Source organism: Nicotiana tomentosiformis, chromosome 7, assembly GCF_000390325.3.
Source record: "Nicotiana tomentosiformis chromosome 7, ASM39032v3, whole genome shotgun sequence".
NCBI classification, from domain to species: domain Eukaryota; kingdom Viridiplantae; phylum Streptophyta; class Magnoliopsida; order Solanales; family Solanaceae; genus Nicotiana; species Nicotiana tomentosiformis.
The window spans coordinates 76,919,322-76,991,410 of NC_090818.1; the positions used below are offsets into that span (position 1 = coordinate 76,919,322).

Consider the following 72,089-nt stretch of genomic DNA (forward strand, 5'->3'; position numbering starts at 1 on the left):
TGCTACACCGGCTGGCATGCTCAACTCATAAGCCTGCCACCATCTATAGGTTGCCCCTATCAGCTGAAATGTAGTAACTGCAACCCCACTAGTGTCCAAAAGACCTATTGTGTGAAGAATCCACTGACACCTATCTATAAAGTCCTAAGCATCCTCTGACTCTGCTCCACTAAACTTTGGAGACTTAAGCCTCCCAAACCGATCCAATCTCTTCTACTCCTCATCACTCATAGGTGGGCCAACCTCGGCCTGAGCAGCAGCAACTAGCTAAATCGGTAACACCCCCGGTGTCTGAAGTCCTTGAGCTAGCTGCTTTGGAGTACGGGCGGCGAGAGTCTGGGCATTTCTCCTAGCTTGTGAGGTGGATGGTGCAGTTCGAACCAAAATCGCCTGAGCCAGGCTCGTGCACACGGTCAAAATCTGAGATGGCCACACCGACTCAACAATATCTGGTTACTTGATCCTTTGTTGGAGCAACTGGTTGCTCCATAAGTGTTGCTCTGGCTATAGTGCGAGCCCCACTTCGGCCTCTACCGCGGCCCTAACTGGTGGTACTGGTGGTCGTTCACCTGATCCGGTCGCATGTGTCCTCACCATATGTTAGAGAATAGAAGAGTCAAGTTTCAAGCATCGGAAATAACAAATCTACATGACAAGAATGCAAGAAAGTGAAGTTTCCTAACATTTCGGTAGCCTCTCAAAGATAAGTACAGACGTCTCTGTACCGATCTGCAAGACTCTACTAAAATTGCTCATGACTCATGAGACCTAAGCAACCTAGTGCTCTGATACCAACTTGTCACGTCCCAACTCCCACCGGAGCAGCGACGACGCCTAACACTACTTGCAAGGAAAGCCAGTAGCCACATAATAACTATGCATTTGAATAAACATGGTTTAATAAACTTAATAGTGGAAATATATAATTATCTAATGAAAACAATAACAATACTGCTACAACCATCCCCAGAATCTGGTGTCAACGAGTACATGAGCACTACTAAGTATCAAAATATAAACCAAATCCTTAGTACAACTGTCTGGACAATAGAACAGTAATAAGGGAAATAAAGGAAAGAGAGTCAAGGTATGCGGACATCATAGCAGCTACCTCGAAGTCTCCAAATACTAGTACCAACACAGCTCTAGCAATCACCACGTCCAGATGTACCTAGATCTGCACACAAAGTGCAGAGTGTATTATGAGTACAACCGACCCCATGTACTCAATAAGTAACAGAACTAACCTTGGGCTGAAAGCAGTGACGAGCTTAGAAGAAGATAGTCAGAAACCAATATTAAGGACAACACAGATATAATGATGACAGTAACAATAAGAAACCCAAAGGAATTATCATAGTCAGCTCGTTCACATTACAGGAATTTAGACATGCTTTCATGTATAACAATTAAAGCCCAACACTGATAAGAACATTTTAGTTACCAGCTAGCATGAGGAATGATATATCTCTATGCCTACATGTCAAGTATGCATGTCAAATGAATGATTTCACGGTGGTATCCCCAGATGCTCTCACTCTCAACATACTTGAGTTGTCTGTCTCAAATAACCACCTCATCACACACACACAATCACTCAACACTGTATGGGTGCCTGACATTAATGCCCATCATCAAAGCACATATGTGTATATCATTGTGCTTGCGCTCACTGCTTGTATGTTAGACTCTGGAGGGGCGGATCCTGCCCAAGTGCCAATCAAAAACTAATATGGCTTGTTATGGCATGCAGCCCGATCCAAATAACACTCTAAACAAGGCTCTAAGGCCCACCTCAGTCATCAACCTCTCAAGTCTCAAGGGCTTACAATCTCATATCACTCAGCCCAACAGTACCACATATGGAAAACAATAACAACATGCGATTTAACAATGAATGATGAGCTGAGACTGAGATATGATACGCAAATTAAGAATCATGACTGAGTGTATAACTACAGTTAAGTCAGATAACCAAAATAATAGAAATAGCCTCATTAAGTCTCAAACAAATAACCACATAGCCTAAATATGATTTCTAGCATGAATCATAGCTCAGTAAATCTAACAAGGTATGATAGAAACATAGTCCAAAAGTCAACCCAGATCATGATTATCGCGGTGCATGCCCATATGCCCGCCACCTAGCATGTGCGTCACCCCAACACATAACAAATAACAAGGTTCCCGGGAATAATTACCCTCAATTCCAAGTTTAGTAATGTTACTTACCTCAAAATATACAATGCAATACTCCAAAAGTCCCTTGCCTAGCGAATCGGCCTTCGAGCGACTCGAATCTAGTCAAAGCAACTTAATACCATCAATAATATCAATAGGAAACAATCCCAAATGATAAAGCTAAAGTATTGAATCAAATATGCAAAGTCAACCCCGGGCTTGCACCCCGGAACCTGACAAAATTCACAAATTCTGAATACCCATTCAATTAGGAGTCCAACCATAGTATTTTCATCCAATTCCATCCACAAATCGACCCCCAAATCACCATATCTAACTTTATATCAACATAGTCTAAAATCTCCAAATTTCACTTCAAATTCACATAAATTAGGTCTAAAAATTAATGGGTAATCAATATCTAACATCAAAAGTAATTAAACTTCACTTACCTCTTCAATTGTAGCAAAACGTCTCCCAAAAATCGCCCTTAGCTGAGCTCCACAAGTCCAAAATGAGAAAAATGACCAAAACCATCGATTTTAACATCTGCCTAGCAATTCTTGCACCTGCAACTAAATTGGTCGCACCCGCGACGCCGTTTTGCAGAAATCACTTAAGTCCTGCATCTGTGACTCAAGCCTATCGAGTCAAACTCCGCTTCTGCAGAACTCCTTATGCATCTGCGGGCTCGTAGATGCGAAAAATCCTCGCATCTGCGGCCTTCTCCAGTCAATTTTGCTTATGCGGCCTCGCACTTGCGGCCAAATTCTCGCAGGTACGACTGCACCAGAACCTGCAATCCTCAGCATTTTCCCAAGTTCAAACATTATTCGCCAACCATCTAAATCACACCCGAGGTCCCCAGGACCCCATCCAAATACACTAACCAAGTTTAGTAGAGTTTTCATTTGTGTGTTGCATAGTCGTCCTTGTTTGATCGCATTAAGGATTGTCAATTTTGATGGTCTCCATTTGCGTGTCCTTAGGGACATGGTGTTGTGAGGCAATGCTAAGTAGGTGGTCCTTAGTGATAACGGTGTGTTGCGACTTCAGGGTCAAATTTGTGTGTCCAAGGTTGATGGTTCGAGGGAGATAATCCTTGAGAAGGCTCCAGGTTTGTGGTATTCTATGCATCCGGGTGCTACAAAGATGGATCCTGATTTAAGGCAGCATTATTGCTGGCAGAGGATGAAAAAGAACATTTTTGGACATGTCTTGCGGTAGTTGATTTGTCAACTGGTCAAGTATGAGCAGTAGAGTTCGGGTGATTTTCTTCGGAAGATGGCTATACCAAAGTGGAAGTGAGAATCGTTATGGATTTTGTAGTAGGGTAGCCATAAGTTTTGAGGAAGCTTGGTGCAATTTGGGTCATTGTGGACAAATGACTAAGTCTGTACATTTCAGTCTGGTGATGACTTTTGACATTTTGAGAGTTCGAATGTGATAGAAGAATTTGCTTAGAATGCAGAGGGAATGTGAATGCTTGATTATCATTTCGGGACGCGATATAGCCTCGAGTTTTGAGCGTGATGTTGGACCTTCAGTGATGTTGATGGAATGAACGGATTCTTACTGTTGCTGGACGAGTGTGGACTCAGAAGGATTAACTAATTTCATAGTGGTTATACCCATGACATTGTCATTGGAGGATGTCAATATGAGGTTACACCGATGGGCTATCTCCTGTGAGAAGGTTAAGGGTTGTATGATTTCTTATAAGGTTCCTATAAAAAGTTTTACCTTCTATCCAACGGGAAGCATGTACTATGATGTGGGCCTAGATCGCTTGAAGAAGATAGTGCGGCTGTCATGAGGTTGATTGTGCATTTTGGGCTGATAATTCGGGATGTGTTATGATTAGTACAACATGAGCTTATGAGACATTTAACTGAGTAATAGAGTGAGTTCGGGTAACGAAGGAGGAGAAGTCATTGTGGGTTCTTGGGTTATGCAATTATGCTTAAAGCCAAGTGGGGGAGCCTACCGTCAATCATTGGGCCACATGGTCATGTGTTTTTGTAGTTTCTGGGTTTTGGTACATTTATGACTTAGTTATGACTCGAGGAAGAGGGCATCGGGGGTAACTCGAGAAAGGAATTTGATGGATGTGTGTTACATTTTGCCTTATTGATTTAGGGAGGTTGTAGGATGACTCGGACTTGATATTCCATTATGGATGTGATGTGCAAGGAAAAGAATTCATTCGGTTTCTTCTTTTGGGGTATTCATGTGCTAATAGTGCACAAGTAATTCGGCTTGTTTGGCTATGTATTCGGGACTAGGTCAGAGTGGGCTACTCCCAAGGATAGTTCTAGTGGATTCAAGATTCAAGTTGTGGTACCTAAGGATTTTCGGATTTGTGTGTGATTAAAGATTCAGAATTTGTGTTGGTTTGTAGAGACTTGGAGTATTTCTACATTATTATTGGCTCTGCGATGTAGTGTTAGAGAGATGGAAGAAATAGCTTCGAATTCACATAAGGTCTCTTCGGAACATGCGTATCAGTTGGAGGAACTATTGAGTGCATGAGAGGGTATAAAATGGCTTGTGGTTGTTATGACGACATGGTCTTGTGATTTGGGGGTCACTCGGGATGAGTGTTGATTGAGATTCATTATGTGCTGTGAAAGAGAGGTGTTATTTTGAAGCCAAGTCAAGAGGAAATCTGAAGAAGTTAGGTCAGTTTAGTAGCGACTTGGATCAGCATGGTAAGGAAAATGATCGGTTCCTTCAGTATGATAATGCTATACAGGTATTTATGGCAAAACTTGTGGGTTCAACAGTTTGCATAATTTGGTTGATTTAGAGGGATTCAGTTCTAATGGCTTGATTATGTGCAAACAAGTCCCAAAGAGTTTGACGGTTTCGACCATGACTTGAGATTGGTGTCTTCTACGGTTATGGGAAGTTGGTTGGGTGTTGCAATTTTTTCTCCTGAGATAAGTTAAGTGAAAGGTTTCTAACTGTTGGAGTGATTATTCTACTTGTGATTCAGAATTTATAGCGGGATTCTCGAATTTCAATATGATAGCATAATGGATGCGGTGAGCTGTGTGGGTTGGGATTTGAGAGGTTAAGGTTGTGGTTCAGTTTTGATAGGAATGTCAAGGGTTGGAGGCTTTCGAAGAGATTTCAAATGTTCAGAGTATGCTAGCACTATTTTAGTGTCGCCTGAGAATGGTGTGTTTTGTGGAAAAGACAATGTGTATTGATTTTGGATGCTTGACTAGCACTACAGGAATAGCATGGTTGGTAGTCGTTGATGTTCAGGTGTTCTACTTGGGGCGGAAGGTTATTGACCTATTTTGGTATGATATGAATCGGTATGGAGACCCATTGGTAGGCCTAAGGTGAAGGTGATCGAATCTTTCTATTCATCACAGCATTTGTCCATGGAGGAGTCATCGGGTATAATGGATATTATTCATGCCATTATCTGTTTCATGCGTTAATCTTTTATTCTATGTGGGTTGTGAGGCGACTTGGCTGTTCACACGCATGTCGTGGTATTATGTAGGCTTTATGGTGAGATATGAGAGAGATTGCTCTCGAGATGTTGATTTGTTTATTGCACCTTAGTCGTGCTTGGCCTTTTCCATAGCGCATTATGCTATCCGTCTCCCCGGGCTATGTTTATGCACTTGGCGTGCTTGTTAATGTATGTATGTCTAGTGAGTATGAGCATTTTGGCTCGATGGGTATTCCCATGCAAATTATTATGTGTGGATCGGGTGGCATGCCGCCACAAATATGATGTTTGGATCGGGTTGCACGCCGCAACGGTATCATGTATGGATTGAGTTGCACACCACAACGGTGAGATGTTGGGTATGATTCCATGTACTTATCTTTAGTGTTTTGCTTCTCCTTTGTGGGATAGATTCATAGCATTTGTTTGGATGTTTTATTTGTTACACATGCTTTATAGTTCTGTACTTGGGTTTCCTTTCCTTATTGGTTATATTCAAGTTGTGGCTTATTTGGCGCATGGATCGTGTCGTATGAGATTCTAAGTAGTATTTATTGTGGCCTGACGGTCGAGTAGTTTGTACTGGATGAGACGAGGTCATTGGGCCTAGAATTAATGCAATCGGATTTGGATGGGGTATGTTTGGAATAACACTACCATTGGTTAGCTCAGTATTTGGTAATGGTTCTTGTCGGACAAGGGAACTCCATGACTTGTGGTTCTGATGGGTGGTTATGAGTTTCTACACATTACATTCATCAGTTACAGTGTTGCGAAGGTTTGGCATATAGTTCTCTGCAATTAAAGGTATGTTGTCGCTACCGTGTTCTGCAAGGAGCTATTATTGCGGGCAACATAATATGGTTAGGCATGTATGAGTTATGGGGCACATAGTGTGGTTACATCATGAGGCTATACTTATGACTTGATGCAGTTGTGGGGATTGATACAGTGTATGTATACAAGAATCAGATCTTATGGGAAATTTCGAATGTTGGAATTTGGTTCTAAGATTTGTGTGCTTAGGTCAACGGAAGGATCGTCAGTCGAAGGTTTATAAAATGGACTTATATGGATTGAGATGGCATGGGTATGTGTATTAGGAGCTTATACAGTTAATTGACAGCTTTGGAATGACCCTTGGCACGTTCAAGGACGAACGAATGTTTAAGTGAGGGAGAATGTAACGACCCGTCCTGTCATTTTGAGCTTCAACAATCCGTTCGACAGTTTGAGACTTAGAGTAGCTTTATATGATGCATTATGACTTGCGTGTATGGTTGGTTTCGATGTTCGAGAGGTTCGGGATTGATTTGGAAGAGTGATTCTCAATTTGGAAGCTTTAAGTTGGAAGAGTTGACTAAGGTTTGACTTCTAAGTAAATGATATTAGATCGGAGTTTTGATGGTTTTGATAGATCTGTATAGTGATTTTGGACTTGGGGGTATGCCCAGATTTTATTTTTGAGGTTCCTAGGTGATTTTGAGAGTAATTTTTGAAAGCTGGCATTTTGAAGGTGTTGGAATTGGCTAAGTTTAACTTAGAGTGAACTTTAGTGATATTAGATCTCGTTTGGTATTCCGAGCCTTGGGGCAGGTTCGTGTTGTCATATTGGTCTTGTGTGTGAAATTTGGTTCCATTACAAGGTATTTAAGAGTGATTCAGACACTTGAGTTGCGTACTAGTTAAGTTTAACAATTTGCTTTGACCACAGTCAAATAGTGGGATTAACGAGCTCGGATTCGTGATTTAAAAGTTTCAACAGGTTTGTATGATGATTTTCGACTTGTCCGCAAGTTTTGGTTAGATTCCGATGAGTTTCGGATGGTTTGGATTGTTTCGTGCTCTTATTTGATGTTTCAGCATCGTTTCTTTGGGCATAAAGGGTACCATATTGAGAAAATGAGATATAAATTATGTTTTTATTGAACCATTATATCCATATCGTGATTTCGGAACCAGAGCAATAAGAATCGTCGAATTCCAAGATCGTATGAGAGAGTTATGCCGATTTTTGTGTCGTGAAAGATTTTTGGTTTCTGGTGCGAACTTTTGTTCTTCACGAACGCGACGAAGGTCCAGCGAATACGAAGAAGGAAATTTGGGTTGAACGGTCAACGTGAAAATTGCTCTTCGCAAACGCGAAGGTGTCCCACAAAGGCGATGAACAAAAATCACATGGGCAGTGTTTTAAATTGGCAGACCGAATATTTTAGTATTTTGAGCATATTTTGAGTTCTAGAGCTCGGTTTGAGGTGATTTTTGCGGCCTTTTTCTCGTTTTTGAAAGGGGGTAAATATATAACCTTTATTTTGATATTTCACCTAAATTATTTCCGTTGGTTATCATTTTTATCTGTGTTTGGATTATAGAAATTGGAGTTTTGAGTCCCAAAGTTGAGAAATGATAAATCCTTGATTTGAGGGTCAATTCATGTACAAAATTGAATAATTTTATGGATATAGACTATATAAGTTATGGGTAATATTTTGTTTTTTGAGAATTTTTGGGATCCAGGCGTGTGGGCCTGAGGTTGACTTTTGTTGACTTTTCGTGCGGGGTTGGAAATTATTTCTAACTGATAAATTATGAGTTCTTGAGTATGTTTTGATTGGTTTGCATGTTCTTTGGCTAGTTTTGGATTGTTCAACATTGGTTGAGGTATTAGAGCGGTGTTGGAGCCAGTTATTTAATTTCGGAGTGAGGTAAGTCTCTTGCCTAGCCTTGTAACAGGGAACTTATCTCCATAGGTGCTATGTTTGTTATATGCTATGTGTCATGGGAGCTACGTACGTACGAGGTAACGAGCGTCCGTATGTATGATAGATTCTTGATTATGTCCGGGTAGGCTTAGACTCATACCATGCTTTGACTGTATTACTTGAGTTATTCTTACCTGTTTAAATGCTTTAATTTATGTTTTGGCCTGAGACTGGACTCGCGTAAAGTGTCGAGCTTTGCTATTTTAGAAACTTGGCGCGCTACTTGATTAGCCGCGAAAATTATACCTTCTATTACGGATTCACTCCTGTGTTGTACTTATTTGTCTGAAAGTTTCGATATTTCTTAACTCGCACGTATATTCGCGAGTTGGACTAATGACCCGTCGAAAGCTTTACTATGTCACCTCAGCACTACTCTTATGGGAATGGGTCTTTTACCTAGGCAGGATTATGAGATACATTTATGGATTGAGTCGTCCGTCTCTCGACAGTATTCTAAGATACATCTATGGATCGGGCCGTACAACCTCGGCAGTATCATGTAACACCATTCTTATGGGATCAGGCAGTTCGCCTCGGTATTTCTATGAAACACTCTTATGGGATCGGTTTGTTCTCCTCGGCAGTACTATGAACACTTTTATGGGATCGGGCCGTTTGCCTCGGCAGAATCGTGCATAATATTTTGATAGGTAGTCAACGCATATATGAGTATCTTAACTCGGATTTGACATTTGCACCAGATATTGGTCATTTATATTCCACTCGAGGTAGTATTCGGTATTTGAGGATTTCGTATTTATTCTTCTGTTGAGGATCATGTTATAGACATATATCTGCTTTCTTTGCTACTTGTAATGATTCATACCTTTCTAATTTTATCGTACTTTGATTACTAGATCACTAGTAATTGTCGATGTCGACCCCTCGCCATTACTTCTTCGAGGTTAGACTAGATACTTACTGGGTACACGTTGTTTTACATACTCATACTACACTTCTGCACTAATTGTGAAGGTACTGAGATAGGTGCATTTGGTGGTCATATAGGCGCATAGGTGCAGTTGTTGAGGAGACCTTATGGTGAGTTATTTTCTATGTTACGATCTGTAGTAAACGGAGTCTCATTCCTATTCATTTACTATATTCTCTCTATTTTCTATTCCATATAGTTGTTGCAGTAGTATTGTATATTCCAGTAGATTCTCATGCACTTGTGACACTGGATTTTGGGGATTTAGACTATTGTTCTCGGTTGTATGTTTGTTATGACATTCGGGTTTATATTTAGATAATATTCAAACATTGAAGATAATGTCAGTATTTTATTGTAAAAGCAGAGCAATATCACTTATTTATTTCACCATTATTTTAAAATGTGTTATGAACCGCCGATCATTGTGTTAATTTATTATTGGATTGCCTAACGGTAGTGTTGGGCGCCATCACGCCTATGGTGAAAATTTGGTCGTGACACTTGGTATTAGAGCTCTAGGTTGCTTAGGTCTCACGATTCATGAGCAAGTCTAGTAGAGTCTTGTGAATCGGTACAGAGACGTCTGTACTTAGGTCTCACGAGTCATGAGCAAGTCTAGTGACATGAGGATTATGCTTCAGATTCTGAGGAAAAAAAAGTTGTATGATAATTTCTCCAAGTGCGAGTTTTGGTTGGACATGGTGGCATTTTTGGGCCACATGGTATCTAGTGATAGGATCAAGGTGGATCCAAAGAAGATTAAGGCAGTTCAGAGTTAGTTCAAACTTTTTACAACTACAGAGATCAGGAGTTTATTGGCTTTGGTTGGCTACTATCATTGCTTTGTGGAAGGCTTTTCATCTATTGCAGCTCCATTGACCAAGCTGACTCAGAAGGGTGCTCTGTTTAGATGATCTAACGAGTGAAGAGAACTTTCAAAAACTCAAGACTACTTTGACTACATCTTCAGTTTTGGTATTGCCTATTGTCTATTGTGATGCTTCGTATGTTGGCCTTGGTTGTGTATTGATACAGGACGGTAGGGTGATTGTCTATGTGTCGCGCTAGTTGAATCCCCATAAGAAGAACTATCTGATACATAATTTGGAGTTAGTAGCTATTATGCGCGCGCTCAAAATCTGGAGGCATTACTTATATGGCATGTCGTGTGAGGTTTACATTGATCATCAGAGTATTTAATATTTGTTTAAGCAAAAGGATTTGAATTTGAGGCAGCAGAGGTGGTTGGAGTTATTGAAGGATTATGATATCACTATCTTTGGGTAAGGAGAATATGGTAGTAGATGCCTCGAGTAGGAAAGCGAAGAGTATGGGGAGTTTGGTGTTTATTTCAGCTATGGAGAGGCCTTTAGCTACAGATGTTCAAGCTTTGACCAACAGATCTGTGAGGTTGGATATTTCTAAGTCTAGGAGAATTTTTACTTGTTTTGTTGCGCAGTCGTCCTTGTTTAAGCGCATTAAGACTCGCCAGTATGATGATCCTCATTTTCTTGTCCATAAAGACATGGTGTTTCGAGGTGGTGCTAACGAGGTGGTCATTGTTGATGATAGCGTATTGCGACTTTAGGGTCGGATTTGTGTTCCTAATGTGGATGGTTTGAGGGAGTTGATTCTTTAGGAGACTCATATTCACAGTATTCTATTCATCCAGGTGATACGAAGATGTATCATGACTTGAAGCAGCATTATTGGTGGCAGAAGATGAAGAAGGACATTGTTGGACATGTTTCACGGTGTTTAAATTGTCAGCAGGTCAAGTATGAGCATCAGAAACCAGGTGGTTTGCTTAAGGGGTTAGATATACCTGAGTGAAAGTGGGAGCGCATTATTATGGATTTCATGGTAGGATTGCCACAGACCTTGAGGAAGTTTGATGATGTTTGGGTCATTATGGAAGATTGACCAAGTATGCGCATTTTATTCCGGTCATGACTTCTTACACTTCATAGAAGCTGGCCTAGATCTACATTAGAGAGATTATCTTTTTGCATGGTGTGCATATTTTTATCACCTCGGATTGGGGCACTTAGTTTACCTCGCACTTTCGGAGAGCTGTTCAACGAGAGTTGGGCACGCAGGTGGAGCTGAGCACTGTATTTCACCCTCATACAGATGAGCAGTATGAGCAGACCATTCAGATCCTTGAGGATATGTTAAAGCCCGTGTTATTGATTTTGGAGGCCAGTAAGACTAGTTTTTGCCAATGGCGAAGTTTGCCTACAATAACAGCTACTAATCTAGTATACAGATTGCTCAATATGAAGCCTTATATGGGAGGCAGTATCGTTATCTAATTGATGGCTTGAGCCTGGTGAGGTTAGGTTTTTAGGCACAAATTTAGTTCGTGATGCTTTGGAGAAGGTGAAGTTGATTCAGGAGCGACTTCGTACAGCACAATCCAGCCAGAAGAGTTATGCTAATAGGAAGATTCGTGATGTGGATTTCATGGAGGGTAATAAGGTTATTATTCGAGTTTCACCTATGAAAGGGCGTAATGAGATTTGGGGAGAAGGGTAAGTTAAGCCCTTAATATATTGGTCCATTTGAGGTTTTGGAGAGAGCTGGTGAAGTGGCTTACATGCTTTCTTTGCCACCCAGCTTATCGAAGATCATCTGGTATTTCATATTTCCATACTTCGGAAGTATCATGAAGATAAGTCATATGTGTTAGATTTCAGTTCAGTGCAATTGGATGAGAATTTGGCTTATGAAGAAGAGTAGGTGGCCATTTTGGATAGGCAGGTTCGAAAGTTGAGATCGAAAGATATTGCACTAGTGAAGGTTCAGTGGAGGGGTCAACTAATCGAGGAAGCAACTTGGAAGACCGAGCATGATATGCGGAGCAGATATCCTCTTTTTTGGCATTCTTAGTACAATTATAAACCCATAAAAGGATAAATATTTGTTTAAGAGAAGGAGAATCTAATGACCCGGCAAGCCATTTTGTGTATTTGAGCCTCACTCCCGTATTTGATGCTTCCTATATATTTGTTTATTGTTTTATAACTTGCGGGGATAGTTGATTTGGTTTAGGGAAGGTTTGAGGGTGAATTGGAACACTTAGTCTTATTTTGGAAGCTCAAGTTGCTAGAGTTGACCAAGGTTTGACTTTTGCGTAAATGACCTCGGATTGGTGATTTGATGGTTGAAATAGGTTCGTATGGTGATTTTAGACTTGGGTGTATGTTCGGATTTAGATTTGGAGGTTCCTAGAAGGATTTGACTCTTTTTGCCGAAAATTAGCAATGTGAAGAATTGAAATATTCATAAGTTTGACCGATAGTTGATTTTGATGTTACCAGATTTTGATTGGTGTTCCAGGACTTGGGATAGGTTCATTTAGTTTATTGGAACTTGTTTCAAAACTTAGCTGATATCAGGAATGTCTAAGTGTGATTCGGACGCGTTCGGCGAAGCTTGAATGTTTGAAAGCTAAGAGAATGATTTTGATCTTTGATTCCTGGTTTTGTTATTGCTTTTATGTTTCGAGCCTTGGGACAAATTTTTAGGAAGTATATGGACTTGTTGGAGTGAATGTACGGGATCCTAAGGGGCTCGGGTGTGATTCGAACCATTTTCCTATGTGTAGCAGTTGCGGATTTGCTGGTGCAGGGTAGTGCTTCGCGATCGCAAAGCTGAGTCTAGCAATCACGGAGAAGGGGGTCTAACAGGTGAGATTTGTGCTCATTGCGTTCGCGATAGGTGGTACGCGATCACAGAATGTTGAGTCAAGCAGGAGGTTTGTCTTCGCATTCCCGTGAGTATTCCCACCTTCGCGTAGAGGTGGAGCCTCGCTGGGGGTGTTGGCTTTCGCATTCGTGAAGGGGAGCTCGCGTTCACGTAGGGATGGACTGTTTAGCTTTCGCGATTGCGGGGCTTCACACGCGATCGCGTAGGGTAATATTTGGGCAGCGGCATTGTGTGCTTCGTGATCCCAAAGCTTTGGACCGTAATTGCAAAGGGTATACCTGGGAAGACTATTTTAAGTTGTTATTTCGAAATTTTTTCTATTCTTTCATATTTTGGACCCTAGACTTGGAGAGAGCGGTTTTTATACAAGGCAAGAGGGTAAGTAATTTCTACACATTTGTGAATACATTTAACGAAACTACATGAACTATTTTATTCCCTCCCACTCTTTAAGCTCTGATCGTAAACGCACTTCTTCCAATAGGAGTTATTCTTTGCCTTGACGTTGTGAGAGCTTTCGGTCTTTAAGTATGAGTACTCTTATCCGCTTTTGGGTTCATAACTGGTCCTATTGAATTAGTTGCACATGAGTACGGTCTTCTCGGGGTCGGGGTTCCCTTTACCGGGATTTCCTCTTTGCAGATAGAGCGGAAACAGAAAGCGATATATTCGCTGCTATTTCTAACTCCTAAAACAAGGAATAAAAGTGTAAAAATTTGGAACTTTGTTATGACTTAAAAGGGTGTAGTTTTGGGATTTGATGGTCAATTCAGACTCGATTTTGAAATCTAATCATATATTTGGACTCGTAAGTTTATAGATAGTCAGTATATACCTCTTGAATCGGGTTTTGACCATGTAGGCCCAGGTTGATTTTTATTGACTTTTGAGAATTTGATTAAAAATTAAAACTTTATTGTTTGGAATTAATTCCTACAGCTTTGTTTAACGTTATTATGTTATATTTGACTAGATTTGAGTTGTTTGGAGGTGGATTTGAGAGAAAAAATTTATTTTGAAAGGTTGAAGCTTACCAAGTGGAGGTAAGTCTCTTGGCTATCCTTGTAAGAAGAAATTCTCCCCATAGCTGATCTATTTGCTACTTGTTGCTCGATTTACGAGCCACATATATGCAAGGTGACGAGCGTATATGCGTAGATAGGTTATGATTGTATCTGTAGTGTTGACTTAAGTTATGTCTTGTTTGGATTATGTGAAGTTATTAATCATGTTTTAATTGATTCTATGACTATGTGATGATTCAAAATTATGATTTTGAAGCATGCTTAAAGTTATGACTTGTCAAATTGGGCATAAAGGATTATGTTGCCACGTTGAGCTTTATTATTTATCCGTAGTCGTACTCTTGTCTTAGTTGCTAAATAATTTGGTATTTATATGGCTTAATTTACTTATGTTAAATAATATGATGAGACTTATGCATGTTGAAATAGCTTATTGAGCCGTTGTGATAAATTGAATTACATGATTAGCCATAGTCAACTTTTAGTCATATGAGCTTTTATACGCATCCTTATTGTTATGTCAGGTGCTTATTTATTATATTGTTTCTTGCACGTATGCATGAGCGAAGAGCTGATTGTTGGAAAAAGTTGAGAATTTTGGCACTATAGACACTATAAGCGAATATTTATTAATGGATAATGATATTGTAAAATGATCAACGCTTGGATATGGATCCATCCCTCCGGAGTCAGGTGATTACCCATGTTACTTTGGACCCTGTGAGTGTAGGCACCCGCATTTTTGGTGCTTGGTTTGGGCACACAGCTTGCGTCAGGCACGCGGATTTGTGCTGTGAGGTATTAACAAAGGATCCTAAGCATGCATATGTATACTTTGACTCATGCAACAGTTTTATATAAATTTTGTTGACATGTATCATGTCTTTATATGAGAATTAAAGTGTTTATACCTTAATTTGATCTCTTTTATCTGTAAATCATGCCTAAACTTCGTATTACGTGTGTTTTGAGATTTCGTACTTATTTGATGAAGTCATGCTTTGTTTCGTATCTTATTTATGTTTTCACCTACTTATTGGATTGTTAGTAAGTATCGATGTCGACCCCTCACTATTATTTCTTCAAGCCTAGACTTGATACTTACTGAGTATCGAGATTTTATACTCATACCATTGGCTTGACTAGCGAGCGGGGTAGGCGCCATCACGGCCTTTGGTTGAATTTTGGGTCATGATAATAATATTTGAACGTGTTTATAATTTTATATCCTTTGCACATATTGCAGATAAAAGAATCCTATTATACACAAGAATATGTACATATCGATCTTTTGATATGGTTGTCTATTTTGCACAGATATGAAAACTGCCATGTTCGTTCTCCCATGTCAATATAAATGCTTTTGTCTATAGTTTGTTTTGAGCACCAAAACATAAGATACAGTCAATAGAGTTAACTGTGCTATTCATATATGCACGAGTCACTCCGAGATTGGCATATCAATCTACGCCAATGCAACATATAATTTGTAGAATTTGTCCAATAACTTGAACCTGGCATGTTGTAGGCTTAATTGTAGTGTCGTTTTCATTATTCTCGAACGAATAAAGTATATATGTATATATTTATCTCCAAAAAAATAACCTGAAAATACATTGTTGGCCCCTACTGTACACGAGCATTTCAGATCTATAAAAAAATCACTTTCACAATTTGTTTCCAACTAAATTAAAGTCACCTGATATGACTGTTTATACAGATTAGTGGCGGCAAAATAGATAAAAGAAAACAGTTATCCACTCATATTATCCATTAAAAAATGAGTTGGATAATGAACTTTTTAAAAACGGGTTGAATATGGATAAGAACCATATTATCCATTTAGAAAATGGATAATCAATGGATAACTAATGGGTTAACCATTTACATTTGTAAAGCCTCAAATTTGGGAGACTAGAAATTCTCCGTACGAAATATGGGTCGGGTCAGATAATTTATACGTTTTTACATTACCTGTTTTCGACCCGTTCCAATCCGATCTGATCCAACCCGCCCGTTTGCTACCCCTAATAAAGATTTACACTCATTCCAATAAAACTATTTCATGTATGATGTAGGGTGTGTTTGGGACGAAGGAAAATGTTTTCCTAGGAAAATATTTTCTTGAAAAATAACTAGTTTTCTTACTTATTTTTTAATGTTTGGTTAGGTAGTAGAAAATATTTTTGAAAAATATATAATTTAGGCAAACATTATATGAGACGAAATGGGTAAGGACGAGGGAGGGCGATAGGTCAAGGTCTAGGGGTCGGAGTGGCGATAGTGATGTTACAGGGAGGGCGAAGGGTGGCAGGGCGTGCATGCGGGAGGAGGGAGGTGGGAGGTTAAGGGTGGGAGTGGGGGTGGGGTGGAAGGTTGGTGGGGAAGGTTGAGAAATAGTTTTGGGAAATATTTTCCTCCCTTTGATTGGGAAATCAATTTTCTCTAATTGGAGAAACATAAATATTTTTCAAAATATTTAAGCCGACAAAATATGAAAAAATTAAAAAAAATTTCCAGAAAATATTTTTCTTTCATATAAACACCCGTAGTCAATTGCATATTTTATATTCCTTGTGTGGTGCAACTCGCTCTTGGACATTTAAGTGCCACTTGTGATGTACCTGTGGTTTTTACGGTCTTTGCTATCTTCTTTCTTAATGTATGTGTATTTGCATAATCCAATTAACTAGGATACGCGCATGTTCAAATAGTGGTTTTGATGAGTACGAATTTAGGAGAACTAAAGTTTCGACATATAAAATTTAATACAGATTTCAGTTAACATTTATTGTTAACCTTGAAGTCTGATTTGAGAAACCACAAAAAGTTTAAGAAATAACAAAAACATACTAATATTGTTCTCCATATTAGTTAATGAGGTCAATATCAGAAAAAGGTGGAAAGAATAGTAAATTGACTGTCAACATAAAAGTAATCAAGTTATGATCTTAAAATACTGAATCATCGAAATTTCTTACCACTCGTTACACCAAAACCGGGGGTGTAATGACCAAAACCAGCTGAGGATTAAGATGTTAACTTTATTGTTTTTGTTCGTTAATGACGTCTCCCCAAGCCTTTTATTCACCGTATTTGACCATCATTAGCGTTCTAAAACTATGATTTCTCCACTAAAACTGCCATATCTTACCGCTATTTAATAGAAAACATTGGTATATGAATCCTTATCCACATCATTAGAACCTGCTCAATTTCTTCACTGCAACAACTACTAATTTCTGTATCTTAGCCTAGGCTGACTATTTTGGGTTTCCTACCCACTCTAATATTGTAGGTTCAGCTTTTTGGTGCATCAGGACAGGTTTATTGACATGAATGGCCCCATAAGAGACGGGCTAAGCCGAATGGCCCCGTAATTGAAGGTATTTAAAAATGACCCAAGACAAGCGCACACAGTTGTTGCTCTTTAGAGATTCTCTACCGGATTGGTAAAATTTATGCTACATTTACTACCTTTCTGTGAAATTGTTCATCAAACTCAGATTAGCATGATTTTGTGTTATCTGTAATCAACTTATCTGTTAAATTATTCATCAAAATCTACCTGACAGTAATAATTTATCTATATTTTTCCACAGTATTTTTAAAAATGCAATTTGGTACAGAACAATATGACAAAATGGTAAAACTTCTAGTTATTAATATTATACTATTGTATAGCATTTGGTACAAAATCGTACCATATCGGTAAATCTTAGCTGAAGCTTACACAAAAAGGACACATCATTTATTAAATACGGCCAATTACGGTCTGCGTACACACTACCCTCTTCAGATTCCACACGTGGGATTATACTGGGTGGTTGTTAGCCAATTAAGGGAACTCCGCTAAGACCAACCTCATGCTGGACCACACCGCACAATATTTTGACTATGATTAGGAACTATGTACCTACAGACATGGCACAATAATCTAACGGCTAATATTATCTCTTACCGGACATCCAAAAGGATGCCATAGAGTCTGAATAAAAACGAAAATTGCAGCATCCTTAGCTGGGTTCTCTCTCTTTCCATTTGTCCATCAAAGCATAAGAAGTCTTGGACATACCTTTCCTTTACATGCCCCTTCCACTACTCTAGAATCCTAGAGAAAAGCTTTAGCTTATGTTTATGATACTAAACAACTTAGCTTCTTCAGAATAATATAAGGTAAAGGAGAAGTTGCGCCTCGGATAGAGGCGATATCCAAATTGAACTCATTCCATATCGTATAAACAGTGCAACTGCAAGAAGTTATCCTGATATAAACAAGCACACATCTATATGCATGGAATAATTTGATAATAGCCAGTCTGATAGGATTAGAAACCTGGCATAACCCATGAAACTACCTAGATGAACTATCAAAAAGCATGAAGACCATATCCGCCAGGTAATAAAGCAGGCAGGAAGAATTTTTTTTTTTTTTTTTTGGGTGTGGGGGGGTGTGGGGGTGGGGGTGTTGGATAAAAGGTTCACTTATACAGCTTTATATGGATATCAAGAATGTCTGGAAAAAAATCCAGTGTAATCCCACAAGTGGGGTCTGAGGCCCAGACCTTACCCCTACCTTGGGAAGGTAGAGAGGTGGTTTCCGATAGACACTCAGCTCAAAGAAAGATTTAAAAAAAAAAAAACAGTAGCACCGTAACACTAGCAAGATAATAAGAAACAATATAATGCACCAGTATTGTCTTAACTACTGATACAAACACAGTGACAAAACGAACACGAACTCAGATCATCATAAAAAGCAAATCACATTCTGGAGAGCAAGTCGAGCTGCCAGCCAGACAAGGTAAATCAGCACTCAATACCATGAGACCTAAATAAGATAAGTTTACATTTAAGGGTAAAAGCTCCAAACAATAGGCATTCTACCCTACTATCTAACGCAGCCAATTAAGGATGGTAACACATCACCTGTATTGGAGATCCACATATCGAGCTGCACATGTCTGCTCAACGAGGTCATCTAGTGGACAATATTATGATCTATCAATTAACCAGAAAGTCAACTTAGAAACAATATCATAGAAGGGGAAAATTTGAAAACCTTCATGATAAGGTAATAAACCAAATATAAATAATTTGGATCAGCTAATGCCCTAAACCTGGCATTTCTTCGTAGTGTAACATCACTCAAATTCGTCTTTCAAGCAAAAAACACACTCTAACATAAAGATTGCAATCTTGTAGTTATAAAGGACCAATAAACAAGAACGCCAGTCAAGGCTATAAGGAGCCAACAAAAGAAGATTTCCAGTGGATTAGGAAACAAATACATTCCCAGGAAAGGGAAGACAATTTTTACCAGAATGTTTAGCAGGTAGGTCAGCATAAAGTTGATGTCAAGACACTAGCTCAGGAAACCCTCTTTAATGCAATTCAGCTGCCAGGGGTAAAGATAGACTACATTAAATATCATAAACATATCCATAGTAAACATTTAGTTCTAGTTAGATAAAGCAAGCTGAAAGAGAAGACTATTAAGACAAGAATAGCAGCTCAATAATGTCCAAAAGCAGCAAGAATCTTAATGGCTGATGCCCTTTTTTGCTCTGAGAGATTCAAGAGCCTTCTCCCGCAGCTCAATCTCAAGCCTTTTCTGCACGGACTCTGACTCCTCGACATCCCCCTTCCTCAGATGCTCATCATAAGAAGCATGGCAATCAGGATTTCTCTCTGTATCTGATGGCGAAGACATGGCATTAGCTGACTTCAATTTTAGTTTCTGGGCATGCCTTTCTTCCTTTCTGCGCTGTCTCTCCTCCCGCCGCCTACGCTTCTCTTCTTTCTTCCATCTCCTCTCCTCTTTCCTCCTCCTTTTAGCCTCCTTCCTACCCTCAACATCAGAGTCATAACTATCATCTGACGATGACTCGTATTTGCCAGACCTCTTATGCTTTCTTTTTTCCTTAACTTTAGCTCTACGCTTTTCACTTTCCTCAGAACCAGAACCATCATCACCACTTTGATCATTCTGCTCAGCTTTCCTTGATGAAGTGAGGGGAGTTTCTGACTCAAGTAGCTCTTTGCCCTTGATATAGTTTGCATGAGACAGGTTTTCCTTCTCTGCTTTGAAGCTCTCCCCGGCATATGATTCCCTTTCCCTCTTAACTGAATGAGAGTGTCTATGGATTGATGGTGACTTTTGTTGATCCAGCTCCTTTGTTTGCTCCATCATTGCGGAAAATTTTTCACTGGCATGTAAATATACACAAGCATTATCAAGCATACAGACTGAGCATCTTTTACTCCACAAATAAAACATGCAGGAAATATTCATTTAAAGCTGCCAAAATGTAGAAAAGCAGTTGTAAACAAACCTCTTCATCACTTCATTTCGCTTTCTTGACTCCAAGCGATCTGAATGGCTATGAAATTCAGAAAATTCTTCCTCATCCCGCCCCTTTCCAAGATCTTTATTTGGATCAGGTGTTGTAGGAATTTGTCTTGAAGACCTAGGTTTATGCTCAAAGGCCTCCCTGAACCACAGCAATCCAGCAAAAATCAGGAAAACATAATATATTACTTTAAAATATCCATGGACAAAATTACTTCTCCGATTCTAAATGACGCATTATCCATTACTAACCTTGAATGGTTCATTTCTTTCTCATCTGCAATTTTCTCAGAAATGTTAGAACTAACTCTGTGCTCTCTCAATTTCCTGGGATTTGGGCTGTCAGTGTCAATTGTCTTTCTCTCCCTCTGGTTCAAAGTACTCCTTGGCCTATAATAATCAAAATACAACATTAAGATTCAAAGATAAAATTCATGAAGCACTAGCAGTGTTAACAATATTATTAAAGAAAGCATATACCCTCTATTTTCACTAGGACTCCTTTCCCTTTTTGTTGGTAGAGATTCTGAGGCCGATCTGGAGCGTGGAGATTCTGAAACAGATGGTGACCGCCGTCGCCGAGGAGGCAAAAGCGACTCTTTTTTTCGTGAATCCTTAAGGTCATATATGTCCCTCTGTGGTGACCTAGAAGAAATAGGACGTCTACGTTCCAATGATCTGGATCCTTTATGCGCCTCAGTTTTTACTGGAGGGGCATGTCGAATAGGGGAGTATTTTTCACGGCTCCTACAATGTGTATCAAGCATAGCAAGACATAAAAATTCCATGCACCTAAAATTTGTGCAGTCTATCTATGAAGCAAAGCAATCCAGTATTTTCATTGATCAGAGACAACACAAGACAAGCATAGGTATACAAGGCAGCTAATAACTCTGGGCTCGCGAGTTACAACAACAATCGTCAGTAACAAGTCTTAGAAAACAAGAGAGTTGATATGTATCACTACCTTATCCTTCCCCGAGGAGATTGAACTGGTGAACTTTCATTCTTCAATATTCTCTTTCTGATTGGTGAAGGAAACTTGTGGTAAATGGGTGAGGGAGAAAGTGATCCTTGAGGTGAAATAGACCTTCTGGCAGGGGTTAAGGATCTTTTCCTGCCAGATATGAAGGATTTTCGTTGAGCTGGAGATAGAGAACTTCGAGGACTCAATGGAGATCGGTGGTAACCCCGACCCACCGGAGAAGGGGACCTACGTTTTGTGGGATTCGGTGTTCTGCGCCGAAGTGGTGATCGACATCTAATAGATGACCTTGATCTATATCGCACTGGTGAGCGTCTACTTGGAGACCGTGACCTACGCCACATAGGGGATCGTGATCTACGCCTAATCGGAGATCTCGATCTACGTTGAATGGGAGACCTCGATCTACATCGAATGGGAGACCTCCTACGTCGGAATGGAGAACGTCTTCGATACCGCGCAACAGAAGGTGACCCTTGACGTACTCGGGAGGTTGATCTTTGCCTGTGTCTTGGTGGAGAGAGAGATTGTTGAGGTGAATGCTTCCTACGAGGTGAAACAGAGCGCCTTGGTGGAGAGCGGTATACCCTTTCAGATGAAAGTGAGCGACCTCTCCGTTCTAAAGGAGATCCGGATGTACTTCGTGACCTGCGCCTTTCACTTTAAAAGATAAAGCCATCATCATTTCAGTGAAAGCAAAAGTAAAAGCTGAAAGCTGAGGATACATATCATCTAAAAACAAATGGGGGACAATTTCAAAAAAAAAAAAAAAAGGAGCTTAATGGAAAAAATACCCAGAATAACTCCTTGAATTAGAAAATGACTTGCTGATTGACCTTGATCTCCTGCACAGAATCCAAAGAATTAAACAAATGATATTCTATGTGTAGGAGGCCACAAGAAATACGACAAGTTATACCTCGGGGAGGGTGAATGATGTGCTGAACGTGGGGATCTAGAGACCCTGCACAACACACAGGAAAAGGAGGATGAATTGAGCCAAGGCAGATAAAGTTCTACAATTATGTTTTCTAAGAGTAATAACATACAAAAGTAAAGTGTTAGAGGAGGGATTTGGTATTAATTTATACAAACTGGTAACTCGGAGACAAAAGATCAATCAAAGTACTCTCTTACAGGTGTGGAGGGATCATTTTCAGAGCAAGAGAAGGTCAAGCCACTACTCTTTCTTTCTTTTTTCTGATAATGAAGAAGGTCATGCCACTACTATTACCAGAGAGTGAGGTAAGTGCCCCCAAGTTTTATAGGCAAAAGAGCAGGGTAGTAAGCAGATAAACTTTGAAGATAACAAGTGCAACAAAAAGGAACATTCCCTCTTTTGTAGACTCTTAATAGCAAAGACAACACCCCTCCATCTATTTCCAACTTCGCTCCATCCACCAAAATGTCGTTACCCATACCTCAACCTCCCCTAGACCAGGTTAAAATAATCTTGCTTCTTTCCATTTGCTAACATCAACTTTTTTAGGAAAGAAACTTTGTTACTCCTCCATGTTCCTATATGTTTATACCCTTTCCGTTCTGAAAGTCAACAATTTTTCTCTAATAAATTTCTATTCTAGATTTAGAATTACTACAGTTTGGAATCTGATCTGCATTTTATATAGCATCTTAAAATCCCATTAAGGATGGATTCATGCCATCCGAACTCAAGAAAAGATAGTCACTGTCCTCAACAATCCAGATTAAAAATAACCCTGTTTGTTGTATTTACTAGCATCAACTTTTATAAGCAAGAAATTTCGTTATTACTCCATGTTCCCATATGTTGGTCTCATTTCCCTCTGGAAAGTTGAACAAATTTTCTCTAACGTAGTTTTATTTTAAACTTGGAGCTACTACAATTTGCAATTTGAATTGAAATTCATATAGCATCTCAAAATCTCATTTAGACTGTATCAATGGCGTCCAAACTCAGTCTAAAAACTAGTTACTACATAGTCCCTAAACAGCTGAAACGTGACAAGAAACTGCATACAAGAATTGATCAAGTGTTTATTATTGAGATACTAAAGCATGATTAATGTATATCATTATGTAAGTTGCAATCTTTCATATGATTCAAACACTTGTGCACACTTAATAGACAGCCATGCACTCTCTACCGATGCTAAAAGTGTTTCATGTGATAGTAGAGCCACAGATTCATGCAGATCAAGGTGGCGTGGACTACCATTGCTCCCCATACGTTTGCACCTCCGCATTGTTAAGGATGCTTTCGCCATAACTTCATGGATCTCAGAACCCCCCCCCCCCCCCCCCACAAACACAGAATAACACTCTCCTCCATATTACTCAAGTAAATTGGTCTAAATAGAATTCTGTCCCCACTTTTTTGCAACTCTTTTTCCAATACAATTCACCACTTGTGTGCCTTTACACTAATCATTCAGAAGTCAAACTTGACAGCTGCATTTTTGCAGCAAGGTGGAGATAGTGCGCTCTTCAGGCATACTAGCCCTATAACGGAGTCAAACCCTACCACACTCTCTTAGTATAAAGCGGAGCAGGATCGTTGGCCTGATCTGACACCCACCCCACCTCCGAATTCCTTGAGGTTTAAGACTTATCTTTTATCTCGTGAGAATGCACGGGAGAAAAATCTATTATTGATTTTCTGTTTAATTATAATACAATGAACCCTATTTATACAATACATATCATACTCCTATTTTATGTGGCTAAGACTAATTCATATTATGTACATAACTATCTAACACTTCCCCTCAAGCCAATATATACAAATCATATGTACCGAGCTTGTTACATATGTAACTAATACGAGGACCAGTATGGGACTTGGTGAAAATTTCTGCAAGCTGATCATTCGACTTCACAAACTTTGTAGCGATATCTCCTTAGAGTATCTTTCTCTGACGAAGTGAGAGTCAATCTCAATGTGTTTAGTTCTTTCATGGAACACCGAATTTGATGCAATATGAAGGGCAGCTTGATTATCACACACAAGTTCCATCTAGCTAACCTCACCAAATTTCAACTCATTAAGCAAATATTTGATCCAAACTAGCTCACATGTTGCCACAGCCATTGCTCGATATTCTGCTTCTGCACTAGACCGAGCAACCACATTCTGTTTCTTGCTCTTCCAAGACACCAAATTACCTCCTACTAAAACACAATATCCAGACGTAGAATGTTTATCAGAAGGTGATCCTACCCAGTCAACATCTGAGTACCCAACAATTTGCTCATGGCCTCGATCTTCAAACAATAATCCTATGCCTGGAGCTGATTTTATATATTGAAGAATGCGGACAACTGCATCCCAATGACTATCACAGGGAGAATCCAACAACTGACTTACCACACTCAAAGGAAAGGAAATATCAGGTCTAGTCAATATGAGGTAATTTATTTTACCAATCAGCCGCATATATCTTGCAGGATAGCTAAGCGGCTCCCCCTGTCCTGGCAGAAGTTTAGAATTCGGATCAATAGGACTGTCAACAGGTCTACAGCCTGTCATTCCTATCTCCTCAAGAATGTCTAAGGCGCCGTTGTGAGATTACAATACCTGAGCTAGACTGAGCAACCTCAATACCTAGAAAATACTTTAATCTGCCCAGATCCTTAGTCTGAAAGTGCTGAAAGAGATGTTGCTTCAACTTAGTAATACCATCCTGATCATTGCCGGTAATAACAATATCATCAACATAAACCGCCAGATAAATACCGAGATTTGAAGCAGAATGCCAATAAAACACAGAGTGATCAGTTTCACTATGAGTCATGTCAAACTCCTAAATAACTATGCTGAACTTACCAAATCAGGCTCGAGGAGACTGTTTTAGACCATAGAGGTTCCGGCGCAACCAACATACAAGGCCACTAGACTCCCCCTGAACAACAAAACCAGGTGGATGCTCCATATAAACCTCATCCTCAAGGTCACCGTGAAGAAAAGCATTCTTAATGTCCCACTGATAGAGAGGCCAATGGCAAACAGCAGCCATGGATAGAAAAAAACAGACTGATGCTACTTTAACTGCGGGAGAGAAAGTATCACTGTAATCGAGCCCAAATATCTGAGTATACCCTTTGGCAACAAAACGAGCCTTAAGTCGATCAACCTGGCTATCTGGACCAATCTTGACTGCATACACCCAACGACAACCAACAGTCGATTTACCCGAAGGAAGAGGAACAAGCTCCCAAGTACCACTCGTATGTAAAGCAGACATCTCATCAATCATAGCTTGTCGCCACCTTGGATGAGACAGTGATTCACCAGTAGACTTAGGGATGGAAAAAGAGGACAAAGATGATACAAATGCACAATGAGGTGATGACAGACGATGGTAACTTAAACCGACATAATGGGAATTAGGATTAAGTGTGGACCGTATACCTTTCCGTAGTGCAATCGGTTGACTAAGAGGAGACAAGTCCACAGTATTAGCGGGGTCAGGTGCAGGACGTGAACCAGTTGGGCCTGATGCTGGGCGCGGACGACGATGATAAGTCAGGAGTGGTGGAGCTGTAGAAGGCTGAACTGGACTAGGTGGTGGAACTAGAGTTATAGGTGGTGGAGTAGCAACTGGAGTTGTAGGTAGTGAAGTTGGAGTTGTAGAGGAAGATGAATGGGAGATAGTGACTGAATCTCCAAAAGATGGGACTAGTAGCACCTCAGAAATATCTAAGTGATTACCTGGACCTGTGAAGTATGATTGGGTTTCAAAGAAGGTAACATGTGCCGCTGGAGGTTAGGAGAATAACATCGATATCCCTTCTCGAGTAACCCAAAAATACGCACTTAAGCGCACGAGGAGCTAACTTATCTTTTCCTGGAGTAAGGTTATGAACAAAACACGTGCTCTCAAAGACACGGGGTGGAAGAGAGAACAAAGGTAAGTAAGGAAACAGGACAGCGAATGGAACTTGATTCTGGATAGCTGAAGATAGCATACGATTAATAAGATAGCAAGATGTAAGAACTGCATCCCCCAAAAACGCAACGGAACATGAGATGGTATGAGTAAGGTACGAGCAGTTTCAATAAGATATTTATTCTTTCTTTCAGCTACCCCATTTTGTTGGGATGTGTACGGACAAGATGTTTGATGAATAATCCCATGAGAATTCATAAACTGCTGAAATGGGAAAGACAAATACTTTAGGGCATTATCACTACGAAATGTGCGGATAGAAACCCCAAATTGATTTTGAATTTGGGTGTGAAAGGTCTGAAAAATAGAAAATAACTCAAATCGATTTTTCATCAAAAATATCCAAGTGCACCTGGAATGATCATCAATGAAACTGACAAAGTAGCAGAATCCCAAGGTAGAACTGACCCGACTAGGAGCCCAACCATCTGAATGGACTAAAGTAAAAGGTTACTCTGCTCGATTATTAAAACGCCGAGGGAAATGGGAGCGGGTACGCTTACCGAGCTGACATGACTCCGCACTCTAGAGTGGACAAGTGAGATAAACCAGGTACCATTTTCTGAAGTTTTGACAAACTGGGATGTCCCAACTGTTTATGTAATAAATCTAGTGAATCAGTAACAGGAAAAGTTGTTGAAAGAAGACAAGATGTGAGTCCATGTGATTTTGCAAGGATAAGGTAATCAAGTCCATCTGATTCACGTCTGGTGCCAATGATCCGCCCTGTACTGCGTTCCTGTATAAAAACAAGATCATCAAGAAATAAACAGAGCATTTAAGTGATTTGGCTATGCGACTAGCGGCTATGAGATTAAAAGGACTACCGGGAACATACAGAACTGAATCTAAAGGTAAGGAAGGAAGTGGACTTGCTTGACCTATTCCAGTTGCCATGATTTGAGACTCGTTGGCCATTGTGACTGTTGGGAGAGATTGAAAATATGAAATAGTAGTGAAAAAAGATTTGTTACCAGAAATATGATCAGATGCACCTAAATCAATGACCCAAGACTCAGAGATTGAAGATTGGGAGACACAAGTCACGCTACTATCCGTTTGAACAACGGAAGATATCCTCGAAGATGTTTGTTTACATGCTTTGTACTTAAGGAACTCAATATAATCCAATAAAGAAACCATCTGGATTGGATTCAATGCATTGGATCCAACGGATTGTGAGTCAAAGGCTTCTGATACGAATGCCATTATAATGTTTACGCCGGAAAAAGCAGAAATTTTCTGGAAATTAATGTTCACGCCGGGGAAAAAATCATTGTTCACGCCGGAAAAGTATAAAAGTGGTCAAAATTTGATTTAAACTGGATGGATAGGCTCGGAATTGCGAGGAGAACAGACTGTCCTGAAGAAGTTTAGCCAAAATCTGGCCGGAAACAACCCCACGCGCCGGCTCGTGGACGTCGGAACTTCGCCGGAGAAATTCTTCTGGCGGCGGGGGAGGGCGCATGAGTCCTTTTCTGCCAAAGATTTTTTTAAGGGTTGGTCGGGCTCATCTACTTCCTGGTGGTGTTAGTTTTTGCACAACACTGACGGATATTATTATTCTTGCAGACAGACCTATTTTTCCTGGAAAAAGGGCTTCCGGTTGACTGATTTCTCCTCCCGGAGTCGATGGAATTTATGCACAGCGATAAATTTCTCACGGTTACTCTGATACCATGTGAGAATGCACGGGAGAAAAATCCATTATTGATTTTCTGTTTAATTATAATACAATGAACCCTATTTATACAATACATATCATACTTCTATTCTATGTGGGACTAGGACTAATTCATATTATGTACATAACTATCTAACATATCTAATTAATAGGAAGTGCCTAGGACTTAATAAAGGACTTCAGGTAAATAGGATCAACAAAGTACTCCGCACGCGGCATAACTGTTTGGTTGTTCACTATTAATCTCAACTCCCACCCTGGAGAAGACACGATATGATGTAGGCAAAGAATGAAATAAAATTTTATTTACTAACTCGTTTGGTGATAATAATCAGGTATTGTATTGCCAGTAGATATTGGCAACATGAAAGCAATACTACAAGAAAGCTGTAAGACGGAAATAAGTAGATTAGTGACATCAAACGCTTACTTTCAATGTATAGCTAGCTTGCTTGCTTGCCCTTTTTTCACTACGGAGGGAGAGGTCTCCTTACCTTTGGTCTCATTCAAGACCTCACCAAAGAATTTCCCTTTTAATTTTGGTGTTTCATCAGCAGCAGTTTGTTTAGCAAGCAGTCATATTGCTTGAAAACACACACAATACACAATAGGAGATCAATGAGAAGAGAGATCGAGCAAAGTCTCATCGGCCTGGAAGAGATTGAGTGAAACCCTGGACACACAACCGAGAAGTTAAGGGACACAGACATAGAGGAATTAGTGTGCTGCTGAGGCTGGTTGGCAATTGAGAGGTTGTCGTGTCCAGTCATATAGGTCAGAGTTAGGCTACTATTTTTAGAAAGTAGCTTAAATTCTATTTCAGAAATTAGAGGAGAACATATAATTCCTTGTTGAATGTTGTGTACAGATTTCATTACATATGATAAATGTTGATGCTTATGAACTTTGACTCTCCAAACTTCAACAAATTGGCCGACACTACAAACCAGTGAAGAACTGGATAGTAAAGAATGCAGGAAAGAAGAAAGAAGGCCAGAATGGTGTCAGCTGCAATGGGGAATTAAATGCAGGAAAGGAAATTGAATTGGGATGATAGTCTTGCTTTGCATTCATACTCTGTATTTTATGTCGTAGAGTGTATATGATGCGAAAGGCTATCCAGCCATTCAGGTAACAGGTAACAGATTTGCTATGTACCCTGGTTCAATGGGTTTCAACCCCTGGATGCTTCTTTACTAAATCATTTTACTTGCCAAACCAAAAAAAAAAACTTATTCAAATCCTAACCTGTGTATTCTTCTTGAGCCATTTCTGTCAACATGGTCTAAATCATCTGTCGAGCGCACCCGAGGCTGGTGTTTCGGACTTGGCTCCAGTGCAGCATTTTTTTGTCTCGAATTGCTGGCATAATCGTCCTACAGTAGTTTGAGGTAAAGGATATGAACCCAAATAATTGCAGAAGCAGGCTGATACCAGGGAAACACAAACAAAAGTTAAAAAAGAAAACCCAACTCTGGATAAAATAACTCTTTCATGGATATTATTTTAGTTACCATCATCTTCCTTTTCTCTTGATCCAGCTCCCTACTCTCTCTCTCCTTTTTCTTCTGAATCTCATTGGCAATTCGATCAGTCTCAGCCTAGAAAAAATGAAGAAAAAAGGCTACTAACAAGAGGTACTTTTAAGACCACAAAGCAACAAAAAAAACAGCGAGAAACACCTTCTTCTTTCTCATTTCCTCTTCTTTGGCTTCTAGGAACTGCTGAGGAACACCGCTTGCATTGTTCTGTGCACTAAGTAGTAGCGCCCAAAGCTCTTTCATAAATTTGCCAGTGTTTCTTTCCATGAATCCAGTAAGTGAAATTTGAACCTCCTTGCCGTTAACTACCTGAAATCCATCACCAGTTTAATGTTACTTCTTTCTTGAAAAAAAAAATGTTGAAAAGTAAAATCTGAGTGTTAATTATTAAAATCCGAATGTTAGCAAAACATAGTTAAATCAAGCAAACAAGTATAATGTATATTCCACCTTTCGTTCAAGAAGGCCATAAATGAAATTGATAAGAACTTCATCTTCAAAACCAATAAGCTCGGTAACTCGTTTGGCAATCCATGGTTTCATTACATCCATCTTCACCTTGGTCATGTCCACCTATCACATAATAGATTTGAGACACACATAATCAAACAAGTATGAAGGGGATCTTCTATTCCAGAAATTCAAAACTAAGAAGAAAATGAAGAAAGCCTTTCCACCTAAACAAATAACTCCTACAAAACGAACTCACCAGATGTTCCAATTCAGGAGCGAACTTCTGAGATTTCAACAGCTTGGCTTGCTTATTAGAGAACCGAGTGTCCTGCTCGGCCGACGTGCCCTAAATTAAAACAATTTTGAATCTATCATTCATCAGCCATAAAAGCGAAATTGGAGCTTGGATCTACAAAGACGAATGGAGAATCAAGAGGAAAACTTACCCGGAAAAACCCGCCCGACATGTTTTAGGGTTTTCTAGAAAGACTGATCAAGTGGTATTTTTATTATATAGAGTAGTATTAAGTTTTGATTGGAAGAGAGGGATAGTTTTTGATTTGGAAGGATATCTTTTAGGACATGACTCGAAAGATAGAACAGCGCCCACTGCCCAACAGCGAGCTACATACCAAGTACCCCTTAAGGCCGAAGTGCTGATTGTATCCATGGGCCTGCCGCTACCCTAAGCCCGTAATCACGTCAATCTTATCTTTAAGTGAGTTGCTTAATCAAAATAAATACCCTTCTCTTCTCTTCCCCTTTATTTTCCTATCAATCAAACTAATTATCTTTTGTACACGTAGCTTTTGTGGCTAATTACTTCATTTTTCTCCTTTTCTTATTTATCGTTTTTCTTCATTCTTTGCTTTTTTCTCCTTTTATGTTTATTTTCCAATCATATTATTTTTTATTTTCTTTTTCTACCATAATATAATTCCATGCTCAATTTTGGCTCCTTTTTTTCCTTTTGTTCATTTTCTTTATTTCTTGTTCCTTTTCTAATTTCATTTAAATCCTTTTTTCCTTTTATTTTCTTTTTTTTGCTTCTTTTCTTTATTCTTCTTTCTTTTTTTCCCGTGCAATAATAAAAAGATAGACTAATATAATAAATATCCGTTCACCTTTTTTTAATATAACTGATATAATATATCTTTGTCTTACTTTTTCTCTCTTTTTTTCTGTAGATCAGTTATAAGAACAACTTATACATTATACATGTTTTCTCTTCTCTTTGTTTCCTTTTTTTTCTTTTTTTTTCTAATTTCATTTATTATTATTTTCAAATTATTTTTTCTTTTAAATTTTTTTTTCATAATGTAATTATGCACTTCTTTTTTGCTCCTTTATTTTTGTTCCTTTTTATTTTTTTTCTCTATTTTTTTCATTATATCAACAAAAGTTAACTTATATAGTATATTTTTTTTATTTGTTTTATTTTTATATATATTAATTATTAGAAAATAACTTATTGTACATATAGTATACCAAAAATAATATATTAGTAGTAGTTGAAGTATATTATTGCAATATACTATGATACCCATATGTTATATATCATATATTGACAGGGTATCATAGAGGACTAGTCATTTCTTCAACAAACAAAATACTCATCAGTCATCTATGATACCCCACATGGTATATATCATATACTAACATAGTATCATAGAGGTATGGTTCATTCCTTCCAACAACACACTAAGTCCTCTATGATACCCATATGGTATATATCATATACAGATAGGGTATCATAGAGGTCTAGTTCATTCCTTTCAGAAAGACACTCAGTCCTCTATGATACCAACCTGGTATATATCATATACTGGCATGGTATCATAGAGGACTGGTTTATTTTTCAAAAAAAAAATCATTAGTCCTCTATGATATCCATATAGTATATATCATATGATGCTAGGGTATCATGTAGTACTAGTTCATTCTTTCAAGAAAATTAGCAGTATATTATTATAATTAATTATTATATACCAATATAACATATAATATAACATGTTGGTATACAATACAACTTTGTCTTCTTTGCTAGTTCTACTTAATTTTGACCAAAATTCCAAAAATCTACTCCAAAAATCTCCACCAAATTTACTGAAAATTTAGCCATAGCCTTCAATCAACATTTCGAACACGACTCAGTAACAATCGAATCAAAACAATTATAAAGTGAGATTTTCCCTATTATTTTCATGGAACTCCATCAAAAAATTCATTTAAGAAAATATTTGCAAGGACCTAGTTGAAAAAAATTAAAAAATGGCTTATTTATTACTGTTTACTGTTATATTATATTGTATATTATAACAGTATAATATTACTATAACCATGACTTTAGCTTTACACAATAGCACCTAAATGATTCAACAAAATAGCAGTCGAAGTAAACTATTATGGTATATTGTATATTATTACAACATACTATTACAGTATATTGCATATTATTATAATATACTATTATATTATATTGTATATCGTAGCGATATATACTGTTAGGTAACTGTGTTCTTCTTCGATTATTATAGTATACCGTTGCAGTATATTGTATACTATAACAATATATTATTACAGTATAGCTATATACTCCTATAATATATTATATACCGTAGCGGTATATTATTGGGTAACGGTGTTCTTATTCGATTTTCAACTGAAAATATTGTTCTCAATCACCTCAAATCAGCTCCAAATATTGTCACGGCTCCAATCTTCCTCTGTAGGATGTCATTATGGCACCTAGTCTCTAAGACTAGGTAAGCCTAACAAAACATGCGAAATAACTGAAATAATAATAATTTAAATCTCAAAAAATATCCACAACTATATATATAAAGAAAATCTACAACCCAACACGTACATCTCCCAAAACCCGGTGAAGCATAAGTCACAAGCTCTAGATACAGAACTGAACACTCATATACATCACTGACTACAAAATATAAAGGAACAAGAAAAGAACAGGATAGAAGGGGACTCTGAGGCCTGCGGACGCGGGCATGTGTACCTTGAAGTCTCCATATAAGTAGACACGTGAAATTAGGCTAAACATGATGACTACAACATGCTGAAGTAACTCAATTAAGGCATGAAAAGGAAACTACATAGCAAAAACTGAAATTTTAATATTTAGCCCGTGTACGCACTCGTCACCTCGCGTACACGGCCTTCACATATCATAAATTATCACCACAGTACCAAATCCTAAGGGGAATTTCCCCCACACAAGGTTAGACAAGTCACTTACCTCAAACCACGCTCAATCAATCAATTATAAGGCCTTTTCCTCGATTTTCCAACTTCGAACTGCTCGAATCTAGCCAAAATAATTTCATACTATAAATATAACTATAGAAAACTAGTTTAAATAATGAAATAATGATTTTTGCAAGAATAGAAAAAATCACTCCAAAAAGTCGACACGGGCCCACGTCTCGGAACCCGATCAAAATTATAAAATCTAAACACCCATTCAATATCGAGTCCAATCATACAAGAATTATCCAAATCCGACCTCATTTAGCCTTTCAAAACCCAAAAACTTGGTCTAAGAACTTCTATACTTTTCTCCCAAATTTTAAACTCCAAAACCATAATTAAAATATGTAATTAATAGTAGATACATAGGGATTAATCAAAAACGATTCAAGAATCCTTACCCCAATACTTCATCTAAAATTTTCTCAAAATCTCGCCTCAATCCGAGCTCTCAAAGTCCCAAAATGAAAATGAAATCAAACCCTCGATTCTTCCCCTTTTCCCAAAATGAAAATGAAATTTCCCCTTTTCGATCTGAATCACACCCGGAGGCCCCGACCAAATAAATCAATAAGTCCTAATATGATACGAACTTAGTCGAGGCCTCAAATCACATCAAAAACACGAATCGCACCCCAAATCAAGCCTAATGAACTCATAGACTTTTAACTTCTGCATTCGATACCGAACCCTATCAAATCAAGTCTGATTGACCTCAAATTTTGCATACAAGTCATAAATGACATTACGGACTTACTCCAACTTTCGGAATCAGAATCCGACCCCGATATCAAAAATTTCACTCCCGGTCAAACTTTCCAAAATCTTCCAACTTTCCAACTTTCGCCAATTAACACTAAAACGACCTACGGGCCTCCAATCAACATGTGGACATGCTCCTAAGACCAAAATTACCCTAACCGTCAAAACTCCATTCCGGAGTCGTCTTCACACAAGTTAGACTATGGTCAACTCCTACGACTTAAACTTCTAATTCAGGGATTATGTGGTCTCATTTCACTCCGAAACTCACCCGAAACCAAAACCAAACATCCTGGCAAGTCTCGTAACCACAGTATAACACAAAGAAGGTAAAAAATAGGGATCGGGGCTAATTGTAATGATCCAGCCAGTCGTTTTGAGAGTAATATCCCCGATCCCCTATTAACTGCTTCCCCGTATCTTTTTCTGCTTATGTGACTTGCCGGGAGGTTTTGTTTTTGGTTTCGGAGTGTTTTGGGACACTTAGCCGTAAAACGGAAGCTTAAGTCTTAGGATTTTAAACGTAGTCGGAATTGTGTGAAGACTACTTCGAAATGGAGTTCCGTCAGTCCCGTTAGCTCTGTTGGGTGATTTTGGACTTAGAAGCGTGTTCGGACTATGAATTTGAGGTCTGTAGCTGATTTAGGTTTGAAATGGCGAAAGTCAAATTTTTGGAGATTTTGACCGGAAGTGGACTTTTTAATATCAAGGTCGGATTCTGATTCCGAAAGTTGCAGTAGGTCCGTAATGTCATTTATGACTTGTGAATAAAATTTGAGGTCAATCGGACGTGATTTGATAGGTTTCGGCGTCTTTTGTAGAATTTGGAAATTTCAAAGTTTCTTAGGCTTGAATCTGTGTGCAATTTGTGTTTTCAATGTTGTTGGAGGTGATTTGAAGATTCGATTAAGTTCGTATAATGTTATGAGACTTAATGGTGTGTTTGGTGGAGGTCCGAGGGCCTCGGGTTGATTTCAGATGGTTAACAGATCAAATTTGATTTTGGAAGAATAGCTGAAGCTGATGCACCTGGTGTAATCGCACATGCGCAACATTGCCCGCAGGTGCGAGCCAATGGACGCAGGAGCGGTTTGGAAGGAAGAGGCTAGAGGTGGCAGGTGCGGAGGTATAACCGCATATGTGCATCCACAGATGCGGAAGATGGAGCGCAGAAGCGGAAGGGGCTAGGGCGTGAGGGATCGTAGAAGCGGAAGTATTCCGCAGGAGCGGGCGCACAGGTGCGGACCATTGCTCGTAGATGCGGACCCAGTCCCTTTAAGTCATTTCCGCACCTGCGATGGAAATTCCGCAGGTGCGAGATTTCTGGACAGAACACTTAAATGCAAGGGTTCACAATTTTTGCTCATTTTTAACATTTTGAGCTCGGGTTTGGCGATTTCTTGAGAGCATTTTCGAGGCATTTCGTGAGGTAAGTCCCTTGTGCTTATTTTTTATCAATAATATTGCTTCCCCATTTATTTTTTCACCTAGTTAGTGTATATTTAAGGTGTAATTTGGGAGTTTGAGGTTAGGGATTTGAAGAGTTTGATTTTGGGTTTTGAGTGGTCATTCGAGATCGGATTTTGATAAATTTGGTATGGTTGGACTCGTGAGTGCTTTCGAATTTTTGTGATTTTTATCTGATTCTGAGACGTGGGCTCGGGTCGACTTTTTAGGATGGATTTTGGAATTTTTGTTAAAGTCTTGATTTCATTAATTAGATTAGTCTATTATAGTTGTATTTATGATATGAAATTGTTTTGGGCTAGATTTGGGCCATTCAGAGTCGGATATTCGTGGAAAAGGCATTGTTACCGATTGATTGAACTTGGTTCGAGGTAAAAAATGGCTTGCCTAACCTTGTGTGGGAGAAATCCCCTTAAGATTTGATACTGTCGTGATATGTGAGCGCCGTGTATATGAGGTGACGAGTATGTACACGAGCTATTTGTTGAAAAACCCGATTTATTTTACTGAGTAGTAACATGTTTTTCCTTTAATTTGAGTTATACCGTTTATATGAGTATTAGTCTATTTTTTCATTCTTAATTGAGCTATTCCAACATGCGTAGTTATCCTGATTAGCCTAATATCGCATGTCTATGTGCTTTAACTCTGTGAAGCATGCCTAGTTGATTTCCTATTTTTTCTTGTTCTTTATCAGTCTTAACTGTAGTCTCAACATGTGTTTATTTTTGAGACTACGAGGCAGTTCCTTGGGAGTTCTCCCTGCACATTTACTTTTGAGACTACGAGGCGGTTCCTCGGGAGTTCTCCCTGTATATTTACTTTTGAGACTACGAGGCGGTTTCTCGGGAGTTCTCCCTGCACATTTACTTTTGAGACTACAAGGCGGTTCCTCGGGAGTTCTCCCTATATATTTACTTTTGAGACTATGAGGCGGTACCTCGAGAGTTCTCCCTGCATATTTATTTTGGGACTACGAGACGGTATCTCGAGAGATCCCCTGATGTTTATCCCTGTGTGTTGCATTGTTATATCGCTGTATTTTCTTTTTGTTAAATTCCAGTCTCTTATTATACTGTTATATTTTTCTGCTTTATTTATTATATACCAGTGGGCCTGACCTGACCTCGTCACTACTCTACCGAGGTTAGGCTTGACACTTACTGGGTACAGTTATGGTGTACTCATGCTACTCTTCTACACATGTTTTTGTGTGCAGATCCAGGTGCTTCTTATCAGCCCCGCTACTAGCTGAGAGTGCTTGTTGTTGTACGGTGACTTCAAGGTACATCTGTCGCGTCCGCAGACCTCGTAGTCCCCCTCTATTCTCTCCTATGTCATTTACCTTCCGTACTTCTTTTGTTAGACTCTGGTATATAGAGATACTAGTTTCTTTCTGTAACTTGTGACTTATGATGTTCCGGATTTTGGGAAGACTGTGTATTATAGAGTATTGGTTATTGCACATGCCGAGCGGTATTATTATTAGTTATTTAGTTATCCACTGTTGTTAGTTGCCAAGTTTTACTTTCGTTTTTGTTATATTCCACAATTTGTTAGGCTTACCTAGTCGTAGAGACTAGGTGCCGTCACGACGTTACACGGAGGGAGTTTGGGTCGTGACACTAATACACTCAAAATGACCGATCGGGTCGTTACATCCTCTCACTCTTAAAAAAAATGTTCGTCCTCGAACGAGTATAGAGACATACCTGAAGTGGTGAAAATATGAGGATAACAGCTACGCATATCATGCTCGGTCTCCCAAGTCGCCTCATCGACTGACTGACCCCTCCACTAAACCTTCACTGAAGCAATGTACTTCGATCTCAACTTTCGAACCTGCATGTCCAAAATGGCCACCGGTTCCTCAACATAAGATAGATCCTTATCCAACTGGACTGAGCTGACGTCTAACACATGAGACGGATTGTCATGATACTTCCGGAGCATAGAAACATGGAACACTAGATGAACTGCAGCTAGACTAGGTGGTAGTGCAAGTCTGTAGGCCACCTCTCCAACCCTCTCAAGAATCTCAAAAGGTCCGATATACATAGGGCTCAGCTTTCCCTTCTTCCCAAACCTCATAACACCATTCATGGGCGAAACCCGGAGCAAGACCCGCTCCTCAACCATGAATGCAACGTCGCGAACCTTTCGATCTGCATAACTCTTCTGTCTGGATTGGGCTGTATGGAGTCGATCCTGAATTAATTTAACCTTTTCAAGAGAATCCTGAACCAAGTATGTACCCAATAGCCTAGCCTCACCCTACTCAAACCAACCTATTGGAGACCGGCACCGCCTACCATAGAAAGCCTCATACGGGGCCATCTGAATGCTCGACTGATAACTGTTGTTGTAGGCAAACTCCGCAAGCGGCAAGAACTGATCCCAAGAATCCTCAAAATCCATCACACACGCACGAAGCATATCCTCCAATATCTGAATAGTGCGCTCGGACTATCCATCCGTCTAAGGGTGAAATGTCGTACTCAACTCCACCCGAGTACCTAAACTCATGTTGTACGGCTCTCCAGAACCGCGATGTAAACCACATACCCCGGTCAGGGATGATACATATCGGCATGCCATGAAGCATGACAATCTCGTGAATGTAAACCTAAGCCAGCTGCTCTGAAGAGTAAGTAGTCACCACTAGAATGAAATGAGCCGACTTGGTCAACCTATCCACAATCACCCAAACTTCCTCTGAGTCCGTGGGAGCCCAACAACAAAATCCATAGTATTCCGCTCCCATTCCACTCTGGGATCTCTAGCTTCTGAAGCAATCCACCTGGCCGTTGATGCTCATACTTCACCTGCTGATAATTTAGGCACCGAGATACATACTCCATTATGTCCTTCTTCATTCTCCTCCATCAATAATGCTGCTTCAGGTCCTGATACATCTTCGCGACACCTAGATGAATGGAGTACCGCGAACTGTGAGCCTCCTAGAGAATCAACTCACGCAAGCCATCTACATTGAGCACACATAGCCTACCCTGGATCTGTAATACACCGTCATCTCCAATAGTGACCTCCTTGGCATCGCCGTGCTGAACCGTGTCATTGAAGACAAGCAGATGGGAGTCGTCATACTGACGCTCTCTGATACGATCATAAAAAGTAGACTGAGAAACCACAAAATCCAAAACTCGACTCGGCTCAGAAATATCCAATCTAACAAACTGGTTGGCCAAGGCCTGAACATCCAAGGCTAATGGCCTCTCTACTACCGGTAGATATGCTAAGCTGCCCAAACTCTCCGCCTTGCAACTCAAGTCATCGACCACCACTTTGGCCTTCCCGGGATGATATAGAATGGTGATATCATAGTCCTTAAGCAACTCTAACCACTTCCGCTACCGCAAGTTAAGATCCTTCTGTTTGAACAGATGTTGTGGACTCCGGTGATCGGTGCAGAACTCACAAAGGACACCGTACAAATAGTGCCGCCAGATCTTCAAGGCAAGAATAATAGCTTCTAACTCGAGGTCGTGGACAAGATAGTACTTCTCATGCACCTTCAACTGTCTAGACATGTAGGCAATCATCCTACCGTCCTGCATCAACAACGAGCCGAGACCAATGCGCGACGCATCACAATACACAGTATACGACCCCGAACCTGTAGGCAATACCAACACTGGGGCTGTAGTCAAAGCATTCTTGAGCTTTTGAAAGCTCTCCTCACACTCCTCGGTCTACCTGAATAGAGCACCCTTCTGGGTCAGCCTGGTCATAGGTGTTGCAATAGATGAGAAACCCTCTACAAATCGACGGTAATACCTCGCCAAACCAAGAAAACTCCGGATCTCTATAGCTGAGGACGGTCTGGGCCAACTCTGCATTGCTTCAATCTTCTTCAGATCTACCTTGATCCCCTCACTTGACACTACATGACCCAAAAATGCCACTGAATCTAGCCAGAATTCACACTTCGAAAATTTTGCATATAACTTTTTTTCTCTCAAGGTCTGAACACAGTCCTCAGGAGCTGCTCATGATCCTTCTAGCTCCGGGAGTACACCAGAATGTCGTCAATAAACACAATGACGAATGAGTCAAGATAGGGCTGAAATACACTGTTCATCAAGTGCATGCATGTTGTTAGGGCATTGGTCAGCCCAAAAGACATCATAAGGAACACATAATGTCCATACCGAGTCCTAAAGGCAGTCTTGGGATGTTTGGCTCCGGAATCTTCAACTGATGATAGCCTGAATGCAAGTCGATCTTAGAGAACACTCTGGCACCTTGAAGCTGATCAAATAGATCATTAATATGTGGCAATGGATACATGTTCTTCGCTGTAACCTTGTTCAACTGGCAATAATCAATACACATCCGCATAGAACTATCATTCTTCTTTACAAATAATACTGGAGCACCCCAAGGCGACACACTGGGCCGAATGAAGTCCTTATCAAGCAACTCTTGCAACTGTTCCTTTAACTCTTTCAACTCTACTGGGGACATACGATATGGTGGAATAGAAATGGGTTGAGTGCCCGGTAACAAATCAATACCAAAGTCGATATCCCTATCGTGCGGCATGCCTAGAAGATCTGCCGGGAATACATCTGGATAATCCCTCACTACTGGAACTGACTCGACGGTAGGAGTATCAACAGTGACATCTCTCACATATGCCAGATACGCATCACATCCCTTCTGAACCATCCACTGAGCCTTTAGAGATGAAATAACCCTGCTAGGAACATAATCTAAAGTACCTCTCCACTCTAACCGCGACAGACCTGGCATAGCCAATATCACCGTCTTGGCGCGATAATCAAGGATAACATGATAGGGTGACAACCAGTCCATGCCCAAAATAACATCAAAATCTACCATACTGAGCAACAATTAATCAACTCTAGTCTCAAAACCACTAAGAACTACCAAACACTACCGATACACACGGCCAACAACAATAGAATCTCCCATAGGCGTGGACACATAGACAAGAGAACTCAAATAATCACGGGATACACAGAAGTACGGAGCAAAATAAGATGACACATAGGAATAAGTGGAGCCTGGATCAAATAAGACTGATGCATCTCTATGATAGACCCGAACAATACCTGTGATGATTGAGTCGGAAGCAACTGCCTCCGTCCTAGCAGGAAGAGCATAATATCTGGCCTGGCCTGGCCTCCCCCTCTAGGGCGACCTCTGCCTGCCCGACCTCCACCTCTAGCTGGTTGTGCAGGTGGGGTGGCAGCTGGTGTGGCGACCATGGACTAAGAAGCTTGAGGACCTGGTGGAATACGCGGAGCCTGAGTAGTCTGTGGAGTTGCACCCCTCCTGAGTATGGGACAATCCCTCACCACCATGTGATGAGTGTTGCCACACTCAAAATAAGCCCTCGGAGGACATGGCTATTGTGGCTGGCTCGGGTCTGATCGGCTGGACTGACCGCTGAAAGCACCCCGTGCAGGAGGTGCACTAGACAATGGTAATGCATAATAGGGAGCTTGAGGCCTAAGAGTGCCGAAATACCTTGGAAGCTGGAAGTGCTGAATGAACAGGGCGACTCGCATAGCCCCTACTATGACGAGCTAGAACTGGGTCACGGGTACCACTGTATGTGCCAGAATCTCGAGACCTCTTGGCCTCCCTCTCCTCTCTCTCCCGAGTCAGCATACCCTCCAATCTCCTAACAATCCCCACTACCTGCTGGTATGCGATGTCCATCTCCAACTCTCAGGCCATGCTAAATCTGATACTAGGGTTGAGCCCCTTGATAAATCGACGAACCCACTCTCTAATAGTAGCAACCAAGGCTAGTGTATGCCTAGCCAAATCACTGAACCGGACCGCATACTCTAACATGGTCATAGAACCTGGCACAACTGGTGCGCGCCATGCATCTCTGAGACTCTAGGGAACATACGCCCTCAAGAACATATTCGAGGACTGAGTCCAAGTGAGTGAAGCTGCCTCGGCCGGACTACCCAACTCATATGCTCGCCACCACTGATAAGCCGCTCCCCTAAGCTGGAACATAGTGAAAGCAATCCCACTAGACTTTGCAATACCCATAGTATGAAGGATACAATGGCACTCCTAAAGAAAACCCCGGGCATCCTCTGACGCCAAGCCACTGAAAGTAGGAGGGTGGTACTTCTTGTACCTCTCGAGCCTGAGCTCCTCCTCCTCAGAAACTGCTAGTGGTACTTCTTGTACCTCTCTTGCCTGAGCTCCTCCTCCTCAGAAACTGCTACCCTGGGTTGAACTAGGGCTACCGGCTATACTGATATGACCTCTGGGACCTGATCAACCTAAACTCGCTACTCTGGGGTATGGGTGGTGGGAGTCTGTGCTCCTCCCCCGGCATGAGATGTGGCAGGAGCAAGTGGTATCAACCCTGCCTGAGCCAAAGTGCCGAACATGCTCATAAACTGGGCGAGAGTCTCCTGAATGGCTGGTGCAGTAACAGGCGTCTCGGGTGCCTGCCGTCCAACTGGAGCTACTAGTGGCTCCTTTGTAGCAGCTCGTGCGGGTGCTCTGGCTGCACTACGTGGACGTCCTCGGCCTCTACCCCGGCCCCGGCCTCTCGCGGCTCTAGCAGGGGCGCGGGTGTCTGGTCATCTGATCCAACTATACGTGTCCTCACCATCTGTGAGACAATAGAAAGATAGAAATTTAGAATCCGAAGTCAAAGATTTCACACCATAAGGAATCAAAGAAGTGAAGCTTTTCCTAATAGTTCCATAGCCTCCCGAAGATAAGTACAGACGTCTTCGTACCGATCCGCGAGACTCTACTAAACCTGCTTGTGACTCATAACACCTATGAACCTAGAGCTCTGATACCAACTTGTCACGACCCCAATTTCCCTCTGTAGGATGTCGTGACGGCACCTAGTCTCTAAGACTATGTAAGCCTAACAAAACGTGCGGAATAAATGAAATAATAATAATTTAAATCTCAAAATATCCACAACTATATATATAAAGAAAATCTGCAACCCAACACGCACATCTCCCAAAATCCGGTGAAGTATAAGTCAAAGCTCTAGATACAGAACTAAACACTCATATACATCACTGACTACAAAATGTAAAGGAACAAGAAAATAACAGGATAAAAGGGGACTCTAAGGCCTGCAGACGCGGGCATGTGTACCTTGAAGTCTCCAACGCAGCAACACGATGCACTAATATCGAGGCTGATAGGATGTACCTGTATCTGCATAAAAATATGTGCAAAAGCGTAGTATGAGTACATCACAACGGTACCTAGTAAGTGCCAAGCCTAACCTCGGTAGAGTAGTGACGAGGTCGGGTCAAGGCCCTACTGGAGATAATAAGAAACAAACAAAAGCTATAAAGATATAATAAAAATGATAGGGAAGTAAACAATAAAGAATTTACGGGAAGTAACAATACGAAATCAAGGAAAAGCTAATACAACACGAAAGGAAAACAAGAATTTTACGTGTTAAGGAAACAATAACCAGACAATACAACAAATAAAGAAGATCAACATGGGGCACTCCCGAGGTACCGCCTCGTAGTCCCAAATCATAAAATAACTCACAGTTTTTCCTTATATCACCGCGGGAGCCTTTATATTTGGTTTTGAAAATTATTTTCCCGAAATAGCATCCCGCGTTTTAGCCCACCTTATCACACCACATGACTTATAGTAGTTCCCCCACTAGCCATGCATATCAAACCCACCTTATCTCACCGTATGCATTTCAACACCCAGACTTTATATCACCACATGTGTATCAATAATCACAACAACACGACAGAAATCTCGTGCAAACAATAACAACCGCACGGCAGAAACCCCGTGCAACAATAACAATAGCACGGTAGAAACCTCGTGCTAACAACCAAATGATCACCTTAACAATAACACAAAGGCCAAAACACAACAACTAAATAAATGATATTTCACAACTTACACATTGCCTCAAAAGAACCACGACCTTACAATTCAACACCAAACTCGACAACAAGATATTTCAAGGATTTCAATTTCAAGTAAGGAATTCCACAGTTAAGTAATGAATACCGAAATCAAGAAAAGCAAGTAATTCAACTAAACATGTGATACAAGTTGCAAATAGGAGATAAGACAAGTAGACACGTGAAATGAGGCTAAACATAACTATCTCACTGCGGCGGGCATAATTCACAGAAAAATAATAAAATCCTAATCTTGTAAATACTAAAGAATTAGTGCAACAAAAGAAACAAATAGTAAAACTAAAAATTTGAACAACTAATTCTTTAAAGTTTAAAACTAAAAATCTTAACTAAAAAATTAAGATGAGAAATTCAGAAAAGTTTAAAACATACTTTAAGGATTAAGATCTGAAGATGAAGAGTAACTGCTGAGAGAATTGAGAGAATGAAAGGATTAAGCCGTAAGGTGGCTTTATATACTTAGTAGGTAAAATTATAAATTTGTTAAAGCTTATTGAGCTATCGGTTAAACCGTTAATAAATTGGATAAATCGAGACCTGAACCGATAAGCCAATAGTCAAATAACATTAAACCGTTATCGAACTATTTATCCAATAACCCGATATCGATAACCCAATAGTATTTTATCGGTTCGGGCTATCGGTTATACCCGATATATGCCCAGCCCTAGTGCTAGGCTTAGAATCTATACAAAAATATGTGGAAGTATAATATACGTACACCGACAAAGTATTCAGTAAGTATTACCGATAATTTTTCCAACAGGATAGTGGCGAGGATTTAGTCAAAAAGACTCACTTTATTCACATGTGCAATTCATATATACAATTTTTTATGATAGAAAAAAGCAGAGAAACATCATAATAAGATACGTATAGATAGAACATACAAAATGAAACACGCTATGTCACCTAATAAGTCCTCTGCAGTAATAAATGTTAAATCTGCATACTTAAGTGATATGCATAAGTAATGTTACGCGGCGCCTTCCTGAAGTTCCTTGGAAAGGCGACGTAAGGCTAAGCAACCAATGTCAGTGCGATTACTGTCTGCCAATTGAGGTCCCCTCCGTATGCAAGACTAGATTGTCAGTGCCGTACGAGAAAACCAATGTCGTGATCAATTGAAAGAGAGAGCAGAAAGGAGAATTGAGAATGAAAGAAAGCTTGATTGCATTAAATGAAAACTATTACAGAAAAACAACACAGTGTCGGGGGGGGGGGGGGGATACCAGTACAGAGAATTATTTGCTTGCTTGAAAGTTTGATTGCTTGGTCCCCCTTAATAATGCTTAAAAAGAATAAACCAAAGTTACATGACTAGACCTATGAAAGCTGAAAAATCACACTTAAAGAAAATGCAGTAAAACTACTCTATATTTACAATGAAAATAACTTAGTCTTCTACAAAGCAGAAACAAGTCCGTTGGCAACAACTTTGTCTTTAGCATCAGGGTCTACGCGCGCGGCACTGTTGGCATCTGCCTGTGGCTGAGTGCTGGCGATGGCTATCGGTGGGGAGACAGAGGCACATGCGCATTTGTCACTTGGAACTGCCGAGACCACGGGGCCGACCGTGGCGACGGGCGTTGGGAAGCTTGCCAGGACGCCACGGGGCGCGTCCAAGGGGTCATGGCTGGAAAGCCACCCATGACATTCTCCCCCACCTGAGTTGGCGATGTCCTCGGCGCCTTCCTTGCAAGGTAATCATCAATCAGGCTCTTGTAGGCTTTGAGGTTTGTTCCCCTCTCCTAATTATTCTCCTCTGCATCACATCCCTGCCATTTCACCAAGAACTCCTGGTAATCTTTTCTTGAGGCATGAATCTCGATCATCAAGAATAGCTTCAGCACGCCTTTTTCCGGTTGAATTGGGACCTCGAATACTTGGTATTGTGAGTTGTCTTCGTGAAGGATCCTCCATATCTTCCCGAAAAAATTTTAGGAGACTGACATGGAAAACAGGATGGAGTTTCCACCAAGCTGGGGTATCCAATCGGTATGCAACTTTCCCAATGCGCCTTTCAATGGACAAGGGTCCAATATATTTTTACAATAGGCGAGGGTCATGGACCCCTGCAAACAAGTACCGCTTTGGGATTGTGACCATCACTTTGTCTCCCACTTGGTATTCAACAAAGCGGCGATTCTAATCAGCATGCCTCTTCATCCACTTTTGGGCTTTGACAAGATAGCTCCGCACTATCTCCAAATTTTGCTTCCATTCTTTTGAGAAGCTAGCAGCACTAGGAGATTTTGACATGTTTGGTGCGTTCACTGTGTGTGGGAGTAGCGGTTGCTGTCCGGTAACAATTTCAAAAGCGCTTTTATTGGTACTTGAGCTTTTTGTGAATTGAAACACAGTTGAGCAGCATCCAGAAGATTCACCCAGTTCTTCTGCGATCCGATCACAAAGTGCCGGAGATATTCCTCTAGCATGCCATTGAATCGCTCCGTCTAGCCATCAGATTGCGGATGAAAACTTGAGCTATGACTCAATTTTGACCCGAGACACTTAAAGAGTTGGGTCCAAATATTGCTAGTGAAGCGTGAGTCGCGATCACTAACAATGTCTTTAGGTAGGCCCTAATATTTGAGGACATGAGAGAAGAATAATCGAGCTGTATCTTCTGCTGATATATTTTGTGGGGCTGCTATAAAGGTAGCATACTTGGAAAACCAATCCACCACAACCAAGATAGTTGTGAGATCTCTAACCTTGGGCAATCCGGTGATGAAATCCAGGGAAACGCTTTCCCAAGGTCTTTTTGGGATAGCTAGTGGTTCCAAGAGCCCTGCCTGCGTCAAGTGGTCTAACTTATCCTTCTGGCATACTAGACAAGTTTTCACATACTGAGCGATGTCATCGACCATTTGAGGCCAATAATATGCATGGCGAAGCAATGCCATGGTGCGTTCCTCACCGAAATGACCGGCCCACAAAGTATCGTGGCATTTTGTCAGAAGAACCTTTCGTAGATCTCCAACTTTAGGAACATAAAGTCGGTTCCCTTTCACTTTTAGGAAACCATCTTCGGTGTAGAACTAGCGAGTCTTGCCCTGTCCTACCAAATCAACCAAATATCGTGCAGCAGGATCCTTGATGAGTAGATCATGTATCTGGTCTTTTATGGTGGTGGTTACTTCGCTTCCCTTTAGGGCAGCAAGTACACACACTGATGCTAGATCAACCCTCCGACTAAGTGCATCAGCAACATGATTGGTCTTCCCACTTCGGTACTCCGGGTTGAAGTAAAATTCCGCTAGGAGTTCCTGCCACCTAGCCTGTCGACCATTCAGCTTTGGCTGGGTCATGAAATGGCTAATGACTGTGTTGTCTATCTTGACCATGAATGGGGCTCCCAGTAGATAATGCCTCCAAAGGCATAAGCAATGAACGACATCCAATAATTCTTTCTCATGGGCGGCATAGCGCCGCTCTGCATCCTTCAGTTTCCAGCTCTCGTACGCTACGGGATGCCTTTCTTGTAGCAATACTCCACCAAGTGCATAATCAGAGGCATCCGTTTGCACTTCGAATGGCTTGGCCAAGTCAGGGAGGGCCAAGTCAGGGAGGGCCAAGACTGGGCTACTAGACATAGTCATTTTCAATGCGTCGAAGGCCTCTGCCTGCTTGGGGCCCCAATCCCACGGTGTGACCTTCTTGAGAAGTTCTGTCAGCGGCACTGCAATGAGGGAGTAGCTTTTCATAAAACGCCGATAAAAGTTGCATAGGCCAAGGAACGACCTCAAGGCATGGATATCATTAGGAGGCGGCCATTCTGTGATGGCCTGAATCTTCTGCTGGTCCATCTTGATCCGCCCTTCCTCGATGACATGTTCGAGGAAGTCAATTTGTTTCTGAGCAAAGGAGCACTTGGATAGCTTCGCATATAATTCGTGCTCCCGCAATCGAGCTAGGACCTTCCGCAAATGCTCCAGGTGTTCTTCCAGTGTCTGGCTATATACCACAATGTCATCCAAATAAACCACGATGAATTCATCAATGTATTCTCGGAAGACTTGGTTCATCAAGGTGTAAAATATGGCTGGCGCGTTAGTCAAGCCAAAGGGAATAACTAGGAAGTCGTACGACCCATATATTGTCACACAGGTCATCTTGTGCTCATCACCCTCTACAATCCAAACTTGCCAATAACCTGTCCTGAGGTCTATTTTGGTGAATACCGTCGCACCACCCAGTCTATCAAACAAGTCTGCCATTAGCGGAATAGGGTACTTGTTTTTCACGGTGATTTTGTTTTGAGCCCGGTAATCCACACAGAGTCGTAAGCTACCATCATGTTTCTTTTGGAATAGCACAGGGGACCCGTATAGGGACTTGGAGGGCACGATGATCCCTGTGTCTAGTATTTCCGTCAATTATCTCTGAAGCTCGATGAGTTCGGGTTGTGACATTCTGTACGGCGCCCGGGCAGGTAGCTTCACACCCGACACCAACTCAATCTCATGGTCCACAGTTCGCCTAGGCGGAAGACGCTTTGGCATGTCTTGTGGCATGATGTCTTCAAATTCCAGAAGCAACTCCTTCACGGGTGCAGGAATGGGACTCGAGGAGCGTTCTATATCTTCCATGCAGAGGGTAGCCAGGAACATGGGTTCATGTCTTTTTACCCTCTTCTTCAACTGCAAGGCCGAGATGTTCTCGGCGGCCATCTTCATGGGAATGCACGGAATAATGCAGGGCTTAGCTCCATTTTCTCCCATCATCAGTAGCAAGTCTGCATACGGTGTGGGCATGGTATTGGTCTGACTCAGGAATTCCAACCCCACTATCAACTCGAAGTCATCTATGATCACCACGCGCAGTTTGAACTTTCCTTCATAAGGGCCAAATTTCACCAGTACTTCTTTGGCTATTCTACCCATTGGCTGAGGTGGTGAGTTGATAGCCTTGACACGACCTTTGCCATTTCCTACAACTAGGCCAAGGCGCTCCACCTGAGTCGAGGCTAAGTAGTTGTGGGTAGCACCCGTGTCTATCATCGCCCGAATGAGCTTGCCATTTACCTTCATGTCAACGAACATTAAGGTCCTCTCTTGATGAGGAGGAGTCCTTTTGTTCGCCTTATCTTTCCCTTTCTTGGCGATTGGACAAGGGTACTTCTTCTTACGGATACCGGCACTGGTTCCCGCTAGGTGCTCAGAAATAGAGCCAATAATGGCATTGAATGCACCAACTAGTTCGGTCTAGTCCGCATCATCGGCATCGTCATCCGTCCTATCCTCAAAAGCTTGATGGACATTCATCTGTGCATGTGGGCATTCATTATTCCAATGTGGTCCACCGTAATGACGGCATCTTGAGGGGGGTTTCCTCCCCCGATCATTATTGTTAGATGCAGCGCTAGTACTGCCTGGGGAAGGAGCCTTAGATTTGGTTGCACTCCGGTCTCCTCCACTTCTGCTAGGGCCACCAGTGTTTGGCTGGCCTCCTTTGTATCCTCCTCGAACAGGCAGTTAAGGCCTGTCCTTTCGGGCTTCCACTTGATAATCCCCAAGGCACTCTGCTGCTTGGATTGCCTTAGGTAACGTGTCTACCCTTTGTCTTTGCAACTCCATGCGGGCATAAGGTTTCAACCCTTCCAGGAAGGTGAAGAGTTTGTCTTTGTCCCCCATGTCACGGATGTTCAGCATGAGCGCAGAGAATTCCCGCACGTAATCCCGTACTAATTTGGTCTGGCGGAGCTCCCGTAGATTTCTGCTAGCATTGTACTCAACATCTTCGGGGAAGAACTGTAGGTGTATGGCTGCCTTCAGTTCTGCCCATGTCTCGAGGGCATCTTCACCAGCCTTGATGGCTTCGTATTTCACCCGCCACCAGAGTTTGGCATCACCCTGAAGATACATGGCAGCAGTTGCTACCTTCTTAGCTTCTTCTAGGCCACCCATGGCATCGAAGTATTGTTCGATGTCGAAGATGAAGTTTTCCAGTTCTTCAGCATTCTGAGCTCCACTGTATGGCTTTGGCTCAGGAATTTTCAATTTTTGGGCCACAGGGGCGAGGTTCACAATACCCCCGATTTGGTTTCCACCTCCTCGAAGCAGGCCTTGTAAAGCAGCATTGACAACGTTGAGATGGCCTGTCAAGTTGTCTATAGTTTGTTGCATGGAAGTCACCCTGTCTGCCTCTTGTGCCCTGTTGGCTAAATCCTCGGCGCGCTCCTATTGGAGGACCTCAAATTTACCAAATATTTCAGCTGCCGTTTACCGGTCTCCTTCAGAGTCGCGAATGATGTTTTCTACGTCAACTTCGGCCTGGATCAGTCTGCGGTCCAAGTCGTCCAACCTTTGCACTAGGCTGGTCTTTAGGTCAGGCACCATTTCCACGATGGGCCGTAATGCGTCAACCGTTCCCTCAAGGGTCGCGATGCAATCCCCATAATTCACCATGGTTAGAAATGGTGGTAATTGCAATATAATCCCTCGTCCGATGTTGAGCTTAGGCTCTGATACCAACTGTTATGCGGCACCTTCCTAAAGTTCCTTGGAAGGGCGACGTAAGGCTAAGCAACCAATGTCAGTGCGATTGCTGTCCGCCAACTGAGGTCCCCTCCATACGCTAGACTAGATTGTCAGTGCTGTACGGGAAAACCAATGTCGTGATCAATTGAAAGAGAGAGCAAAAAAGAGAATTGAGAATGAAAGAAAGCTTGATTGCATTGAATGAAAGCTATTACAGAAAAACAATACGGTGTCGGAGGGGGGGGGGAGACACCAGTACAGATAATTGTTTGCTTGCTTGAAAGTTTGATTGCTTGGTCCCCCTTAATAATGCTAAAAAAAATAAACCAAAGTTACATGACTAGACCTATGAAAGCTGAAAAATCACACTTAAAGAAAATGTAGTAAAACTACTCTATATGTACAATGAAAAGGACTTAGTCTTCTACAAAGCAGAAACAAGTCAGTTGGAAACAACTTTGTCTTTAGCATCAGGGTCTGCGCGCGCGGTGCTATTGGCATCTGCCTGTGGCTGGGCGCTGGCAATAACTATCGGTGGGGAGACAGAGGCACATGCACGCTTGTCACTTGGAGTTGCTGAGACCACGGAGCCGACCGTGGCGACGGGCATTGGGAAGCTTGCCAGGACACCATGAGGCGCGTCCAAGGGTTCATGGGGCATGGCTGGAAAGCCTCCCATGACAGTAAGCATAAAAGAATGCACAGATAGGCATAGAGCAATGGCTTAAAACAAATAAAGCTTCCACCTTTGTGCTTAAATTCATAAACCGATTTCATAATCAAATCTGCACGTATGCTACTAAGAAAGAAGCATGGAGGGCGACTTATGAGGTATGAATTCATATCCACGCACAACATGAACTTAAATCTTTTATGCCGTACAAGAAGATGTGATGACATGTTCTAACTGATACCTCAATAGGAACGTGGTTTAACACGCCCTAACAACTCAATATCTCACAACAGTCTCAAATAAGTAATGAGAATAGAGTATATATGCTAACGAGGTGCATGTATGAAATAGTGTATGACTAAGTAGTTCAATCATGTAAAACAGGTACCTGAAATGCATAATGCTAAACTAGTATGTAGATGATGACTAATGTAACGACCCGGCCGGTCATTTTGAGTACTACAACCCTGTTTCCCCATTTACTGCTCAAATTGGGTTTTAAAGTTGTTGTGTGACTTGCCGGGGCAATTGATTCGGGTCCGGTGAGGTTTTGGAATGAATTGAAACACTTAGTTCCAAGGTTTAAAGCTTTAGTTAAAATAGTGACCGGATGTCGACTTATGTGTAAACGACCTCAGAATTTAATTCTGATGATTCCAATAACTCCGTATGGTGATTTTGGACTTAGGAGCGTGTCCGAAAAATTATTTGGAGGTCCGTAGTGGAATTAGGCTTGAAATACCGAAAGTTAAATTTTTGGAAAGTTTGACCGGGGGGTTGACTTTTTGATATCGAGGTCGGAATCTGATTCTGAAAATTTGAATACCTCCGTTATGTCATTTATGACTTGTGTGCAAAATTTGAGGTCAATCGGACGTGAATTGATAGGTTCCGGAGTCGTTTGTAGAAACTAAAAATTTCAAAGTTCATTAGGCTTGAATTCGGGTGTAATTCATGGTTTTAGCATTGTTTGAGGTAATTTGAGGGTTTGACTAAGTCCGTATGATGTTTTAGGACTTGTCGGTATATTTGGTTGAGGTCCCGAGGGGTTCGGGTGAGTTCCGGGGGGTTAACGGATCATTTTTGGCCTTAGTGAGATTGCTGATATCTGTTGCTGCATTTTTCTGATTTTCTCTTTCGCGTTCGCGAGTGGGCCCACGCGTTCGCAAAGAGTGTTTTCTGAGTGTGAGGTTTTGTTCTTTGCGATCATTAAGGGGAGGATGCGAACGCGAAGGTATGGTCTGTGTGTGTATCGCGAACGCGTGAGAGGTGTCGCGTTCGAGAAGAGGAGTGAGGCGATTGGGGACCCCGGGTTCTTGTTCTACGCATTCACAAGGTGGCTGTCGCGTTCGCCACGGTTGCGTTCTCGAAGAGTTAAATTTGTGGGCAGTTGAGTTGTGCTTCGCGAACGCGAGGGACCTGTCGCGTTCGCGAAGAAGAGAGGCCTGGACAGAAAGTTTAAGTTCAGAAAATGGGACTTTGTCCCATTTTCCATTTTTAACGATTTGGAGCTCGGATTGAGGCGATATTTGGGCGATTTTTCAGAGGAAACAACGGGGTAAGTGTTCTTAACTCAATATTGGTTAAATTATCCGAATCCATGGTTATTTTTATCATTTAATTGGTGAATTAAGTTGGAAAAGTTTGAAAACCCTCTTAGTTTAAATTGAGGATTTGAAGGCCGAGTTGTGGCCGGATTTGAGTAATTATGGTATGGTTGGACTCGTGGTTGAATGAGGGTTCGAATTTTGTGATTTCTTCCAGATTCCGAGACGTGGGCCCCACGGGTGATTTTTGGGGAGCAATTTCGGATTTTTGGAAAATATTAGTATTTTGATACGGAATTAATTCCTATAATTTTTGTGGGCTGAATCAAATTATTTTGACTAGATTCGAGCCGTTTGGAAGTTGATACGCGCATAATGGGATTTCTAGCGCATTGTTTAGCTTGCTCGACATTAAATTTGGCTTGTTCGAGGTAAGTAACTCTTCTAATCTTGGAGTTGAGGGTATGAACCCTGAATATATATATTTCGTGAATTGTTAGGAGGTGACACACATGCTAGGTGACGGGCGTGTGGGCATGCACTATAAAAATTATGACATAATTGTTTCTGTGGAAGTTTGTAGTTAAATGATCTTGGCATTTTCCATGCGATTTTATGAGTTAAAGAAATTGAGCTGAAAAGCATATTAAAAATCATGTAGGGCTATGTGCCAGTGTTATTGGGACCCACATAGGTCATATTGTTGTGAAATATTTATTTTAAAATGAAAATTTATATTTAGTCATATTCATTTCATTGCATATCATATCTCAAACTCTGTTGTTATTTATTGATATATCATATCATCATTTTTGGGCTATTCTCATGACATTGTGAGCCCATGAAAGAGAGACTGGAGAGATTGATGACTGAGGGAGGCCGGAGGCCTGATTGTGAGGATACTTTTGGGATCGGGCTGCACGCCGCAGCAGTCCATGTTGGCTTTCTATATATTATACTATTGCACGTGAGTTGGCCATGCGGATCTATATATTATACTATTGCACGTGAGTTGGCCATGCGGATCTATATTTTATACTATTGCACGTGAGTTGGCCATGCAGATCCAGATATTATTATAACACGTGAGTTGACCGTGCGGATCCAGATATTATTATAGCACGTGAGTTGGCCGTGCGGATCCAGATATTATTAAAGCACGTAAGTTGTCCGTGCAGCACGTGAGTTGTCCGTGCTGATCCAGATATGATATTATAGCATGTGAGTTATTCGTGCAGCATGTGAGTTATCTGTGCTTATAGCGCTTGGGCTGTAGGATCCCCTCACGAGTCTGTACACCCCCAGTGAGCGCAGTCGACTATAAACAGGGATCGGGCTGCACGCCGCAGCAGGTATTGTATAGTGCTGAGTGATTGAGTGTGCTGAGTACAGTGAGAGAGAATGCGAGACAATGAGATTGAGTACTCTGAGAGTGTGAGTACATGAGTGCAATCTCTGAGATACATTGCATTGACATGCACGCATGACATATATGCATAGAGATGTGTGTTTCTTCATGTTGTACGGTATCACATTATTCATGATTTCTCACACATTTTGACAGATGGGCATAGTGATGCATTTGTTTTACACGGGTTATCCGGAAGGAAAATGAAACATATTGTTTATTATTGAAAAGATTTTTGGAGAAATTTATTGTTTTCAAACTATTAATATTTTTGGCTACTTCGGCAAACAATTTGGATTTTTACTGATGTATTTGAAAGGAAGAACTATTATTTTTTAAATCATGTTTCGGCTGAGCATTTTTATCTCTGTGTTTCTTCTGGTACTATTTGCTTTATATTGTTATGGACTGTTGTGGACTAGTGGTTTTGGACCCGACCTTGGTAGAAGCTCGTCACTGCTTTCAACCTACGGCTAGGTTTGATACTTACTCAGTACATGGGGTCGGTTGTACTGATACTATACTTCTGCACATTGCGTGCAGATACTAGCTGTCGTTGTTGCTGTGCTCGATGGTTGCGGGATCTGAAGATGTACCTGCGTTCCTATTGTAACTGCCTCTTGTTCAAGGTAGCCTTAGATTTATAAAAGCTCTGTTTATGTATTATTCAAACAGACTATGTATTTATTTCATTTCCGCTTTGTACACTCTATTCTTAGAAACTCATGATTTTTACTACCAGTTCTTGGGGCATTATAAGGTTAAGATAATTATTTACCTAAATTGCTTTAATAATTGTTATTGGAATTGGATAATTGAAAGTTTGCTTACCTAGCGGGTTGGGTTAGGTGCCATCACGACTAGTTGGATTTTTGATCGTGACAAGGTGGTATTAGAGCTCTAGGTTCATAGGTTCTACAAGTCATGAGCAAGTGTCTAGTAAAGTCTTGCGGATCGGTATGATGACGTCCATACTTATCTTCGAGAGGCTACATGGCATTTAGGATATATACTTCCCATCTTTCTTTACTTATCATGCGGGATTGATTCAGCTTGGGGATATAACTCTTTGAATTCCTTCCACGTATTTGTATGCGCACATGAGCGCTCGGTATCAGTTGTGTATCGCCGGCTTGTGATTTTAGGGATGATGTGCGAGATGTGAATTCTATGTTTTGGTGATAGGCCAGTCTGGAGGACTTAACGCCATGGTTAGACCGCAGTTTAAGCTCGGTAGCTTTAGTTATAACTTGTACAATTGGACTCATATGTCCAGTAATGGCCCTACAATGGAATTTGTGGCTCGATGAGCGGTGGAATGGCGGTATGATGGGTATGATGTGACCGCATGATATGTTAGGACGATTTGAATGTGACGAGAAGTATTTCCTTGAAATGTAAAGAAATGGCCATTGAGTGCTTGATTTTCGTTTTAATTTGACGTACAGTCTCGAGTATGAATGTTTTGAAGGATCTTTCATATTGTTAAATTTTGGGATAAATTAAATTCTCATGTCTGGGTAATGAGTTTGGACTCAGATTGACTAAGTGATTGCATAGTAATTGTGACTGCGAAAAGATATAAGAAGATGCCAATTTGAGGCTAGGGAGGTGGGTTATCTCCTGGAGAGTAATCTACGCAGGTGTGTTCCTTATATGTGAGTGGAGAGTTACTTTTCCACCAGTAGGGCGTATGTGTGAAGATTTGAATTTGAATCTGGCTGAGAAAGTTGACTTGAGTGTCAAGAGAATGATTGCGAGCTTAGCAGATGATTTGGGATATTTTTATGGTTGGCGTTGTATGAGCTTGAGAAGAATTTTTCGTTGAACTGACGAAAGTATTAGGACAGTAGTAGAGTATGGATATTGTGAGTTATGGAGTGTTTAAATTTATGGCTTTGAGCCAAGTGGGGGAGCCTGCTGCAGACGACTTAATTTCATGGTTATATATTAAATTTTCGTTTTGGTATGATGCATACTTGTGGATTAGTTATGACTTGTAGAGATGGAGTTCGAGAATGACTTGAGTAAACAAATTCTTGGATACGGGTTATATTGTACTTTATGAGTATATGAAAATCGTAGGATTAGTGAGTTGTTATGGGTGAATGATGTAGTACGCATGGAGTAAGAATTTGATAGGTGGTGTTAAAGTAGAGTTACTTCTTTGAGTGTTGTTGTGCTAATGGGGCAAGTGTCTTCTGGCCCATTTGGGCGGTGCAATTAAATTTGAGCAAAGTGGGTGACTCCCGAGAAAATTTTAGTAGGTATGAGAATTATATATAGCAATTGAGAAAGTTTCCGGACTTGCGTATGGTTAAAATCTGAGATTTTTGTTTGATGGTGCCTGGACTTGCGGAAATTCTATATGACTATGGATTCTACATTTTTGTATGAGGAAGGTAAGAAGAACAATTTCAAATTCACATAAGGTATTCTTAGAGAGAGTGTTGTAGTTGTGGTATTTTTGAAGGTGCTTAAGAAGAATACATTTGCTTATGGGCCGTAGGGCGTTGTGGTTCTATGCTAAGGTTTGTAGGGTGAGTTGTGGTTAAAGATCGTGGTGTTTTAGCAAGAAGAAGTATCAATCTGATGATAAATTCGGAAAGGACTCGGAGAAAATAGGACAACTGGGTAGTAGGTTGGATCAGTATGGTAATGGATATGATCGGTTCTTTAGGTGCTTATGATGTGGGGGTTTTCTACAGGTGCTTTGTGGCAATACACCTGGACTTGGCGACCTGCGTGGCTTGGTCGAGTTAGAGGAATTTAGTTTTAAGGGCTTGATTATGTGCAAATGGATTCCAGAGTATTCTTGATGGTGTCTACCAGTATGGAGAACGTGTTGTGTATTGTGATTTCCTCCTGGAAAGAAGCAAGAGAAAGGTTTCTAACTAAAATGGTATGTAAATTATTGGTGACTCAAAGTTGATAATAAGATTTTTGTGCCTTTCACATGATGGCAAGATAGATGTTATGTATTGTACGAAAGCTAGATTTTCATATACAAGGTAGCAGTACTGTCTTGAAGAGAAGGTAACGAATGTTGGACAACATGGATGGTTTCAAATAACTAGATGAATACTATTACTACTTGGTGTTGTATGAGAAAGGAGCGAACTTCAGAAGGCGCATTGTATTTTGACTTACATATGTATAAATTAGTATTGCGGTACTCACATGGTTGATAGGCTGTGATATTCAAATTTTGTCAAGTGGCACGGAAGAACTTTTAAAGTATTTCTCGTGGGATGATCGTGTATGAGAGAGGTGTTAGGCATTCGGGCGGTGGAGATGGAATCAAATATGGTGATTTACGTGCCCTATGAATTTGGAATTTGGGAGTTTCAGGAGCAGATTGTACATGGTTGCGGACTGTGAAGTCGTGGCCGAAGCTAGTCAGATGATAGGATGTATTATGAATTAGTCATGATGAATTTTCGGAGGGTTATTTATCTACTGTGGGTGACCAGAGTTGATTTGGGGGTCCATTGGTAAGCCCAATTAAGATGTGTATTCTGCACCGAGCTGGAATGGTTGGCTCCATACTGCTATTGTTGAGGGATGTGTCATTCAGTTGATGTTGAACTTATTCGTGTTCTGAAATGATCTGTGAGTTACTCCTTTATGCTACGAGGAGTCGTGATTCATTGGTTATGTGCACAGATAGCACGGTTCTATTTGAGCTTTATAGCGAAATTTGAGCGTAATGAGTATTTGGGTATTGCATGATCGATTGCATAATGGTAATGTTCTTTCAGGTTTTGTATGGTATTTTTGTCATTTGCCTCTCCGTCGTTATTAATTTGGAGCAGGGTGGCTCGGGGTATATAATACAAACCTTGTGGTAGAATCGGGTGATGGTTCTATGGTGTATGATGAATTTTCAGCATTTCGTTGTGGCGGTACTTGTTAATCTGACGGGGCAGTTCTCTCATTTGAGTCATTTTCCATGACTGGGTACATTTGAATTGTTGCGTATTAGTGCACCGATGGCACGAGTTGTGGCTACGAGTTATATTGGTGCGGTATGTCTGTGGAACAATTATGTTTAGTAATATAAGGTCATTGGACCTGGAATGGGTACTATCAGGTTTAATTTCGGTATATTCGGGAGTATAATATTGAAAGTCGGCTCCGAAAGTGATTATGGTTCCGGTTGGGGCGAGAGATCTCCATGACTTGTTGGTCTGATAAGGGGTTACAAGATTCTGCGTGTTTATTTTATTATCAACAGTGTACGAAGGTTTTGGGATAAGGTTTGGTTCGATATGGGTTTAATACTAGTATGTGGGTGGTTTTGGAGTAGTCATTGCGATCAGGAATGGTGCTACGAGTATGCGAGTTGTGTAATATATTGGTTGATTATATTCGGGGTTATAGTTATAGCTCGATGCAACTTGTTCGGACTTATACGGTGTGTAAATGCAAGATTTGTATCTTAAAAGAAATTCTAAAGGTTGGAAATTAAACTCCAAGGTTTATGGGTTAAGGTTAAATTAATGATTTTCAGTTGTATTGTGTAGTCAAGCCTATGTGGAATATAGTGACATGGGTTCACCCCTAGTAAGTGTGTGGTAAGATGGAACAATGATTTGATGGCTTGGAAATAACTCTTGGCACGTTCTAGGACGAACGTATGTTTAAGTGGGGGAGAATGTAATGACCCGACCGGTCATTTTGAGTACTACAACCCCATTTCCCAATTTACTGCTCAAATTGGGCTTTACAGTTATTGTGTGACTTGCCGGGACAATTGGTTTGGGTCCGGTGAGTTTTTGGAATGAATTGGAACACTTAATTCCAAGGTTTAAAGCTTAAGTTAAAATAGTGACCAGATGTCGACTTATGTGTAAACGACCTCGGAATTTAATTCTGATGATTTCAATAGCTCTGTATGGTGATTTTGGACTTAGGAGCGTGTCCGAAAAAGTATTTGGAGGTCCGTAATGGAATTAGGCTTGAAATGCCGAAAGTTAAATTTTTGGGAAGTTTGACCGGGGGGTTGACTTTTGATATCGGGGTCGGAGTCCGATTATGAAAATTTGAATACCTCCGTTATGTCATTTATGACTTGTGTGCAAAATTTGAGGTCAATCAGACGTGAATTGATAGGTTCCAGAGTCGTTTGTAGAAATTAGAATTTTCGAAGTTCATTAGGCTTGAATTGGGGTGTAATTCATGGTTTTAGCGTTGTTTGAGGTGATTTGAGGGTTCAACTAAGTCCATATGATGTTTTAGGACTTGTCGGTATATTTGGTTGAGGTTCCAAGGGGCTCGGGTGAATTCCGGGGGGTTAACAGATCATTTTTGGCCTTGGTGAGATTGCTCATATCTGTTGCTGCATTTTTCTGATTTTCTCTTTCGCGTTCGGGAGTGGGACCTCGTATTCGTGAAGAGTGTTTTCTGAGTGTGAGGTTTTGTTCTTCGCGTTCACGAAGGGGAGGACGCGAACGCGAATGTATGGTCTGTGTATGCATCGCGAACACGTGAGAGGTGTCGCGTTCGCGAAGAGGAGTGAGGCGATTGGGGACTTTGTCCCATTTTTCATTTTTAACGATTTGGAGCTCGGATTGAGGCAATATTTGGGTGATTTTCAGAGAAAATAATGGGGTAAGTGTTCTTAACTCAATATTGGTTAAATTACTTGAATCCATGGTTATTGTTATCATTTAATTGGTGAATTAAGTTGGAAAAATTTGAAAACCCTCTTAGTTTAAATTGAGGATTTGAAGGCCGAGTTGTGGTCGGATTTGAGTAATTTTGGTATGGTTGGACTCGTGGTTGAATGAGGGTTCGGATTTTGTGATTTTTACAGGATTCCGAGACTTGGGCCCCACGGGTGATTTTTGGGGTGCAATTTCAAATTTTTGGAAAATATTAGTATTTTGATATGGAATTAATTCCTATAATTTTTGTGGGCTGAATCAAATTATGTTGACTAGATTCGAGCCATTTGGAAGTTGATATGCGCATAATGGGATTTCTGGAGTATTGTTTAGCTTGCTCGGCATTGGATTTGGCTTGTTCGAGGTAAGTAACTCTTCTAATCTTGAAGTTGAGGGTATGAACTCTGAATATATGTATTTCGTGAATTGTTGAGAGGTGACGCACATGCTAGGTGACAGGCGTGTGGGCGTGCACTATAGAAATTGTGACATAATTGTTTCTGTGGAAGTTTGTAGTTAAACGATCTTGGCATTTTCCATGCGATTTTATGAGTTAAAGAAATTGAGCTGAAAAGCATATTAAAAATCATGTTGAGGCTATGTGCCAGTATTATTGGGACCTACAGAGGTCATATTGTTGTAAAATATTTACTTTAAAATGAAAAATTATACTCAGTCTTATTCATTTCATTGCATATCATATCTCAGTCTCTGTTGTTATTTATTAATACATCATATCATCATTTTTGGGCTCTTCTCATGACATTGTGAGCCCATGAAAGAGAGACTGGAGATATTGATGACTGAGGAGGCCGGGGGCCTGATTGTGAGGATATGTTTGGGATCGGGCTGCACGCCACAGCAAGCCATGTTGGCTTTATATATATTATACTATTGCACGTGAATTGGCCGTGCGGATCTATATATTATACTATTGCACGTGAGTTGGCCGTGCAGATCTATATATTATACTATTGGACGTGAGTTGGCCGTGCGGATCTCTATATTATACTATTGCACGTGAGTTGGCCGTGCAGATCTATATATTATACTATTGGACGTGAGTTGGCCGTGCGGATCTATATATTATACTATTGCACGTGAGTTGGCCATGCAGATCCAGATATTATTATAGCATGTGAGTTGTCCGTGCGGATCCGGATATGATATGATAGCACGTGAGTTGTCCGTGCAACAAGTGAGTTGTCCGTGCTTATAGCGCTTGGGCTATAGGAGCCCCTCATGAGTCTGTACACCCCCAGTGAGCACAGTCGACTATAAACAGGGATAGGGCTGCACGCCGCAGAATGTATTGTATAGCACTGAGTGATTGAGTGTGCTGAGCACAGTGAGAGAGAATGTGAGACAATGAGATTGAGTACTCTGAGAGTGTGAGTACATGAGTGCAATCTCTGAGATATATTGCATTGACATGCACACATGACATATATGCATAGAGATGTGTTTTTCTCATGCTGTACGGTATCGCATTATTCATGATTTCTCACACATTTTGACAGATGGGCATAGTGATACATTTGTTTTACACGGGTTATACGGAAGGAAAACGAAACATATTGTTTATTATTGAAAAGATTTTTGGAGAAATTTATTGTTTTCAAACTATTTATATTTTTGGCAACTTCGGCAAACAATTTAGGTTTTCACTGATGTATTTGAAAGGAAGAACTATTATTTTTTAAATCATGTTTCGGCTGAGCATTTTTATCTCTGTGTTTCTTCTGATACTATTTGCTTTATGTTGTTATGGACTGTTGTGGACTAGTGGTTTTGGACCCAACCTTGGTAGAAGCTTGTCACTGCTTTCAACCTACGGCTAGGTTTGTTACTTACTCAGTACATGGGGTCGGTTGTACTGATACTACACTTCTGCACATTGCGTGCAGATACTGGCTGCCGTTGTTCCTGTGCTCGATGGTTGCGGGATCTGAAGATGTACCTGCATTCCTGTTGTGGCTGCCTCTTGCTCAGGGTAGCCTTAGATTTATAAAAGCTCTGTTTATGTATTATTCAAACAGATTGTATTTATTTCATTTCCGCTTTGTACACTCTATTCTTAGAAACTCATGATTTGTACTACTAGTTCTTGGGGCATTATAAGGTTAAGATAATTATTTACTTAAATTGATTTAATAATTGTTATTGGAATTGGATAATTGAAAGTTGGCTTACCTAGCGGGTTGGGTTAGATGCCATCACGATTAGTTGGATTTTGGGTCGTGACAATAATATTATACTAGCATGCATAAGATGCTCAAGTAGTCATACTACAACTAAATCAAGTAAAACAAACATGTGAAGCTTATCCCTCTACCTAAGCATAGAAGTATATGGTATCCGTATATACGCTTGTCATCTTTTATATACCTTAACCTCTAACACGTAGCATGTAGCAAATAAGACAATTTGGGAAACATTTCCTGATTGAAGTCATAGTCTCAACTTACCTCTTCCTCGGGTTAACTTCAAGCTTCATGAATGCCCTTTCCTACCACAAAGCCTCCAGATGTCCACAATCTAGTTAAAGAGTGCTTAACGAGATCAAATATAGTCATAGGTCAATTCCATAAGTGAAGGATATGTCTAGGTCAAAGTCAATAAAAGTCAACCCTAGGCCCACATGTCAAAAGCCAAAATAAAAGTTGGATACAATCCAAATCTATGCTTAGATTCCAGTATAAGGTCATTTAGGCATTGAAATCATCATTAGGTATTTCTAGGTTTTCTCCAAAATTTCACTTGATTTCACCTTCAATTCATATTTCTAAGATTGAATTGATGATAGATTCACTAATCATAGATTCGGGTTAGAATCACTTACCCCAACTTCAAACATATTAATCTTGCTCAAAATTCCCGAAACTCAAACTTCAAGCTCCAAAAATGGTGATATAAGCTCGAAACATGGAATGAGATCTATTTATAGTGGAAGGCAAAATTTTCCCCAAAATGGCTTGTCACGCCATGAGGCACGACGTGACAACATTATAATATGCTGGTTTTGCTGGTTTTTCCTAAAAAAACCTTCCCGGAACATCCCAAACTCACCTAAACTCTTCGGGATTCCTCCAAACTATCCCAACAAGTCTAAAATACCATATATAGATTTATCCTAGGGCTCAAAACATTAATCGAAATTCTATAATTCAGAATAACTAATTTAACTTAAAGGATTGCAATGTTTCCAACTTTCATGCAATAACGCTGAATTGCTCCCTGTCCCCTCATGTCCTAATCTGAACATATGGACAAGTCCTAATACATCATATAAAGTCTTTTTGAGCTTAAAAACATGAACCAAAGTGTTATTACTGGAATCAACGGGTAAAGTCGCTAATTTAGCTTTTAACCCCAAATGGTAAGATAGTGTTCCAAACCCTTCCTGAACCCTCTATGACCTGAACCACCCATACTCCCTTCAAATTAGGGGACGAGGTACTAAAACTCAAAATGACTAGTTTGATAGTTACATTCTCTACCTCATAAACAAATGTTCATCCTCTAACGGGTTTAGAAATATACTTGGCTATCAAATAGGTGTGGATATCTGCTACGCATCTCCGACTTGGTCTCCCCAATAGTCTTCTCTCTTGGTTAACCCTTCCAAATCACGTTCACCGAAGCGATTTCCTTTGATCGTAGCTTCCGGACCTGTCTATCCAAAATAGCCACCGACTCTTTTTATTGGTCAAATTCTCATCCAATTGCATTGTGATAAAGTTCAAAACATGTGACTTATCCTCATTATACTTTCAAAGAATAGAAACATGAAATATAGAAGGCATCCCCAAAAGGTTAGGAGGTAGGGCAAGCCTATAAGCCACCTCATCAACTCTCTCCAATACCTCAATCGGGCCAATGAAATTCAAACTCAAATTGATCTTATTTTCAAACCTCATCACACCCTTTATGAGCGAAACTTTCAAAAGTACCTTCTCACCCTCTATGAACACCACCTCACAAATATTCTGGTCCGCATAACTCTTTTTCCTACTTTGAGTTGTGTTAAGTAGCTCCTAAATTAACTTGACCTTTTTCAAGACATCTAATTCCAAATCCAAACCCAACAACCTAGCCTCACTAGGCCCAAATCAACCAATAGGAGAATGACACTGTCTACCATATAATGCCTCATAGGGTGCCATTTGAATCATGGATTGTACTGTTATTATATGCAAACTCTGCCAAAAAGAAAAACTAATACCAATGACCACCAAGGTCAATCACACATGCTCTCAACATGTCCCCAAGAATCTGAATAGTTCGTCTCTAACTAGTCATCGAACTGTGGGTGAAAAGTTGTTCTAAGTTGAACCTATGTACCCAACTCTCTATAGCTCTCCATGCAAACAAACTATCTCCCGGATATAAGTCTATGCCAACTTCTTTGACGAATCAGCAGTCAAGACTGATATGAAGTGCACAGACTAAGTCAATGTATCCACAATGACCCAATCTACATCATATGTCCTCAAAGTACATGGTAAGTCTACCACAAAGTCCATAGTGATAAACTCCTACTTCCACTTTAGTATAACCATCTTCTGTCAAACCAATTGATTTCTTGTGCTCATACTTGATTTGTTGGTAATTCAAACACTACGAAACATGCCCAATAATGTCCTTCTTCATCCTACGCCACTAATAGTGTTTTCACAATATATCTTTGTAATACCTAGCTGAGTAGAGTATCATGAACTATGAGCCTCATCAAGTATCGACCCTCTCAAGCCATCAAAATTAGGCATACAAAGTCGACCCTGAAGTCTCATAACACCATAATTACCTATGACAACCTTTTTGGCACCACCATGCTACACTATGTCCTTAAGTACAAGAAAATGGGGATCGTCATACTTGTGAGCCTTAATCCGTTCAAACAAGAACAACTGTGCAACCACACACGCAATAACCTTATAAGGCTTACAAAATGTCCAACCTCACAAATCTTTTGGCCGAGGCCTAAACATATATATCCATATAACACTCCTCAATTAGAATGAATGTATGCCAAACTACCCATACTTTTTGCCTTTCTACTTAAAGCATCTGCTACCACATTACCTTTCTCGAGATGATAGGATAGTGATATCATAACCCTTAAGCAACTCAAGTAAACTCCGTTGCTTTAAATTCAAATACTTCTATTTGAATAGGTGCCGAAGACTATGATGATCAGTGTTAATCTCACAACACACACCATGCAAGTAATGCCTCCAAATCATTAATGCAAACATTATCGCTGCCAACTCCAAGTCATAGGTATAATAACTCTTCTCATGAACCTTCAATGTCCATGAAGCATAGGCAATTAACCTACCATCCTGCATTAATATACTCCCAAGACCAGTGCGTAAAGCATCACAATACACTGTATATGTACCTAAACCCATGTGTAACACCAAAACTAGAGCTATAGTTAATGCAGTCTTGAGCTTCTGATAGCTCTCCTCACACTCATCTAACCATTTAAAAAGAAAAACTTCTTGAGCCAACTTGGTCAGTGGGGATGCAATGGATGAAAATCCTCCAAAAAACAATGTAGTCACCTGCCAAACCCCAAGAAATTCTAAATCTCAGTAGGCGTAGTAGGTCTAGGACAATTCTAGACCTCCTCAATCTTCTTCGGATCAACCTTGATACCTTCACCCGACACAATGTGAACTAAGAATGCAACTGAATGCAACCAAAACTCACACTTAGAGAACTTCATATAAAGCTTGTGGTCCCTCCGAATTTGAAGCACAATCCTCAAATGTTGCTCCTGCTCCTCCTTACTACGCAATAAATCAAGATGTCATCAATGAAAAAAATGACAAAGGAATCCAAATATGACTTGAACACTCAGTTCATCAAATTCTTGAATGCTACAGGAGCACTAGTCAACCCAAATGACATCACCAAGAACTCATAATGACCATAACAAGTCATAAAGATTGTCTTAGGAGATTTAGAATCCCGAATTTTCAATTGATGATAGCCAAATATCAACTCAATCTTAGAGAACATCTTGGCACCTAGAGGTTGGTCAAATAAATCATCAATACAAGGTAATGGATACTTGTTTTTGATGGTAGCCTTATTCAACTACTGATAGTCAATACACATCCGCACCAATCCATTCTTCTTCTTCTTCACAAACAGGACCGATGTACCTAAAGGAGAAACCCTCAGTCTAATGAATCCCTTACTAGGAAAATCTTGCAATTGCTCCTTCAACTTAATTGGAGCCATACGATATGGTGGAATAGATATGAGCACGCTGCACGGATAACTCATGTTCTACACGGACAACTCACATGCCAATAATAATAACCGCACAGACAACTCATGTGTGAATAGTAACAACTCACACGGACAACTCACGTGCCAATAGTAATATCTCGCACAGACAACTAACGTGCCAATAGTATCAACCCGTACAGACAAATCACGTGCCAATAGTATCAATCCGCATAGACAACTCACGTGCCAATAGTATCTCAGATCCATACGGACAACTCACGTGCTATCATCACTCAACAGCACGGACAACTCACGTGCCGCACGGATAACTTACATGCTACCAATCCTGTCTATATCACACAGAAAGCAGATATACAAGATTATATGTACATGAACAATGAATATCAAATTACATACTCATGGACTGGTATAAGTGACTTGATAAAGTGTATGCATGTGTGAAGTACGCTACCATAGCTCAAATTAGGTAATTTCATCATGAAAGTAACAATTATCATGTTCAATCAGGAGATTAACCTATATGTAACCTCAAACATGGTTCAAATAGCTCTTAAATGGGATACAAACATAAGAAACATAACAACATGAAGCTTAGCAATCAATCCAAGGCATATCATAGCCTAAGTACTACCCCGAGCATGAATAATACCTCGGTATACGCACATGGACTCAACCCCTCATATGTGCGCCACCCATAACACGTAGACATCACAAATAACTCAGGCAACTAGTGCCTCAATCAAGTTTAGGTGAGATACTTACCTCAAACAAGCCAAAAACAATACTCTAAGAACGCCTTCCCGTACGAATCGAGCTCCGAATGACTCAAATCTAGCAAAAAACAACCCAATAACATCAAATAATGCCATACAAATCAAACCCAAATGATAAATGTCGAATCTTTAATCAAATACTCAAATTCAACCAAAAAGTCAACCTAGGCTCGCCATTCGGAACTCGACAGAACTCACAAATTCAGAAAACCTATTCGAATACGAGTCTAAACATATAAGTTTCATCCAAATCCGACTTTGAATTGATGTTAAAACTCAATTATTCACTTTAGAATTTTTTTGCCAAAACCCCCAAATTTCTCTTTTAGATTCATCAATCAAATGCCAAAATCAAAACTGCATTAGGGTGATTCTGAGCTTCTTGGATTTGGCATGCTATTATCGCCGGTTCGTGGAGGGGTTTTAATCTATCTCAGCTCCATTGACCAAGTTGACCCAGAAGGGTCCTCTTTTCAGATGGTCCGGCAAGTGTAAGTTGAGCTTTCAGAAGCTCAAGACTGCATTGACTACAACCTCAGTGTTGGTGCTGCCTACTGGTTCAGGATCTTACACCATGTATTGTGACACAGCACGTATTAGCCTTGGTGCGGTATTGATGCAAAACGGTAGGGTGATTGCCTACACGTCTCAGCAGTTGAATGTTCGTGAGAAGAATTACCTTGTGCATGATTTAGAGTTGGCAGCCATTGTTCACGCACTGAAGATTTGGAGGCACTAACTTTATAGTGTTCTATGTGAGGTTTATACCGACAATCGAAGTCTCCGTCACGTGTTCAACCAGAAAGATCTTAATTTGCACCAGCAGAGATGGTTAGAGTTGTTGAAAGATTATGATATCACCATACTATATCATCCGGGGAAGGCCAATGTAGTGGCCGATGCATTGAGTAGGAAGGTTGAGAGCATGAGTAGTTTGGCATATTTACCGGTAGTAGAGAGGCCACTAGCTATGGATGTTCAGGCCTTGGCTAATCGATTTGTGAGATTGGATGTGTTGGAGCCTAGCTGGGTTCTTTCTTGTGTTGTGGCACAGTCCTCACTGTTGGAGCGTATCAAGGCTCTCCAGTTTGATGATCCCTACTTATTGGTGTTGAAGGACACAATGCAGCAAAGTGGTGCTAGGGAGTTTGTGATTGGAGATGATAGTGTTATGCGTCTTCAATGCCGGATTTGCATTCCAAATGTAGATGGGTTGAAGAGTTGATCCTTTAGGAGGCCTACAGTTTGTGCTATTCTATTCATCCAGATGTCACGAAGATGTACCGTGACTTGAAACAACACTATTGGTGGCTGAGAAGAAAGAAAGATATTGTTGCCTATGTATCTCAGTGTTTGAATTGTCAACAAGTGATGTACGAGCATCAGAAATCGGGTGGAATGATTCAGAGACTGGAGATACCAGAGTGGAAGTGGGAGCACATCACTATGGATTTTGTGGTAGGCTTACCACAGACCTAGAGAAAATATGACGCAGTCTGGGTTATTATGGACTGATTGTGGTAGGCTTCCGGTGATGACTTCCTGTTCTTCAAAGCGGTTGGCTTAGATTTACATCTGGGAGATTATCTGCCAGCACGACATGCTTATTTCCATCACTTCTGACCGAGGCACGTAGTTCACATCGCATTTTTAGAGGGTCGTGTAGTGTGAGTTTGGCACGCAGGCCGAGTTGAGTATCGCATTTCATCCTCAGATAGACAGACAATCCAAGCGCACTATTTAGATCTTGGAGGACATGTTACGTACATGCGTCATCGATTTCGGAGGTTCATAGGACCAGTTTTTACCTCTATCGGAGTTCGCCTACAATAACAACTATCAGTCGAGCATTCATATGGCACTGTACAAGGCCTTATATGGGGGGCAATGTCGTTCACCGATTGGTTGGTTTGAGCATAGAGATGCTAGATTGTTGGGCACTGATTTGGTCCGTGATGTTATGGAGAAGGTCAAGGTGACCTTGGAGCGACTTCGTACAGCTCAGTCCAGGCAGAAGCGTTATGCAGATCGGAAGTTTTGAGATATGGCTTACATGGTGGGTGAGAAGGTTCTTCTCTGAGTATAGCCTATAAAGGGCGTGATGCGGTTTGGGAAGAAGGGCAAGTTGAGCCTGAGGTTTATTGGCCCATTTGAGATCTTAGAGAGAGTTGGGGAGGTTGCTTATAGGCTTGCATTGCCTCCTAGCCTAGCAGGGGTACATCCGGTATTTCACTTTTCCATGCTCCGGAAGTACCATGAGGATAGATCACATGTGTGTGACTTCAGCACGCTGCATTTTGATGAAAATTTTACCTATAAGGAAGAGCCGGTAGCTATTCTAGACCGGCAGATTTGCAAGTTGAGATATAAGAGTTTTCCTTCTATGAAAGTGCAATGGAGAGGTCAGCCGATTGATGAGGCTATGTGGGAGTCCGATATGCAGAGTATATACCCCCACCTTTTTACCAGTCCAGGTACTTTTCTATGTCCATTCGAGGACGGACGTTTCTTTTAGAGGTGGAGAATATGATGACCCGATAGGTCATTTTGAGTACTAGCATTAATTTCAGTGTTCCGAGACCTCCCATAGCTTCATTTGATATTTCTTAATTTGCGTGCGTGGTCCGTGTCATTTTTCAAAAAGTTTTTACGTAAAATTTTGAAAAAAATATGATTTTTGGCCTAAAATGAGAATTGAGTTGACCACGATCAACATTCTTGGTAAACGATCTCGGATCGGTGTTTTGACAATTTTGTGGGTTCGTATGATATTTTTAGACTTGTACGTACGTTTGGTTGAGGTCCGGGGTGACCCAAGTGCATTTCGGCGTATTATGTGAAAAATTATGAAAATGAGTTTTAAAGTTGAAAATTCTTGAGTTTGATTATCGATTCGTGTTATTTAATGTTATTTTGATATTTGTGGTAGCGAACAAGTTTGTAGGATGTTATTATACTTGTGTGCATGTTTAACTTGGAGCTCTAGGGGCTCGGGTGAGTTTCAGATGTGTTACGGAAGAGTTTGCAAAGTGCTGGTACAAGGCTTTGCTGGTGCAAGCCTCTAGATATCGCATTTGCGATGTCAGCTCGCATTTGCAAGCCTCGCTTTTACGGTCATTGGATTGCATTTGCGAAATAGGGACTGGGGGGCTGGACATCGCATTTGCGAGGGGAAGTTCTCTTTTGTGAAGCTTTGGTAGTCTCTTTTGCGAACATATTATTCGCATTTGCGACCACTGAGCACTTAGAACAGCATCGCATATGCAAGAAATTATCCTCATTTGCTAAGGCGGGCAATTCACGTAATGACCCGACTTGTTGTTTTGTGAATTGGAGTGTCGTTCAACGGTTTAAGGCACCGAGTAACTTCGTAATATGTATTATAACATACGTTTGCGGTCGAGTTTGGTTTTCGGAAGATTCAGAATTAAAATGAAAGAACAATTCTTACTTTTGAAGCTTAAATGAAAAGAGTTGACCGGAGTTTTGACTTTTGAGAAAACGACTCCGGAATAAAATTTTGATGATTCCAATAGCTTTGTATGGTGATTTCGGACTTAGGCATATGTCCGAAATTGGATTTGGAAGTCCGTAGGTCAATTCGACGCATTTTGGCGAAAGTTGGAAAATGGAAGATTTTTTAGAAAGTTTGACCGGGAGTTGACTTTATTGATATCGAGGTCGAAATTCGATTTCGAAAATTGAAACAGGCCCATTATGTCATTTATGACTCGTGTGCAAAATTTGAAGTCATTCCGGATTGATTTGATATGTTTCGGCGCAAATTATAGAAGTTGGAAGATTTTAAAACTTATAATTCGATTCGAGGCGTGATTCATAAATTCGACATTTTTTGACATGGTTTGAAGCCTCGACTAAGTTCGTATTGTATTTTTGGGACTTGTTAGTATACTTGGTTGGGGTCCCATGGGGCTCGGATGAGTTTTGGATGGGTTTTTAACGTGTTTGGTGTTTTGTCTTTATTTTGAGCATAAGCATGTAATGATCCAAAGGTATATTTTTAGTTCTAGAGATCGAAATTCGATTTCGAGACTTTCGGGAGTTTGATAATGAATTATAGGAATGATCTGGAATGTTTGGTCTAATTTCATCAGTCACGATTGAATTTTTAGCGCGAAACATGAGTTAATTGTTTAACGAGCGAAGTTGGTATCGCATTGAGCAAATGAGCTCTGAATTGAGTTTCGATTGAACGACTAGGTTCATATTATTATTTGTGACTCATAGAAATAAGAATCGTCGAATTCGGAGTTCGTATGATGGAGTTAAAGCCTTTTTAGTGAAAAATAAATTGCTGGTGTAAACAGTTCTGGTGTGCATTTTTAGCAACCAGATTTGGCACTTTTAGCGAAGGAAATTGGACTTTTAGCAACGAGATTAGTGTTTTTATTGGGAAGAAACTTAAGGACCAAAAATGGTCATTTCCTTCATTTCGTTTTGGATTTTTGGAGCACGGTTCTTGGGCGATTTTGGAGGATTTCTCCAAGACTTCAACTTGGGTAAGTGTCCTATATCCTAAAGTGATTATATTTCATAAATCCATGGTTATATTCATCATTTAATACGCATTTAAATGGAAGAAATTGGGATTTTTGCAAAATCTTTCCAAAAACAGAAATTTAAGATTTGGAGGCCGAGTTGTTATCGGAATTTTGTAAGTTTGGTATGGTTGAACTCGTATCGGAATGGGTGTTCAGATTTCATGTAAATTCTGTCGAGTTTCGAGAGGCGAGCCCCGCATTGACTTTCGGGTTGATTTTTTAATGTGAAATTTTAAGTCGACGTTATATTATCTGAAATTATTTCCGATGAATTTTAATGAAGTTATATAATTAATTTGGATAGATTTGAGCCGTCCAGAGGTCAATTCAACCAAGAAGGCTATTTTGGAATATCGGCCTAGCTTCAAAAAGGTAAGTATCTTGCCTAACCTTGAGTGGAGAAATTACCCCTTAAGCATTGAGTCTTATGTGGAAATTGTGCGATTGAAAGCCATGTACGCGAGGTGACGAGTACGTACTTGGTTTATATGTACAAATTATACCGATTAAAGTTTGTAGACACCCTTATGTATTAAATTGGAAAATTATTGGAACTTATAAAATCCTTTATTTGTCATGCCTCATTCCTTGCTTGCCGAGGTTGTTTTTATATGATAATTTGGTATGATCGCCACTTTGATTCTTATGTGAAATGCCGTGGTTGGTTGGGTTGACATTTCTTGGAAATAATTTCATTATGGATTCTTTATCTGCAATTAATTAATTAAATAAGTTTAAAATGAGGCATTCATATATATATTTATCAAACATTTGGATTAAAGAAGGCGTTGTCCTATGCTGAGTTACTTTTTCATTTCTGTTGTTGTTTTTGAGGTTTTATATACGCTGTGTGGAGCCTTGGGCTATTTGTTGTGAAATTTATTGATTTTGTTGTATCTTTGGAATTGGTTTTGACCATTGGGCAATTTGTGATATGAATTGATTATGTTGTGTTGTTGTGATAATATTCCATTTAAATTGTTGGGTGATTTGAGTTATTGTTATGAGGACATAAGGGTGGCATTTCACTGTTGATAATATGCAGACATAATTGTGGCATATCACTGTTGTTATGTGTGTTATGGTATTGTCTAGGAGGAGAGATAATGTAGGCTATTATAAGGAGAGATAAGGGTGGCTATAAGAGCGATAAGCGTGGTTATTGATATTGTCAGGACGGAGGGATAAGGGTGGCTATTATTATGGAGTGATACGGT

General features: G+C 40.5%; 1 protein-coding gene across 2 annotated transcripts; it reads right to left on the reverse strand.

Moving 5' to 3' along the window:
* Positions 1-19,487: 19,487 nt before the first annotated feature.
* Positions 19,488-30,669, reverse strand: LOC104106080 (uncharacterized). Of its 2 annotated transcripts, XM_009614564.4 has the most exons (13): positions 30,478-30,669; positions 30,288-30,377; positions 30,029-30,151; positions 29,720-29,887; positions 29,552-29,638; positions 29,286-29,413; positions 22,345-22,389; positions 22,220-22,270; positions 21,408-22,085; positions 20,921-21,187; positions 20,693-20,830; positions 20,424-20,582; positions 19,488-20,297 (listed from the first exon to the last, which is right to left on the reverse strand). In XM_009614564.4, exons 1-13 carry the CDS (start codon positions 30,496-30,498, stop codon positions 19,631-19,633), a joined length of 2,622 nt encoding a protein of 873 aa, XP_009612859.1. In that variant the 5' UTR covers positions 30,499-30,669; the 3' UTR covers positions 19,488-19,630. The 2 variants fall into 2 exon arrangements, with proteins under 2 accessions (XP_009612859.1, XP_070037777.1); XM_070181676.1 differs by lacking the exons at positions 21,408-22,085; positions 22,220-22,270; positions 22,345-22,389.
* Between the last annotated feature and the right edge of the window lie 41,420 nt (positions 30,670-72,089).

Coding starts and splice junctions, on each gene's coding strand:
- LOC104106080 (XM_009614564.4), bottom strand. CDS start 30,498: ATGTCGGGCGGGTTTTTCCGG. Junction 29,888..30,028: donor ATGGCCTTCTTGAACGAAAG/GTGGAATATACA, acceptor GATGGATTTCAG/GTAGTTAACGGCAAGGAGGT. Junction 22,390..29,285: donor GGCTCAAGAAGAATACACAG/GTTAGGATTTGA, acceptor TGTGTTGTGCAG/GGTCTCTAGATCCCCACGTT.